Here is a 67,253-nt window from a genome sequence, read left to right on the forward strand (position 1 = left end):
GCTCCCCCGTCCCTGGGATTCTCCAGGCAAGAACACTGGAGTGGGTTGCCATTTCCTTCTCCAATGCATGAAAGTGAAAAGTGAAAGTGAAGTCGCTCAGTCGTGTCCGAACCTCAGCGACCCTATGGACTGCACCCTTCCAGGCTCCTCCGTCCATGGGATTTTCCAGGCAAGAGTACTGGAGTGGGGTGCCATTGCCTTCTCCACTAAGCCTAAATCCTGTTTTCCTATTGATAATGTCACAAAAGGAAAACCCCGGCCAGGAAGAGGAAGTTGAGCTTGTAGTATTTTCGTCCGCCCCGCCGCCCCGCCGCCCCGCCGCCCCGCCGCGTCCCTCCGCTCCGCCCCGCCCCGCCGGTGCCTGGAACTCTGCGCACAGAGAAGCTCGGCCCTGCCCTCCTTTTCCCGACGTCACGGCTAGTGGCCGAAAGTCGAGCGAGGGGCGGTGCTGAGCTCTCGGGGCGGGAGGGTGACCGTTGGGGGCCTTTAGGCAGGGACGGCGGCGGCTCCGCGCACAGGGGTTAAGATGGAAGCGGCGCCAAGTCCCGGGTCGGGACTCTGCTGCAAGCCTGGAGGGCGACTGGACATGAGCCACGGCTTCGTGCACCACATCCGACGGAACCAGCTCGCCCGGTACCGCCCCGCCCCGCGCCACCGGCGCCAGCCCCGGCCTGGCCTGACCCGGCCGTCCCTGACTCCCGCTCGGCTCCCCGCAGGGACGACTACGACAAGAAGGTGAAGCAGGCGGCCAAGGAGAAGGCGAGGAGGCGGCACACGCCTGCGCCCACTCGGCCCCGAAAGCCCGATCTGCAAGTGTACCTGCCGCGACACCGAGGTGAGGCCGCCCACCCGCCTGCTTCCTCGAGCCCGCGCGCTCTTTTGGCCCTGGCTCAGCCTCAGTGCACTCTTCTTTCCTATATGGGAAAAAGCTACTTCTTAGCCTCCAAGGCTCAGTTCACCTCGTCCCTTCTCGGAACATCAACCTCGATGGTCCCCAATCGCCGCTAGTGGTTCTCCCCGTAGAACAGAGAGGGCTCAAGTTAAGCATCACTATTACCGGACAAAGCTGGGAGTCGGCAAGAAGTTGTCTTTCGCTTCCTCTCCACCACACTATTTTCGTATTCCCGTCACCTAACAGAAAAAAAGTTTGGCGCTGCTGTAGGCGACAAGGACATACTTGTGGAATGAAGCCCAAACCAACTTAATGGCCTTTTTTCCCCAGCTTCATTTCGACCCAGCAATTACAGTAGATATGATGCTAAATTTGTTGATCTTCCCTAAGAGTGCCTTTAGAGGTTGTATACATTTCATTCATTTAGCTTTCAGAGGACCCCATAAGATGGGAACCATTATCATTTGTGTTTCACAGTCTGCAAAACGGATACAGAGAGGTTCAGCAACTTGCCTGAAATCTCAAGGAAGTAAATGGCAGAGCCTGGATTTGAACCCAGGGAGAGCACAGTCCACCTCTCTACCACCTTCCAACACTGTAGACAGATGTGTGTTGTGTACCTCCTGTGTGATGTGACTGTGCAGAGGTGCAAAGGTGAATAAAATCCCTGATAGGCGGCACATTTCACACACACATTCTGGGTCCATGAGAAGACTGGTGCTTTTTTTTCCCCCTAAATTCAGCTTTTTTCTTTTTTTAATTTTATTTATTTTTGGCTGTGCTGGGTCTTCGTTGCTGCCCACGGACTTTCTCTAGTTCCAGTGAGCAGGGGCTCCTCTCTACTTGCAATGCTTTGGCTTTTTATTACAGTAACTTCTCTTGTTTTGGGGCTCGGACTGTAGAACACAGGGCTCAGTAGTTATGTTCTAGAGTGCACAGGCTTAGTTGGCCTGAGGCATGTGGGATCTTCCCGGACCAAGGATCGAACCTGTTGTCCCCTGCTTTGGCAGACAGATTCCCAACCACTGGATCACCAGAGAAGTCTGGGGTTTTCTTTACAGTCTGTTTTCCTGTATCATCTCTGGGCAAGGGTTCCAGAAGCCTTCCTTTCTTCCCTCTCATTCTGGTTCATCCCTCCAGATGGCTCTACCCACCCAAGCAACCCAGACTGTGAGGAGTCCGGTGAAAGCAGCAGTAGTGGCAGCTCTGAGCCAGAGCCTCCTGGCCATCAGCTTTTCTGCTTAGAGTATGAGGCGGACAGCGGAGACATCACCTCAGTTATCGTGTATCAGGTACGCCTGGTGGAAACAGCTGCAGCCTGAGGGTCCTGGGCCGTGGTGGAAATCACTGTGACACCCGGAGCCACTGTTTTCCTCAGGGACTGGTGGGAAGTATCTGTCCCACATGGGAGCACAAACTGCTGGGCGATGCTTTTGAGCACAAGGCACTCCCATCACACAGTGCTTCTCAGCGGGCGATGGGAAGGGCACATGGCCCATGGTCGAGAATCACTATTAAGGGGACACCTGGGCAATGGCAGGCACTGGCAAGAAGTTGTGAGGCCCACGGAGATCTGTGAGAGTGTTGTCTAGGGACAGGGCAGGCCACCTTTCCAGAAGAGGCTGGGCCCTGAGCTTCCTGACTCTTCCTCCACGTAGGATGATGATCCAGGAAGGGTGAGCGAGGAGGTGTCAGCTCACACGCCTCTGGAGCCACTCATGCGAGAGGCCCTCAAGTTGCGCATCCAGGAGGAGATTGCAAAGCGCCAGAGCCGACACTGAACAGACTGGAGTCGCTGCCCAGGGAGCCATCCATAGTTTGGGGGTGCGGGGACCAGTCTGAGCTGTTCTCAAGACACCCCTGTACCCCCATCCACAGGAAAAGGGTGTCACAGGGACTGGACCTGGCCATCTCCCTCGTAGCCATTTTTTCTTCTATGTTGACCCATTTGACCAGCCTAATATTCTGAAAATTTGAGAATTTTGTTTGGTTAGCTTGGTTTTGTGGAAGCAAAGACTCCGGGGAGAGTTGGGTTTATGAAACCCTGTGCCAAAGTGCTGCTTTCTCACCAAGGTCACGTTTCCCAGGGCACCTGGCCGCTGCTACTCCACCCAGCTCCTTGAGCCCTATTTGCTATTTTATAGCTCCTTACTTCTGTACCTCCTGTTCACTTCTATGTCTGCGTTTCCGAGATCTTTTCTGGCGTTTCTTTGTTCTCTTTCATTCATCTTGTCTCCCAATGCATCAGTCGCATCCCCATTCCCCACCCCCACCCTGACCTCCCACCTTTAGCTGCTAAGGATTTTGGATGTGGAGGTTCTGGCCTCTGCCTTTCTGGCAAGCTCTCCCAGTAATTCTGATACCAGTCAAGAGAGACCTCCTTTGATGCCTACTTGCAAGCATGTCTCCCTCCCCTTACATGGCTTTTGCAGGTTTCTCCCATGCTCCATCACTTCGCCCAGTCTCGAAAGATGATGCCAGAACTCAACTGTGAGGATTTTTTGCCGCAAAACCTCCTGGGCTAGGACTACATAATTCCAGCTTCCCACCTGATCCCTAGCTGTGAACAGGCCATCTGTGCTCAGGCTAAAGGAGAATTATCAAAACAAGCCAGAAACTGTGTTTCCAAATGTGATTTAACAGTCTTGAATGTACGTACAAAGGCAAAATCAAAATGAGCAATTATTGCCTGTTTGGAGCCCTAGGGCTTAGACAGTAAAGAATCCGCCTGCAATGCAGGAAACCCGGATTCAATTCCCTGGGTCAGGAAGATCCCCTGAAGAAGGGAATGGCAATCTACTCCAGTATTCTTGCCTGGAGAATTCCACGGACAGAGGAGCCTGGCAGGTTACAGTCCATGGGGTCGTAAAAGAGTCAGACAAGACTTAGCAACTAACAGTTCCTCTTTCACTTGGAGCCCTAGTTGGGAAAAGGAGGGGAGCCTGAAAAGTGTCCTGGAGGGAGCTAAGCAAGCCTCTTTCATCTTCCCTTCCCCTGCTCTCTTCTCTCTCCCGTGCTACCTCCCAAGAGTATATAAAACTCCTAAGAGACCCTAATACTAAAGATACCAGGAAATCACTGCTTTCACTGAAGCGAACATTCTTCCTAACGAGGGTTGGACTAAGGTCTGAGAAATCCACCAGCCGTCCCGTACACGACGGTTCCAAGCCTCTGGTTTTCCAGCAAATGGGCCTAAACTCAGTGACTTGAAGTATGGGATTTAAGTGAGCCCATGAGCACTGGGACTTCTTCAGACCAACACTCCTCCTGCCCCAGAGGTTTCACCTCAGGGTCTCAAGATCAGTCTGGCTGGTCCCTCTCAGCAACTTTTCTCGTAAAGGACATCTAAGGGCATTTTTGTTTGTGCCCTACAGCCCTGAAAATCTACCAGCTCAGAAACGGGGCAATGTACTTCAACTACATTATTAAAATGCAGCAAGTCACAGCTTGCTGGGAAGATGAGTGAGGTGGATACATTAGAAGGGCCTGGTTGTGAAGGCAGACAAGGACCAGCATGATCCTGACTCGCAGAGCTGGCCCAAAGTCAATGCCTTAAACTAGCCGGTCCTGGGCTCAGTTCTCTTTCAGCAAGTCTGCCCCCATTCGGCCAGGCTGGAAGTGCCTTTTGACTCTTAAGGTTAACTACCCTCCAGAGCCGCCCAGGTCAAGGAGACTGCGCCATACTCTGTCCCCTGTCTTCCTGCAGCTCAGAGCACCAGGCATTTTAGTCTTGCAGCTCTTCAGCTGATTTTCTGACTTGGACATAGGATTTCACCAAAACTCTTAGGCTTCCGAGTCTGGAAATACTTTTTTGGGTTTGTCTTCTCATAGCTGGATAGCCTGTTTTCCTGGATTTATTATAGAATTTAGAAACAAGTCCATGGGGGCATGACCTCTAGAGTTTAGCTTCCAGCCCTGTGTTGTGAGAATCATGTACCAGTTCTGTCCTTCTGTGTGTTGATTGTGTAATCCTCACACTCTCAGGTAAGAGACTGATGGGAACATCTCATGTGTAAACCTGTTGTTGAGACGCTTTGCTAATCCAGTGCATATAAAACATCTTCCACCCAAGAAAGCATTCTAACTGTTAGCTAGTTTACGCTGCACAACTACAGGAAGTACTAAGCCTGGTACTTAAATGAGAGGCTGGCCTTCAGGGCAGGCCTAGTGGTGGTGATGCTGCTATGGCTCCTGAGGTGTCCGAAACGCTTCTCTACTGACAGCTCTCAGCCCATCGACAGCCTTAGAGCTCCGCTCATTGCTTCTCGCCCCTCACTGCAGTCCAAGATGGTGTCATACTCTCTAGTATATTTACTGGACTTGCCTCCTGATGTCTTTTCAGCTATTTCCAGTTGTTGGTGCCTTGCCCTCAAGGAGCAGTTTCCAGGGCATTTCCCAGAGGCCCTAGAGCTGCCTCAAAGAGGACTGTCCCTGCTGTTTTGTGCACTGGCTGCAGCATTAGACTAACTTTCTGGCAGATTGCTTTAGGATCAGCACTTTTTTGATTAGATATAATCTCAGCCGCCTGGGAAAAAAAAAGTCTGGGAGCCTAATAAGCATATTTCACGTTCATCCAGAATGAAGCATTCTTCATTTACTGAGGCTAAGCCTTGGATGTTAAGGCATTGTGTGTCCTGGGCCACAGTGGGTGATGTTACTAATAGAAGGAAGCTGGGTTTGCAGGGGTTTGGGCCTGTGCGAGAGTAAACACTAACACTTGAGTTCCAGCCAGCTGGCAAGGATGGAAGTCTTTGAAGAATGTAATACAAGATGGGAAAAGGAGAACGTAAAGCTTTTTGTCCTGAATGAGAGTAGGAAACCAGCCCGTGGGACCAGTGTGGGCAATAAGAAATGCTTCTGTCTCTGGACAAGCCTTAAAGGGACATTCCATCTCCACTGGTCCACTCCCAGGGGCACTGCCATGCAGAGATTAGCCCACGAAACTGGAAGAAACCCTTTGGAGTGGTGGGTATCCAGCTTACTGTGCATGTGGCACCGTCTGTTGGTGGTAAGATAGGGTCCCCAACTGGTTCGCAAATGTAAATGCAGCCTTTTGCAGACAGAAGAGTAAGGACAGGTGGCTTTCCTACCTCTGAGCCTTCTTTGGGGAGGAGCATCATGGAATGTTGACAGTTATCTGAAACCTTTTAAGTTCCCTCATTGAATTCCTATCCTGTCCCTGAGGAATCATATGACCAAGAAACCACAGGCACCCACCCCAGATTTCCCCAGGAGGTGGAGTGATGCCAGAAGGGAAGAGAGTGAATGGCCCCTCTGCCTTCCCAGGGCCACCAGAATGAGGAACTGGTTGCACTGGTTGTATAACGTATCAGAAGCCATACTTTGTTCTGTTTTCTCATTTCCAATGTTCCTGCTGTGTGGATGAATAAAATGACATGTTGCAAATTTATTTGAAAATCCTTGAAGGAAGGTACTTTGCAAATACAGTATTCTTTTTAACCAATAAATGTACTATTTTTATAAGCACTGTTTTTGCCAAGAGTTGTGAAATCACTTGTGTACATAGGGAAGTGAAGACTATGTGCTGCCCTAAAGTCATTCAGCACAGAATCAGCACTGAAAATCTCATCTCTTGTTCTGCCTGACTATTTTAAGGACCGTCCTGGTTGGAGCATAACAAGTAGATTCACATGGCATTGGAACTGGAAGGGCCTTTTAAAGACATCTGGTCCTACTTTCTACTGATACGCAACTCATCCCTATCAGCATCCCTTGAAGAGCCCTTCTGTCTTGGGCTAATTCTCTGTTCTAGGGACTACTCAGATTGTTGTATTAAGCCAAATCTGCCTCCTTATCAAGGCTCTGGAGTGCTTGCCTTACCCCCACTTGAGGATAAAATAGCCAGTTTAGAACCTGAGTAGTCCTCCCGGGCCTTCCCCACAATCAAGGCTAAAAAGGAACGCAAACCCAACTCAACAGGAGATAGTAAGTGTTGATTAAGAATCGCCAAGCTTCCAAAGAGGTAGGAAATGCTGACGGCTCACGGCACTATTGGGCAGATGAGAAAAAGTGCCTGCTCCCAGGGGAACACCCCTGGGCAAGAAGATGGTGATCTCGATAAATTAGACAGAGGCACTCCTTTGTCCTGGGGCACAAAGCCTGGCCAGCAGAAGGCGGACTGGTTTTATACCTCCCTGGTTCTTCAGCCAGGTGTTCTTGTACAGGGTCGCTCTGCACCACCATGCTTCTTGACCCGGTTTTAACTACTTACCCTAATGCAGTTTGGAAGAGGGTCCTCCAACAGGTTTCCTGGTTCCATTTTTACCTTCCACTAGGTTCAGAAACGGAGAAGGAAATGGCAACCCACTCCAGTACTCTTGCCTGGAAAATCTCATGCGAGGAGGAGCCTGGTAGGCTGCAGTCCATGGGGTCGCTAAGAGTCAGACACGACTGAGCAATTTCCGTTTCACTTTTCACTTTCATGCATTGGAGAAGGAAATGGCAACCCACTCCAGTGTTCTTGCCTGGAGAATCCTAGGGACAGGGGAGCCTGGTGGGCTGCGGTCTATGGGGTCGCACAGAATCGGACACGACTGAAGCGACTTAGCAGCAGCAGCAGGTTCAGAAAGGTTTCTCCTTCCTCAAGCCATTGTCCAGTGTAGTGTAACTACTCCATTTCCCCCACAGTCCAAGGCCATTTCTGACTATTACCTTTGCCTCACCAGTCCTGCTGAATTTAAGCTCCCTGGTTCCTGGCAGCATGGGCACAATGCTCCCTTCAGTAAAGGTCTGTGGGCCCCAGTGTTGCCTCATAGGGACTCCAACAGATGCTGGACTGCCAGTTTGAGTACTTTCCTGCCGTTTTAATCATGAAAACAATGTCCAAGAGGGCACTCTTGGCCTTAAAGTGTGTATGGAGTGTCACCTGCCCTATCAGTAAACAAAGGATGTGGCCATCAAGGCAGTAGCCACTGTAGCCACCCCCAACTGCACCCTGAGGGTATTCAAGGTGGAGAAAAGCTGGCTATTGGCCCCAGATAGTTGAGGTGCATATCAAAGGAATGCTTTCAATGTGCCCAGACTCTTGTATCTTCCCATACAAAGAAAAACACTAAATTCATTATGTCTGGTTACTAGTCTTTAATTAACAGTAAAGCTTTTGATATTCCAACTACCTGCTTTTTGTAATCTCCTTTATATCCTCACTTCTCCCTTGCCTCTTTGGAGCACTTCCACAGAGCTATCTGAGAGGCTACCTCCCCGGTTGGAATCCTTAGAAAGTTTGCCAAATAAAACACAATTCTCAACTTTTGGGTTGTGCTTTTTTTTTTTTTTTTTTCCAGTCAACATAAAGTTTGGTGAAGCTGTTGGGTAATTTATCACACTATCCTGTTTGCTTTTTCCCATATTGCTCTGGATCTCCAGCCTTCCTCTCTTCATTTCCCTCCCAACCCCTGGCCATGGGGGTGTCCTTAGAATGGATATTGTTTCAAGCCAGTGCTCAGCAGTCAGGAAACATGTTTTGGACGCTGACTTCTGGACGGTACTCCGTATACTTGTACACTTGTACCCTTGAAAATAAAATGTATCTGATGAACGTAGCTCTCCTCCAGACTTTGCTGAGTCCGAGGAAAGCAGAAGCCAAATGCAGGGCGCTAGAATTTCTTAAGGAACAGCCAGGGCTTTGTGCTCTCTGCTCTGCAGACCGGCCTCGCCTTGGACAGAGGCAGGCACGGGGCGCCACACTGAGGGAGGCTGTCCGAAGTCCCCGTCGGCCAGTCCAGGTTGCAAAATGTGCCCGGCGGCGGCGAAGGAAGGCATCCTTTAGCCACGTGTGCAGTGACAATCACAGGTGCAGCTGGAAAGAGGTGCAGAACCCGGAGCTTCCCGCCTTCCGAAACTTCCACCACAGGAGCAGGGAAGATGGGGTTATCCTTTTGGTATCTCCGCATCAGATGCTCCCCGGCTGGGGTCCCACGCCACCGCCCACAGAGCCCAGGTTCCCCCCAAGTCGGGGCACCACCCACCGTTCCCGCATGACGTGGGCGCGGGGACTCGGGAACTGTAGTTCCCGGCTCGGTTTGCGGCGCTGGGGCGGGGCTGGTGCGGACTCCAAGTCCCGGCTGGCGGCGCGGCTCGGCCCGGCGCGCTGGGGGCGGGGCCGCCCGGCCCTTTAAACCATTCAGGGTCGCTCCGAGGGCCGCAGCCGGGGACGGCGCCACGCGGGGGCCGAGCAGGACGCGGCGGCGGGACGCTCCGGGGAGGTGCGTTTGGGGCCCCTTCCTCCTCTAGACCTCCAGAGATCACCTGCGAAGGCGCAGGTGCTGGGGACTGCGGGCCGTGGGCTGCGGGCGCGCAGGCGGGCGGGCAGGGGACCAGGGTGGGCTTACCGCGTGAACCCGCCCCTTCCCCGCGGCGCCGGCGCTCAGGTAGCTAGCTGCCTGCGCCCCACTGCCTCTCCGCCCAGCCCCGGACCCCCTCGCAGGCTTTTCTTGGCGTGACCCGCTCGGGACTGTCCTGACTGCAGACCCTCTCCCAGTCCAGGACCCTCAGGCCAGGGAGGGTGGCTTCCTTTCCAGAGCTTAGGGCCCCGCGGCGTCTGAACATCTGGCTGGAACGCGGAGGACCCCCGGTGAATGCCGGAGGGTGTCCACGTTGTGGTGGGGGCTCAGCCCCAAGCGTGGGCGCTCAGAGCTGCAGAGGGAGCCCTGCGTCTGGTGCTGACCACCTTTCTCTCCCCCGCACCGGCTTTGGCCAGTCACTAGACCCTGGACTTTGACCTGTCTCTCTTCACCAGGCCCGGGCAGCCGATGGTTTTGACGAAGTATCTTAAGGTTGCCGGCCCATCCCCTCTTCTCCTGCTACCTCTTGTCCTCCCCCCCCTCCCCATCACCACCACCCTGGCTTCCCTCCCTCATGACCGCCTGGATCCTCCTTCCTGTCAGCCTGTCAGCATTCTCCATCACTGGCCTATGGACTGTGTGAGTACGGAGGGGGATGGGGGGAAGGCAACAAGGAGACAAAATGTGAGGGACAGGGCCCAGCCAGGACCCAACAGGAGCCTGATGGCACACAGAAAGCCCCCTTGTCCTGTGGCAGGCTCCAGGGTGGTACCCAGGGTCACTCCGGCTGTCTCCAGAGCCTGGCCTGGCGCCTGGGCCCACAGCCCCTTGGGACAAGCTGGCACCACTGCTGTCCAGCAGGGTGGCGCGGACAGACACACTTCTAGCTGGGGTAACTTCCAGAATTGGGACTAGGCTGTGGGTTCTCTAGAGTAGCGTCGGGCCGCAGGGCCACCCCAACTCAAGCCCCCAGAAAGGAGAGTGAGACTGAATGAAGGAAGAGTCGGTGGGGGAAGGCTGGGCGCGTCGTGGGGCGGGGTGACAGTTGTGCTCCCGCAGGTATGCCATGGCCGTGATGAACCACCACGTGTGCCCCGTGGAGAACTGGTATGGCGCACTCTACAGACAGCCTCACTCTAAAGCTCCCTTCATCTCTGTTCCCTCTTGGGCCGGGGCTGCCTCGAGCCAGACGGAGACACTGGGCCTCACTGCTCTTCTCTGACATTGGCAGCGCCTGCCCCCTCCCCAGGCATGGCTTCGTGCCCACCTACCTGCTTCCCACTGTCATTTGCCCCTTTGGCTTCTGTCTCAGGGGGTCCTGGGAAGTGGGCTCTTCTGCCCCTGCCAAGGGAGGTCTGGGAGGGTGTCTCCCAGAGACCTGAGGGAACCCCTTCCCCCCAGGCTATGCTCTGTCCTACCTGCCAGGTCTTACAACGAATCTTGCTCTCCTGACCCCACGGAGCAAGGGGGCCCCAAGACCTGCTGCACCCTGGATGACATCCCCCTCATCAGGTGAGGCCTAGAAGCCTGGCAGGTCACAGAGACCCAAGGCCCAGCTAGACTCCCAACCAAGTGTCTCAAGCCAAGGCATGTCCCTGGGTCCCAAAAATAATAATTCCATTAAGAGCACATATGCCAATACTGCTTACCATTTAGGATGAGCCAGGCTGTGCACTGAATCCTTTACCCACCTAAGGTCATTTCACCTTCCCAGCATTGAGGCAGCTATTGTTTTCACAACTTTATAGGCAAGGAAACTGAGACTGTGCTATGTCATCCATCCAGGTCCCTCAGCTAGTGAGTGGAGGCACCTAGATTTAGGTTCCAGCTCTCTGCCCAGCCTAAGCCCTGGCATAAGGGAAGTCAGACCCACTGTGGACCTTAACAGTCTCAGGGATCCCAGGGAGCCTTGGGGTCCACTTGGCAATCCTGGGCTCTCCCAACTCCAGCAAACACCCAATGCTCTGCCTTAGGGGGAGGTGTGGTCAGCCTGGGGCCACTTGTTTGTAAGAGACACTGGCCTTTATCCATCAGGGTCTGGCCTGTAAAGGAGCAGGTGCAGATAAGGCTAGAGAGAGCAAGTGGGCCAGGAGGGGGGCTTTCCAGTGCTTCTGCCCCTCTCACTCTGTCCCCACCCCCTCCTCTCAGCAAGTGTGGCTCGTACCCCCCTGAGAGCTGCCTCTTCAGCCTCATTGGCAACCTGGGTGCTTTCATGGGTGAGTTGTGCCCTCGGCGCCCCATCACCACCCCACCCAGTCCGCCTACCCTCACCTCCACTCCCCAGGAAGCCCTGGCTTTGTGCAGCCCACCGCACCAAGGGCTAAGGCCAGCGGGGCCACTTCACTTCCATTCCATGAAGGCCCAAGGCTGACTCCCACACAGCCACCCTGGTATAGCACACCCCCTGCCTGTCCATTCTCTTCCGGCCCTCAGAGCATCTGGGGAAAGCTAGCTGGGCTGGGTCAGGGCCAGAGAAGGTGCCAGAGCCGGCCCCCGCTGTGCTGTCCTCCCCCAGTGGCCCTGATCTGCCTCCTGCGCTATGGGCAGCTCCTGGAGCAGAGCCGTCATTCCTGGGTCAACACCACAACGCTCATCACAGGCTGCACCAATGCTGCGGGTCTGGTGGTGGTAGGAAACTTCCAGGTACGCCCGCCTGCCGGCCTTTCAGCTTCCTCTAGAGGGACAGTGACGGGGGCAGGGGATGAAGAGGTGGAGGGGAGGGGCTGATCTGTGCTCCCTCTCCGGGCCCAGGTGGACCACACTAAGTCTCTGCACTATGTCGGAACCGGTGTAGCCTTCACTGCTGGCCTGCTCTTCGTTTGCCTGCACTGTGCCCTCTCCTACCACGGGGCCACGGCCCCCCAGGACCTGGCTGTGGCCTACCTGCGGATTGTGCTGGCAACCATCGCCTTTGTCACTCTGATCCTCAGTATCCTTCCAGGATGGGGTGGCCAAGAATTCCTCCTGTAGCCCAGACCCTCTACCACCCAGGATGCTGGGGGTGCGGGGGGAACAGACACCCCTGCCCAGTCTGGTCTACTGCCCCCTACTCCTGGGAGGTGAGACTTGGTCCTCTGCCCCAGCCTATATCCAGGAAGGCAGGAAGGGTGTCACCAGGCTCCCATACCTCCTCCCGGACGTTTCCTTAGCCCCCTCCCAGGTGGGGTCTTCTTCATCCACGAGAGCCCTCAGCTGCAGCATGGGGCAGCCCTGTGTGAGTGGGTGTTCGTCATTGACATTCTCATCTTCTACGGCACCTTCAGCTATGAGTTTGGGGCGGTCTCCTCGGACACACTGGTGGCCGCGCTGCAGCCCACTCCTGGCCGGGCCTGCAAGTCCTCTGGGAGCAGCAGCACCTCCACCCACCTCAACTGTAGTCCTGAGAGTGTCGCCATGATCTGAGGTCTGGGGAGAGTGGCTGGCCCTGCCTCCGCAGCTCCCCGCATCTCCTTTGCATTTCTTTTGTACCAAAAAAACCCGATTTTGTGAAAAGTATTCTGTTGGGACACAGGCTGCCTCGCTCCTGGAGGAGGGGCCATCCCACACCTGTGCCATAGAGGAGCGGGCCTCTTGGCAGGCTGCCCAAGCCACACAGCCCGCTCCCCACACCGCAGTGTTGTCTTTGTTTTAAAGGTCACGTGTCATTCACCCAGCCAGCCCTTCAGGTGCCTTCTACTCCCTCAGTGCCAAGGCTGGACCACTGGGGTCTCCTGCTGCAGGAATTGGGGGCTGGGAACAGCGAGAGGGCTACCAGTCTCGGGGGTGGGGGTGAGCACTCCTTAGTCTATGGGAAGGCCCCCTATGGGCCCACTGAACTGCACTGGGATTCTTCACTCTGCCCCTTTCTTTAGGGCAAATAACACAGCAGAACCACGTGGGTATTTTAGTACTTTTTTTTTATATATATCTATTAAAAGAATTCTAATTTGCATGTTTGTAGTCTGTTCTGAAGAAAGGAAGAGGGCCTTATGCAAAACAGCTTCCCCTGGACAAAGGATGGGAGAAAGCCCCTGCCCACAGGGAGGGTCCTGAGTGCCCATCGAGCAGAGCTGCCAAGAACAAAGGATGCCAAGTGCTATCCAAGTACCCCTGAAGGGCCTGAAGCCCTTTCTGGGCCTCTAAACAATCTGAAGAGCTGACCTGATTATTTCACACTTCCTACCCTGCTCAGGGGCTTCCCTAGTGGCTCAGACGGTAAAGAATCTGCCTGCAGTGCAGGAGACCCCAGTTCAGTCCCCGGGCTGGAAAGATCCCCTGGAGAAGGGAATGGCTACCCACTCCAATATTCTTGCCTAGAGAATTCATGGACAGAGGAGCCTGGTGGGCTATAGTCCATGGGGTCGCAGAGTCAGATATGACTGAGCAACTAACACTTTCACTTTTTTTCACCCTGCTCAATTGTCTGGCTTGAAGACTGATTCCAGACTAAGGGATATGACGAAGGACGGAGTACAGAGGATAACTTGAGAATAACTTGAAAATGTTAGAAGCAATCTGCAATGAAGCTAAAGAAAGCCCTAGGGATCTAACACTGACTAAAGATTGCAGTGGGAAGGGAGAAATGTTAGCTAGTTTTTGGTTACCATATTTAAGTCACTACTAGGTGCCCTGCCTGACACATTTTGTCTTCCAACCACAGACACATAGGCCCAGGCTGTGGCTGGTCTGGTAGCCAGGTTCTTGACCTGGGCCCTATTATCCTCGGGCCAGCAGGCTTGGTAGGGAGGGATACCCAGCCTGGGACCTTCCACAGTTTAGGACCCCATCCCAGTAGAGATCCAATGGAAGATCCAGGCAGGAGCCCCTGCCCAGGCCTGAGAGCAATGCAGCAGCAGGATAAATGAAGAAACCTTTAATGAGAACTCAAGATGCAAGAGGAACATGTTGCAGAGGACCAGTGTCCAGCCCTAGCCGCCTCATGTGTACATGGCTCCATGGAGGTTCTCGAGGCGGTGCTTCTGCTGCTGCTTGCGAGCCTGAAGCAAAGAGTGCACACTGGTCGGGGGCCATCCCCAAAGGCCTGCAGGTGAAGGGATAGGGCAGCCATCGTGGGGCTGGCTCACTGTTTTCAGGCCCCTAGCATTTGGGCAGGAACATTGCCAAGGCCCTTGCCCCTCACCACAGTCACTGGGAAGGTGGCCAGACTCACGGAGTGTGAGCCTACTCAGGCCTCCTAAGGTGGGGAATGAGGGCATCAGGAACAGGGACTCAGGGAGCCCTGTGACCACCCCCTCCACTTGCCCAGCCCCCTACCTTATCTCGCTTGTGCTCCTCATAAGTGTCATCATCAGTGGGCAGCTCATGGCGGCACAGAGGGCAGGAATTGGTCTGAGAAAAGCAGTGCAGTGTACCAGCCCGTCTGGTTTTCATAAGCTCAAAACAACCACCCCCAGCTCCCAATTCCCTACCCTTACCCTCTCCCGTCTCTGATCCCACACCCCACCCCAAAGGTTCATCAACAGAAGAGGCTTGAGGACTAGGCCCAAGGCAGGGTGAGGGCTGGGAGAAAGGAAACAGTACCTTGCTCAGCCAAGGCAGAATGCAGTTGGAATGGAAGAGGTGATGGCAAGGCATCTCAATGGCGGTCTCCTCCTCCTCAAATTCCAAAAGACACACGGGGCACTTGAGCTCTTGAGGAGGGAGTGCTAATCAGGAGAGCTGCCACAGGCCCTACCTCCCAGCTCCCACTCCTGAAGGACACACCTGCCCCAGCCTGACCTGGAAAACTGAAGGGCCAGACTGTAATCTGGCTTCCAGAGTTGGTCGGTCTGGCAGACCTGCCCCAAAGAATTAGTGGAAAGACTATGTGTTCTCACCAGCCTGAGAGCCCCTGATGACTGTCCTGGGAAGGTTCTCAACTGCAGTCTTGGCAGCGGGTGGAGGCAGGTGGTGATCCCAATCTACTACCAACCCCAAGTCTTCAAAGTCCATCCTATTGAAAAGGGACCTGGGAAGAAGGATGCAAGGTCAGAACCAAAGAATCTTTGCCCCCATAATCCACTAAACATTAACAGACAAATACTCTGCCTGACTAGTCATATTAATAGCTACCCCTGAGTAGTACTCACTAGATAAAAAGCACAGTGGGAAATGGCTTACAGCAGCTATCAAACAACCCCAGGCCATCAGACAACCCCAAGCCTGCAGGCTGTTTATTTCAGTTTTACGCAAGAGAGAGAAATTATTCGGGCCACTCAGAAATGACCCGATAAAGCCAGACTCCAAGTGGCAGTGTAGCTTCCGTGCTTGAAGTGCCTAACGAATATACCTACTCACAGTCACATGGCCTCTACCCTGCCCCCATGACCCGCCTACTTCAGTACCTCCTAAAGCCTACTGCCCTCCAGTCCGGACACCCCCTCTTCCACACTCCAGATCGCTTTTTCCAGGATTCCCTTGCCCTGGTCCGTCCAGAGACGACCGAAATTATCGACTTCCCCCCGAATCTCACTGCGGAGTTAACTCTGCAGATTATTTATCTGTTTTACCCAGAAACTGCTGCCCCATATAATCCGCGTTCTCCAGCCAGCCTCAGCCCAGACACCTGCTGTGTGGGCCCTACCTCCCAGCCCCGCACACCCACCTTGCAAGCTCCAGCAGCATGTTTGTTCGGGGATCCCGTTCGCGATCCAACGGCTCGCAGTCGTGTTCATCGAAATAGGACGCCATGGCAGCCGGGCTGTCTGACACAGCCCTCAGACCCCGGCCGTACTTCAGTCTCGCCGCGCTGGCCAATAAACTAGCGAGTTGAGGGAGGGCGACCAATCAGAGTCCCCGAAACGCGGGCACAGTGGCTCTTTCGCCACATAGGAAGAGGAAGTATTCATTTTGTCACCTCTTATTGGCTCGAATAAGTCAGGTGACCAAGGGTTAAAGCCAATGGCAGGGCCCGAGGTGGGTCAGAAAACGGTCTTCTTGGACCCCTCGTCTAGGGTAGGTTTCTGGGAGACGTGAGTGGATCGCATAATCTTGAGAAGCCAACTGTTTGAGCTATAGGGGTCCTCCATCTGCTCTGTGGCTCAGAGGGTCTCGGCAGGTCAGATCTTACAGGCCTCTCAGAAAGAGGGAGGCGCTGACTCAGGGGTCAAGGTTCTGCGAGCCTAGGGAAGCCTGGAGTCGGGGCTTCTCACTGCTCTGCTGCATCCTCGCCGGGCACTTCAGCACCCGCTGCGCTCTAGTCGGTCAGGACTAGACACTTGACGCCGCCTCGACTCCCGCAAAACAAACAAAACTTTCCTATTCAGTTCTGCCGTGTTAGGCACAATAATAAAAGGTGGGGTAAACTCCCCCACCCGAGCAGAGGCCTTACCAGCTCAGGGAACTACCTATCTGTGTGATCTTTTAGCCCATTGCTCAGCGTTTCCCCTAGCTTCTGTAAAATTAGTGGCTTGAATTTAATAAGTAGTTTGCATCTCTGGCACCCATGAATCTCTTGGAGGAGGAAAGGAGAGGTTGCAGCTTTAGGGAAAACAACAACAACAACAAAAAAACTCCACATGTTGTTTAGTCTCAAAGATCAAATTTAACTGATCTAGGCCTGGGTGTGTGTGTGTGTGTACTAAATGATTTGGCTGCTAGCTATCATTTATTTGGCAACTAGAATCATTACACTTATATTGTACACAGGGTATAAATATAAATACTCCTCACAATTATCCAGGAGCTAGTATCATTATAGTCAAAGCTATGGTTTTTCCAGTAGTCATGTATAGCTATGAGAGTTGGACCATAAAGAAGGCTGAGTGCCAAAGAACTGATGCTTTTGAATTGTGGTGCTGGAGAAGGCTCTTGAGAGTCCCTTGGACTGCATGGAGATCAAACCAGTCAGTTCTAAAGGAAATCAACCCTGAATATTCATTGGAAGGCCTGGTTGCTGAAACTCCAATACTTTGGCCTCCTGATTCAAAGAGCTGACTCATTGGAAAAGACTGATGCTAGGAAAGATTGAAGGCAGGAGGAGGAGAAGAAGGTGGCAGAGGATGAGATGGTTAGATAGTATCACCAACTCAGTGAACATGTATTTGGGCAAACACTGGGAAATAATGGAGGACTGCGGGGCCTGGCATGCTGCAGTCCATGGGGTCGCAAAGAGTCGGATACAACTTAGTGACTGAACAACAAGAAGTATCATTATTGCTTTTTACATATGTAAGAACCCAAGTCCGATTCCACAGGACCTCTAAGCAGTGTTGTAGGCCTAAGTGCAATACTCGGGGCTTCCCTCCATCTTTCCCAGGAAAGGCTGATGGTGGTGAGCCTAGCAGAAGTAACATGCACTGTGAAGGTACTGCTGCTGCTAAGTCACTTCAGTCGTGTCTGACTCTGTGTGACCCCATAGATAGCAGCCCACCAGGCTCTCCCGTCCCTGCGATTCTCCAGGCAAGAACACTGAAGTGGGTTGCCATTTCCTTCTCCAATGCATGAAAGTGAAAAGTGAAAGTGAAGTCACTCAGTCGTGTCCGACTCTTAGCGACCCCGTGGACTGCAGCCCACCAGGCTCCTCTGTCCATGGGATTTTCCAGGCAGGAGTACTGGAGTGGGGGTGCCATTGCCTTCTCCATGTGAGGGTACAGTTCCATACAACTGGAGGGTTTGTTCTTGTTTCTTTTTCAGTAGCCCTCACTCCCCCTAACAAGGAACTGCTTCTGTTATACACTTAACCCTGAGTTCCTCTTCCCACCTACACTTGAGTTTGAGATGCAGTTAAGTAGGAGAAGGCAATGGCACCCCACTCCAGTACTCTTGCCTGGAAAATCCCATGGACGGAGGAGCCTGGTCGGCTGCAGTCCATGGGATCGCTAGGAGTCGGACACAAGTGAGCAATTTCCCTTTCACTTTTCACTTTCATGCATTGGAGAAGGAAATGGCAACCCACTCCAGTGTTCTTGCCTGGAGAATCCCAGGGACGGAGGAGCCTGGTGGGCTGCCATCTACGGGGTCGCACAGAGTCGGACACGACTGAAGCGACTTAGCAACAGCAGCAGCAGCAGCTCAAGCAGTGGCTGCCCTGCTTCCCAGGTCTTGGTAGGACCTTTCCTTCTTACTTGGCCTTTACCCAATGTTCTTTCCTGGTGTCCTGAAGACACTGCCTCCCTGGCCCTGTGCAGTCCTAGAGCTTTGAAAAGCCCGAATTCTTTCCCATAGGGCAAACTCCAGGCCATCCTTTGTGACTCTGCACCTTACAGCATCACATAGGAAAAAGCCCTTCCCTTTTCCTGCCACCTGCTACATACGTATGGGCTTCCCAGTGGTAAAGAATCCGCCTGCCAATGTAGGAGATGCAGGGGATTTGGGTTCAATCCCTGGGTTGGGAAAAGATCCCACGGTGTAGGAAATGGCAACACACTCCAGTATTCTTTCAGGGGAAAAATCCCATGGACCGAAGAGTCCATGAGGTAGCAAAGAGTCAGACACAACTGAACAACTGAAAATACACGCATGCCGCATCTGTAATCTGGTGTAGAGCCTGAGGAAGAACTTGAGGGCAGAAACTAGAGGAGGTACCCAAGGGGGAAGAGCCTCTCTGAAGATGAGAGCCTTGTGAGATAAAGATCATGGGAGTGCCTTCCTCTTTGTCATCCTATGGGTCCTCTGAAGAGCCCCAAACTCAGAAGAATAACAGATTTCATCCTTAGGAAGACAGACTTAGAGGGCACCAGTTGAAGGTTCTGGTTTGGGGGCTGTTATATCTTTACACCTGCACCCTAGAGGGATCTGTCTGTAAGATTGGATCAATGAGGAAGGGAGAAGATGTCACCTCCCAGGGCTGAAGTCCTTTGGAACTTTCTGTTTTCTAAGTAGCCATGGGGGTGGAGGCAGAGCAGGATGAACCAATCTGAGGATCTTCAAACACACACATCTAAGTCGCTTCAGTCATGTCAGACTCTGTGACCCCATGGACTGTAGCCCGCCAGACTCCTCTGTCCATGAGATTCTCCAGGCAAGAATACTGGAGTGGGTTGCTGTGCCCTCCTCCAGGGATTCTTCCCAACCCTGGGATCAAACCCGCATCTCTTTTGTCTCCTGCATTGGCTGGTGGGCTCTTTACCGCACCACCTGGGAAGCCCTCAAACACACACACACATACACCAGTTTTTACACAAACAGTGGTTTTTACTAAGCTACAGGTGGGGCTGGCTTGGCATGGCCAGTGCAGCAGGTTGCCCTCAAGGGCCAGTCTGTGGTATGATAGGAAGTAACCAAGGTGCACACATTGAGGCTGCCCTCCATGTTCACTGGGGTGGCTCAGAGGGGAGCAAACTCCAGGGTTCTCTGAAGACCAGAAGTGGCCAGTGTGGCTCTTCAGCCTCTTTTCCAGGCCCTGCTGGGTCATTCCCCAGGCCCCGAGGCAGGGCCTGCATCCTGGACCTGTGGGGCGCTGCTGCCCTTGCTGCTTTGTGGGAGAAAGATGACCAGCAACACAATCAGGAGGATGAGCAGGGCAATGCCCACTGCCAGCCCCATGTAGATCCGGCACCGGGCATTCTCCCAGCGCTTCTTCTGGGCCAGAGTCTTGGTTGTCTTGCTGAAGGCTGAGCTCTGCAGATACCCCCCAGACACAGGGTGGGAGTTAGGGGTTTCCCCAGAGCCCCAGACCACCTCCTACCAACCCCATCCCCACAAGGGGTCTCCTTATCTCCTTGCTCAGCCTCCCCAACCTGTCAGCTCCCTTTCTCCACAAAGCCTGTCTCGGGACCCTCCCAGCCTGACTCCTGGTCTAGACACTGGTGTAGTCCTTGACTCACAGCCCTGAGGGTTCACTCCCAGTTAACAATGCCAGTCTTCAACCTTTTAGGACGATCCACAGCTTCAAACCAAGGCCTTCATCCTTCATGAGGCCTCCCCACCCATTGCCAGCTGGGCTAGGGGGCCCTCAAGAAACCCACACTGGCCTTTGGGTAAGCGTCAGGCCCCACCCATGGCCGGGAGAGCCCTGGACACAGTCTGAGTGCTCCCTCCGAGGGTCCCTCCTAGCCTCTCCCTCTCCCTCTCTGCTTCCCCAGGCCTCACACCATGTCCAGGAGTTGGTCTGAACGCTGCTCCAGCTCCGCCAGCTTCCCGTCACGCTCCAGGACCTTGTCGAAGTTGTTGAGCATGATTTCTGTCACCTCATCCGCCTGCCGCTGGCATCGCTCCAACTCTTTCCCTGCCTGGGCACCAAGCCCAAGGTCAGGGCTACGTGATGCCCCCACGTGGCCCTCATTTGGCCATGAGACCCAGAGGCCTCCTTGCCCCCAGTGTGTGTGTGTGTGTGTATGTGCGCGCGCGTGCGCGCGCAGTGTATGAGTAAGGGGAACAGCATTATAACAGCATTATTCACATAAGGGTCTGATATGTGCTGAATGAAGGGCTGGTCTCTTGGGGTGTATGGCTCACCTTTGGTTCCCCCCTACAATGCCCAAGAAGGCAGGTTCTAGGTCAGCCTTGACTTCCAGCATCTCAGCTTCGTCTAAGGTGCCCCAGGATGAGACCTTCTCAGGACCTGCCCACCCTCCCACAAAGCAGACACTCGGCTCACGTGTTTGAAGTGAAGTGAAGTGAAAGTCAATCAGTCGTGTCTGACTCTTTGTGACCCCGTGGACTACAGACCGCCAGGCTCCTCTGTCCATGGAATTCTCCGGGCAAGAATACTGGAATGGGTTGCCATTCTCTTCTCTAGGGGATCTTCCCCACCCAGGGATTGAACCTGAGTCTCCTGTACTGCTGGCAGATTCTTTACTGTCTGAGCCATCAGGGAAGCCCCACCTGTTCTAGGATGGCCTCAACTCAGTGTGCACCTGCCTTGGGATTTCCCACTGGCCTAAAGAGGTGCCGAAGAACAAGCAACTGAGCTACTTGGCCATAGCCAGACAGGGAGGAGATCCAGCCCACAGAGCTAGAGAGGTCATTTTGGACCACCACATCTCATATAGCCTCTGCCTAACCCCATAGACACACACTCAGATTAGATCTCCCTTCCTCCCTTCCCCAGCCTCTGACTGGTCAGGCCAGTTCTGCCTCCTGGCCTGACCCTGCTCCGCATCAATGCTCAGAGTTGACTCCCTGTCTGCCTGGGAGCCTTGGCCTTCCTGGTCTCTGGCCTCCAGCTTTTCAGCTATAGCCGAGGTCTTCTCTGGGATTCAGCTCTTGGATTTCCCAGCCTGGGCAGCAGCCTCATCTGACAAAAGAACCCGGTTCATTTCAGAGGACTGGGAAGGGAGATGCAGGGTCCAAGCTAGGGGAGAGGTCAGGAAGAGGAAGAAAGCATGGGTCACAAGCAAGGAAGAAAGTCGGCTTCAGATACATGCACCAGCAGAGACCCATGGCAGGAGGCTGGAGTCCAGAGACATGCTGCCAGGAGGAGATGAATCCCAGCGGATTAACAAACCACAGCAACTCCCTCCTCTCCCAGCCCAGTCCCCCAGAGCCCAACCCTGTTCTCATCTCCTCCCCACAGAGCACGGGCCAAGCTCACACTCCTGCCAGACTATATTGCCCATTGTCTGCAGCAGACATTTCAGCATTTGACTGAATTCCACTTAAAACCAGAAAAAGGAAAGGGATCTGGTGGTCACAGAGGGCCACCTCCTACTCAGAATCCCCATACAGGATCCTCGCAGCTGCCTTGCACATAACCTCCAAGCATTCCCAGTATATGAGTCCTCTCTCCCCAACTGGACCACAAGCTCCTACGTGGAGGGCAGGGGCCAGTGTCCTGCCTTTGTCTGCCACCAGCCTGGGGACCCAGGAGGCCAGTGCACAATGCTGACCATCACAGGGAGTCAGTGAGTGGGCCAATTATAACTTATCCAAATGCAACTCTGATGCTCAAGTTTGTTACCCCAGTGTATTTCTCTAACCCAGCAGGAGTTTCGAGGGGGCAGGCATCTGAAACCCAAGTAGGTCAATATTTACTCATGAGCTAGAAAAGCAGCCTGTTTCGAAAGGGGGGCCAGCAAACCACAATAGAAGGGTACATTCGGACTGGGGGAAGCCATAGTTGGGGAATGAGGAAATATCATGAAGAAAGCTGAGAAGTTGTACTCATCTCTATCTTTTCCTGAGTCAACCACCATCACCACTATTATTACGACTATATGAATAATCAGCAAGTCTCCGTTACTTGGGCTTCCCCTGTGGCTCAGCTGGTAAAGAATCTGCCTGCAATGCAGGAGACCTGGGTTCGATCCCTGGGTTGGGAAGATCCCCTGGAGAAGGGAATGGTTACCCACTCCAGTATTCTGGCCTGGAGAATTCCATGGACTGAACAGTCCATGGGGTCACAAAGAGTCGGACACAATTGAGCGGCTTACACTCCGTTACTTGGAGTCTCTCACATTCAAATGGTCCAAGGCATGCCTACATTCAAATAGTCCAAGGCAAAAACCTGGGAAGGATTCAAAAATGAGAACCAGGGCTTCCCTTGTGGTTCACTGGTAAAGGATCTGACTGCTGATGCAGCAGACACGAGTTCAATCCCTGGTCCAAGAAGATCCCATATGCCCCGGGGCAACTCCTGCGCCTGCGCTCTAGAGCCCATGAGCCATAAGTACTGAAGCCCATGTGCCCTAGAGCCTGTGCTCCGCAATAAGACAAGCCACTGCAATGAAAAGCCCACACAGCACAACTCAAGAGTAGCCCCAACTCTTGGCAACTAGAGAAAGCCCACACACAGCAACGAAGACCCAGTGCAGCCAAAAGAAAAATAAATGAATAAATAAAAACTATTAAAAAAAAAAGAGAGAACCACTGCTAGAAACTGGAACGCTGCACGTCATTTTTTTTCCTATTCTAAATGCTACAGCTGTTGTTATCTTATTCTCCAGCATGGGGTGATGTTGGGTCACATTCTTCTGGAGAGCTGGCTGTGCCTCCCACTGTAAGCTGCACTCTCCATCCCCCAGTGGCAAAGTCAGGCCTGTCTGGAGCCTAGATGGGCTCAGGCCTGAAAGAACACATTCACTCCAGGGAACACACAGGCCGGAGGTTCAAGTCTCTGGGCCTCCTTGGCGTCTCTCAAGCAGAGCAGAAAGGATACTATATGCATGAGTCTCTGCCGGCAGTGATTAAAATAAAGAACTGCGGGATTTAAAAGGAGATAAGAGACCAGAGGGCAGGCTTCCTGCCACACAGAACTCAGCATAACACTTGGCACACAGTGGATGCGTGGAAAATATTTTCTGAATGAGTTGGGGCTGTTCTTGAAAAGATGGCTATAGGCTGGGGGAAAGAGATGTATATGGTACAATCAGAGGAGAGTGATGACTTCACACCATGAGATACTAATAGAGAGTGTTGGAGTTGCCGACAGACAAGTGATTCCTGAGAACCGAGATGGACCAGATAAGGTGGAGCTTGGACACTCCTGCCACACGCAGACAGAAACATACTCCAGACAGAGGTAAGGGTGGAGGGGCAGGGTGGGGCCTGAGAAAGCAGCAAAAAGTCAAGAAGAAGTGGGACTTCCCTGCTGGTTTAGTGGTTAAGACTTGATGCTTCCACTGCAGGGGACACAGGTTTGATTCCTGGTCTGGGAACTAGGATTTCACATGCAGAGTGAGGTAGCCAAAAAAAAAAAAAAACAAGGATGCTCTCCCAAAGGGAGAGATGGATGGACCAAGAACTAGTGTAGGTTTCTGAGCCTGGAGGAGAATTTCTGTGTTGGTGGTAGACTGGCACGGACGAAAGTGAGATAACTCAGGCCAGAAGCCACTGGAAGGCATGTAGAAGTGCCATCAGCAAGGGTATGTGGAGATGTCCGGAGGCTGGGGGAGGGTGGAAGGAGAGAGAGGGAGGGTGAGAGAGAAAGGAAGGAAGTGTGAGAGGCACCTCCAAGAGTGGCGGGCGGGTGGGGTTGAGGGACAGAGGGTAGTAGTTACAAAGGAAATTGACAGACCGTTTTCCTGTGTGCAGAATATGCCTCCTTCATTTCTCAAATCTCCCCTCAGGTTTTTCCGGCCAGAAACAGCTGGTTCCTTGGAAAAACAAAGCTCTCAAAAAACCTCCCGTTCAAACGTTCCTGTCTGCCCTTTTTCTTGGTTAGTGCTTACGAAACCCTAGGCCAGCTGTCACGGTTGTCATCCTTAGAGAGACCCACCCAGGCAGTGACCTGGGGTATCAACTCCTTCCTGGGTCAGTTCACACCTGAGCTCAGAGCTTAAGAGCTGCACCCTGCATTATAGCCGCCAGCACCTTCAAACCCTGCCTCTGCTGCTCAACAGCTGAGCGACTGGGGACATGACCTTTCTGACCCTCCCTTCCTCATCTATAAAGTGGTAACAATAACATTTCCCACATTAGCTAAGGCATGTGATGTATTAGAAATAAAATGCCTAGAACAATTCCTGAATGCTCAATAAATAACAGCCATTATTATTGTTATAAGGTCACCTGGAGAAGGGAATGGCAACCCACTCCACTATTCTTACCTGAAGAATTCCATGACAGAGGAGCCTGGTGGGATTTAGTCCATAGGGTCTCAAGGAGTCAGACACAGCTGAGGGACTAACACTTCATATATTGCTATAGCCCAATTTTCCCTAGTTTTTTTTTTTTTTTAGCTGTCAGATCCCAGGAACCACACAATACTTGTGGTTAATAAATCCTCTTTGCCGCAACTACCGAAGCCCACACGCCTAGAGAAGCCACTGCAATGAGAAGCCCACATGCCGCAACTAGAGAGTAGCCTGCGTGAAGCAACAAAGACCCACCATGCTCAAAAAAATTTTTTTAATAAATAATAAAATAAAATAATAAATAAATGAATCTAAAATTTTTTTTTTAATAAAACTCAAATCTTTTTACAAAATACACAGCCAAGCAAGCTCTTCCCTATGGCCAACTTGTGCACATAATTGTTTCTAACCTATATATAGAACTTGACATGGGCCTTTGATAACTTACATCTAGTGCATTTCCATCAGGCATTGCAGGCTGTTGAGAAGGTTTTACATCTTGACAGTAATAACAGCTCCCAATCAATGGGCACATACTCTGAGCTAAGCACTGAGCTGCTAGCTGACTGCTCACTTTATCTCGTTAAAGCCTCACAACATAACACTGAGAAAAGTAACCCTATCCCAGTTTTATAAGAAACCGAGGCTCAGAGGGGTTAAATCACCCATCCAAGGTCACAGAGTCAGTGAATAGAAGATCTGGGAGTTGAACCGACTTAGACTCCAAGGATCACATTCTTAACCGTTGTGTTAAACTGGATGGTGGTAAAGGGAGGTCAAATGCTTTAGCTGACTGGCTAAAGACACATCAGACCTTTTGATGCTGCTGCCACTGCTGCTGCTAAGTCACTTCAGTCGTGTCCGACTCTGTGCGACCCCATGGACTGCAGCCTACCAGGCTTCTCCGTCCATGGGATTCTCCAGGCAAGAACACTGGAGTGGGTTGCCATTTCCTTCTCCAATCCATGAAAGTGGAAAGTGAAAGTGAAGTCGCTCAGTCGTGTCTGACTCTTAGCGACACCGTGGACTGCAGCCTACCAGGCTCCTCCATCCATGGGATTTTCCGGGCAACAGTACTGGAGTGGGGTGCCATTGCCTTCTCCCTTTGATGCTGCCAACTTAATTTATGTGCAAATGAGGAAGGCCCGTGGCTCAAAAACCCGAACTGTTTGCACAGTGCATAAGTGAGGACCATCTACAAGATGAATGAATCAAGTCATTCCCCACTCAGTTTCTACCTTTCCCATCACTATTTCGTTCCTACTCTATTATTCCCTGTACTGGTTCACCATGACTAGCAAGGGAAATGCCCAAGAAACACTTATTAACTGAATGAATCAGCAAAGAAAAGAAAAGGACCTCCCTGGTGGTCCAGTGGTTGAGACACGGATTCAGTCCCTGCTCTGGGAGGATTCCTCATGCCTCAGAGCAACCAAGCCCATGCACCCCAACTACTGAACCCCACACACCCTAGAGCCCATGCTCCGCAACAAGAGAAGCCACCACAATGAGAAGCCTGTGCACCACAACTAGAGAGTAGCCCCTGCTTTCCCCAGTTAGAGAAAAGCCTGAGCACAGCAACAAAGACCCAGAGCAGCAAAAAATAAATAAATAAACATTAAATAAAAAAAAAAGGAGAAGAAGGGAAAGGAAGAAGGACCAGGTAGGGAAGGATCAGATGGGAAGAAGAAAGGGAAAGTGCGAGGGTGGACAAAGGGGCAGGAGTGAGAGAAAACACAGAAGGGAAGGGGCCAGGAGATGGTTGGGAGAAAGATCAAGTCTCAGGCTCAGATCCACTACTTGCCTGAGATGAACCTGTGAGAGTCCCAGAGTTTTCCAGTACTCCCCAATAAATGATCCCATCCTCAGCCTTCACTTCAGGAGTTTCCTCTTCTCACCAAGTGCTAAGGGCCAGCTGCAAGCCCATCCTAACCCTGCCTGATTCCTTGCTCTGCATGCTGGGAAATGGGCTCCAGACTCTGTCCCATTCTCCAGGCCTCCCTCGGTTTCCTGGCCCAGCTTTAGAGCTCATTGCTACCTTCCTGCCCGGCTTCCTCTTCCTGCCTCCAGTTCCCTGGAGATGAGGCCATCTTGGCATCTCAACCCCCAGCCAGACCACATCCATCACACCTCTGCTGCTTCTCCATGGCAGGATCTTTTTTTTTGTTTTGTTTTGGCTGCACCATGCAAGGATCTTAGTTCCTTGACCAGGGATCAAATCTATGCCCCCTGCATTGGGAGGTCAGAGTCATAACTGCTGGACCACCAGGGCAGTCCCTGCATGGCAGAATTTTAAGGCACTAAGCCTGCTTCCTGCTGGACACAACTTCCTGTGAGTTCCAGAGAAGGGGAGAAGCGACTGACACCACCTGCTTCTGACACCTTTGCCTTGGAAATGACAAGCAGGGACAGAGGCCAGAGTCTACAGCACAGAGTAGGGGATGACTCAACTCAAGAATGTGTCCCTTAGGTAAGGCTTAGAAGGGAGTCAAGCTATGCCCCACTAATAACTTCCGTGGAAATTTTATTGTAAACATCTTCCTTTCTCTTTCCCCAGGAGGAGTTTGCCCTCCAACACCCTGCCACAGGACTGGCCTGGCCTCTACCACCCCATCTGCTCAGGTTTCCAACTCCTGGGCCAGACTTGGCTCCTCACCGCCCCAGGAAGGGCTGCAGAGGTCATCATATTACCCACCACTTCTCAGGTGCAGGTTCTGAGCGCCAGACAGATCTCTGCCATTGTATCTCCTTCAACCTCCTAAGGACCCAGCCAGGCAGGTACTTCTGACCCCACTTCACCATGCGGAAAAAGAGGTTCAGGGAGGCTAAGTGACTTGCCCCGGGGTCACAGAGCGTGTAAGTGGCCGCCACCAGGACGTCAGCACGGAGTCTCACTCCGAAAGCCAATGCGTAACTGCTCCCGCAAGTCCCGCTCACTCACTGGGCGCGGGGCAGCCAGGACCGGCAAGCTCCGTACTTTCCCCTCCCGGGATGCACGCGGGGAGCGAAGGGTCCGGACGGGTCCTGGCTCCCGGCCGGCCGTCGTCACCTCGCCGGGGAACGGGCGCGGGTCGCGAAGGACGCCCCCGCCCTTGGACTTCGGACTGCCGCCCCGCACCCTCACGCTCGCCCTCTGTCCCCTGCCCTGCCCCGGGCCCTCACCATCGCCGCAGCCGCCTCGCCCGCTCCAGCTCTTCTGCCCAAGTGGCCGCAGTGCCAGGGGCCCGGGAGGAAGCGGAGGGCGGGGCGGGGCCTGCCCGGAGAGGGCGGGGGGCGCGCCTCCTCTGAGCGGCAACGGAGACCGGGTCAAATCGAAAGCTGCCGGCTATGGCTCCCGGGATCCGGGCACAGCGCCTCTCGCGGGGCTGGCGGCGCCCGGCTTGGGAGGATTCCCCTGCATCGTGAAGTGGGGGCTCCACCTAATCAGCCTGGTGTCAGATCTACACCTCAGGAGTCCTGTGTATGAAATGGTCAGAGTGGAGTGGGCTCGGGAACGCGGGCTCAACGGGTCCTCTCTGGAACTGCATCCAAATCAGGCAGAAGAGTTCACCTGGAGTTCACCTGGACAGGCATCATTTGTTCATTCAACAGGCGCTCGAAGGAGCGCCATTGTCCCGCGCTGTGCTAGGGGACTGGAGATGCAGAGAAGAGCCCGGCCAGTGTCCCTGCCACCTTAGTGAGTGCAACTCACCCATAACCAAAAACCGACCCCCACCCCTCCAAAGTTCTGAAACTGAATAAAGTTTATTCACAATAAGTATCATGAATGCACTGCCTGACACTGGATAGTACATTTGTGTGTGTGATAGTTGCACGGTCTGTGTCTGATTCTTTTCGACCCCATGGACTGTAGCTCACCAAGCTCCTTTGTGGGATTCTCCAGGCCAAAACACCAGAGTGGTTAGCCATTCCTTTCTCCAGGGGATCTTCCTGATCCACTGATCAAACCCAGGTCTCCTGCATTGCAGGCAAATTCTTTACCATCTGAACCACCAGGGAAGCTCAGATTGTACATTTGAAAAGGGTTGATTGTATGTTTTGTGAATTTCACCTCAATAAGACAGACTCCAGTGGGGAAGGTGCTAGCCCTAGCTTTTTATTTCCCCTTCACTGCATGGGCCATGGCAGCCCTGCCCTGAGGGGATGCGCTTCCTCAGTTGGAAGATGAGGGAGGCTGGCTTGTCTGTCTGTCCAGAGCCTTCCTGAGCTGAATCTGTCCATCTTCACCCTCTCCTTTAACTGCTGCACAGAAGCCAACACCAACCAGTTCTCTACCTGGCCTCATACCAACCCAACATCTCAAATGTGGCCCCTCTTGAGGAAGGGGGTGTTGACTTCCCTCTCCCAGGTTGAGGACCCTGTGAGCAGACCCCACCCTCACCCTGGAAGGTCTAGGTCCCACTCACCCCAGTTGCTTGGACCTTGAGTCTAGGAGTGGACCGAGAAGGGAGAGGATGGACATGATGGTGACCAAGACTGCCCCTCCACGGGCTCTTCGGTGCTTTCCTCCCTTCCTAGTTTTCAGAGCATGCTTCTAGAACTGGATTGGCCAGTACCAGTCCCCAATCCTGTCTCCCAACCCCGCCCCTTCCAGACTTCTTCCCCCAAACAGGGCAGAGATGACAAGAACCCTCCCCCCAAACCAAGATGCACTGGGCACTGGAGAGAGTAACAGTGATGGTGGGACCTGGTGGGGAGGAGGGAGGCCCAAAGACAGAGAGGGCCATTGTCCAGGAGGGGAAGGAAAGCCACAGGCCCTGTCCTGTGACACTGACTGTATCCAGCCACGCGACACGGTGAGAGATGCTCACCCCCTCAGGACTGCTAAGACCCAGAGGCTCTGCTAAATTCCAGAAGGACAGTGGCAGACAAAAGACAAATAGAACTTGCAGAACCACAGGAGAAGGAAGAGCAATTTAGTTCCTCTACCCTCCCCCACCCCTCCCTTCCAGACTACAACAGGGCCATGGAAGAGAAATGCCGATGATAGTGGGGTAGGAGGGTGGGAGGAGGGGAGGATTTAGATTTCTAAATGCTCTGCCTAGGAACACTGCATGTCTCAGCTAACATTTCCAGCAAAAAGTAATTTTAAAAAATGGCAAGGGGCTTCCCGGGTGGCTTGGTGGTAAAGAATCCACCTGCTAATGCTGGAGACACGGGCTCAATCCCTGATCCAGGAAGATCCCACATGCCACAGAACAACAAAGCTTGTGTGTCACAACTATCGAGCCTGTGCTCTAGAGCCCAGGAGCCGCAACTACTGAAACCCAAAGGCCCTAGAGCCCATGCTCCGCAACAAGAGAAGCCACTGCAATGAGAAACCCGCACACCGCAACTATAGCATAGCCCTTGCTTGCCACAACTAGAGAAAAGCCCACTCAGCAATGAAGACCCAGCACAGCCAAAAATTTAAAAAAAAAAAGAAAAAGAATGAAAGACAATGGCAAGATGCAGAGAGGACACTTAAGAGTTTTATATACCACCCTAAAATGCTGGGAAGGCCTTGAATTTTCCATACTCCAAGAGTTCCAGAAAATTCCTGCTCTTGAGACCCATGATGGAATGAGGGGCGATAAAAAACAAACAGAGTTTCCATCTTTCTTCTCCAATCCTATGCTCTCTACCCCTCCAACAGCTTGGGCCTCCAATGGGAGAGTTCTGCCAGAAAGTGTCCTGGGGAGAAATGAAATAGAAGGGCCAAAGGCACAGTGGAAAGGGAGAAAGGACCTCACACGCATAGGGATACCGAAAGGTCTTTATTGCCCACTGGCCACCCTCAGTTCCATCAGTTTTCCAGCCATGTGCTAGGCCCTCTGGGTCTCTCCAACCAACTCTGAGGACCCCTGAAATGCAGCCACAGTCCAGCTCTTTCTTTCTGGGGACCAAGGTGTTCCCTGGGGCAGACAGGGGGCTTCAGAGTGCGGGGCGGCAGGACCGAGCAGCATTCCACGTGAAGAAGGACAGGAGAGAGGGTCCCCCTTGGCATGCACCAGGGAAGATGGCGGCCGAGGAGGAGGGCAGGGAGGGAGGGGTTCCCTAAGTTGGGATGGCGCCAGTGGCAAAAAGCACGATGAAGAGGATGATGATAAAAACAATCACACAGATGAGGACAATCATCTTCACGTTCTTCCACCAGAACTTCCGAGCCACCTTCTGTGACGTCGTCTTGAAGTGCTCTGACTGTTGGGGATAAGGCAGACAGAGACCCACATGCCGTCCATCTAAATATTGAAGTGCTAAGTGGAGGTAACAGATTGCTAAGTAAGACAGCTTATGTCCTCCTATCTTGACAAATGTACCTTCAGAACCATCTGGTGGGCCAAGTTCAAATTTAGAATTCGTGGTCCCCTGCCCTCCCCCTTCTTTTCTCACCCCTGCCCTGCCCTCCACACTGGGCTTTTGAACCATGCTTCTACCCAGGCTTGTGACAAGGGCAGCACAACCTGCCCTTAGGAGGGCAGACAATCGGGCTGAGGGGGTGCAGGCTCCAGGGGGACATATCTTCCTGGTTCTATGACTTCTGGCCCCATGAGGACTGCTGAAGCCAGAGGAAGGGGTCAGGGCAGTACAGGGGCTGGAGTTAAGGCTAAGTGTCCTTCCTTCTCCCAGCATGAGTTGCAAAAATTGTTTTCTTGGGCCCTGCTCGCCAGATCAGGCTGAGGACAGAAACATTAAGTCTCCAGAAGTTAAATGAGCAATACTCAAGATTACACGAAGGACTCCAAAAGCCATGTCAGTCTCTCCCTGTGGACATGGAATCTTAGGCTCCAGCTGTCTGCTGAACATTAGAGTCACTCCTTCCCTGAGCAGCTGGCTTTGGCCTCTAGCTGGAGAGACAGGAGAATATCTAGCCAGATGTGTAGGAGATATTATTCTAGCCTTCAGCTAGCAGAAGAGCCTGGGATTAAAGATTTTTACTGCTCTTCCCAGCTTCTTTTTAAAGCCGGCTCAGCAAGACTCTAACAGTTTTTCACCGCCTGCCTAAAAACCTTGGGGAAGGCCAACGGCCCTAAGAGGATGTTCTGGGGCCAATATTTTTGCCCTGGGATGGCCAGATCCAAATGAGAGTCAAGGGCAGCCTTCAAAAGGAAAGTCAGTTTCATAGGAGAGAAACCTAAGAAAGCACAGGCAGACTGAGCCATCCGTCTCAGAAAATGCCTCCATGGATCCACCCCCGCACCCCCAAATCTGTCATTAAACCCAATTCCAATCAGTGGAGTACAGCAGTATCAGAAGTGGGGCCTCAGCTCACATCAATTCCCAGCACACATGAAAAGACAGACTTCCCTCCTTCACTCTGCCACCATGATCACCACACCCCCAGTAATCTTCCTTCCCCCTTTTCCTCTCATCCCCTGGGAGTGAGTGCGGGGTGGGGGTGGGGGGGCTCCCCGGGGGGTAGGGTGAGGGGCTCCCTGTCATCTCACTGTGGCTTCCAGATCCTCTGTCTTGTTGCGAAGGTGGTCCAGGTTCTCTCCCCGGGCCAGGATCCGCTCCACATTCTGAGTCATGATATTCTTGACCCCTTCTACTTCATCCCTGAGGTTCCGCACACGGTCATCTCCTCCTCCACCACTGGCCTCCTGGGCAGCCACACAAAGGGTTAATTAGGCCAAGAGTTGGAGGGACTGAGATCCAGACTCAGAGGCCAAAGGAGGGGGAGGCCTGAGGTGGACTTTAGCTTTTTGCAATGCTTGAACTGTTTGCAAAGAAAATGTTTTTCTGTAGAACTCGGGTAATCAAAACCAAATGCCTTTATAAGCCCCAGATGGTGAGAGCCATCCATGTTAGGAGACAGACAGGACCCAACTTCTTTGTGGATTCTCAGGGCCCTTGACAGAACAAGAAGCAACCACCAAACCCCTCTCCACTGCTTCCTTGTTCCTCAGAGAGGGTAAGAGGAGACAGCTGAGCCAGTACTTCCCAATGCACAGCTCCACCTCTATGTAAGAAATTCCCAGGTCCCACAGGTCCTCACTAAAAATGCCTGTGCTGGGCACGGACCACCCTCACCAAGCCCACCCTCTCTCTCAGACAGTGGCTGGAGAACTGCTCCAGCCTCCTGGGCAGCCTGATAGCTGTGGCAACCAGGCTCCAAGTCCCTCACAAGGCCCCAGGAGAGAGAACAGTTGGGCCACAAACTTCTGCTTTCCCCACCACTTGGCACCACGCGCAAGCACCAGGCCATGGCCTGCTCAGGCAAGTATAAAAAAAAACAGACAGCCTTGGCGTTGGGGGAAATGGAGGGCAAGTCCTCCCAGGCTGTAGCCTCGTCCCCAGGCTTCATGATAAGGTTTTTGAACAGGGAGGGGAAAACACTGTTAAGCTCCTCCCTCCCTGACCCACTCGACTTCCAGAAACAGATCAGGGGTGGGGGTCGAAACTGTCGCAAAGAACCAATTTCTGAGTCTTTTACAAACCCTCAGCTCTCTTCCCCCGGGGTGGTAGATTCCTTGGACTCAGTAGAGAGACAAATTCTTTGGGTTTCTGTACAGGGATAAAGTGAGAAGTAGAGGGGGATTCCAGCCGATAGGCTGGGCTCTGCCTTCGGAACCGCACAGGCACAGCCCAGGAATGTCACAAAACCCGCCGGCCGGCAGCGGCTGGAGAAGGAGATGAATTAGGTTCCAGCCACCCGAAGCACCAAAGCCCACTCCAGATCAGCTCAGGGGTCAGGAGAGGGAGGGAGCAGAGAAGGAGCAGGAACACCCACCCAGGCAGCTCAGACCTATTTGCAGCCAAGCTGTCAAAGAAGAAACTTCTCTGGCAGCCGCTGCCCCAGCCCTTCGACTTTGCCAACCAACTTTCCTTGGGTAATCCCCGGCCCCTTCTTCGTTTCCAGCTCTCTCACCATGTTTCCAAGCAGCTCGGGCCTGCCGGCAGCTGAACTCGTTGACTACTCGGTTTCCTCCCAGGCGGCCGTCGGTTCACTTCCTGCTTGTCCAACTTTCAGCCCGCCCCCGCCAACCTCGCATCCCAGCGGCTCCGGCCACACCTCGCTCAGGTTCTCCAGGTAGGCGGGCACCCTGCGCTGCCCTCCCAGTCTCCTCCGGAGCCGGGGCTTAGGCTTAAAGCGACAGGGTTCCCGGGCACCACATTTCTTCTCACTTAGAAACAAGAAAAGATCAGGCAGCCCTCCTTGGTTTCCGGATGTAAAAAGGCAGCCGTCTCCTCTTTTAAATTTTTTATTATTTTTTGGGGGGCCGCACACGCAGCATACAGGCCCTTAGTTTCCCAACAGGGCTCGAACCCGCGCCCCCTGCAGTAAAGCGAAGAGTCAACCACTGCAGGGCTAGAGAAGTCCCTCACTTTTTTTAAAAAACGTTTTTATAATGTCCTCAGTATCTGATCCCCAATTGTTAAAGAATAAAATCAGCCCTAAGCACTCTGTCAGACCTTGTTCATGTGGAAACAGAACGCAGATATGAACATTGCTTACTGGACAACCCTTGTTCCCAAGTTGTTTTAGTGCAGAAAGCACTAAAACCCCCAAAGTCTGAAATACTGTGATCCTGGGCTCTGGTGTCAGAAGCTGCAGACCCTGAGTGAACCTCTTCATATCTCTGGTCTTTGCAGGTACTGATCCTGACCTCAGAGGGTGGTGGTATGGAGTAAAAGAAAAGCTTACACCATGTACCTAGCACAGCCTGGAACAAAGGGCTGCCCACTGCTCAAATCAGGAAATGCTGGGTCACCAACTCTCCTATTCTAGAGTTCAACCGTCCTGCACCGCCCTTTGGGGGCCACCTCGAGGGTTAGGGAACCCCAACAGAAATGAGCAGATGACTGCCCTATGGACCAGAGAGGGGGCCCAGGGCAAAGGATTTTTCCACTGACCTGGCTGCAGGCCAGAGAAAATCCACCCTTCCCAAATGGTGTTTATCAAGACAGAAAAACAATAACAGACCTGTTCAGAAGGAAATAAACATTCCTGTCCCACCCCAGAAGTAACAGTTCCAAGAGGGAAATGGCAGCTTCTCTTGACAAATGCTTCTTTTTTGTGTGACAAACTTTTTTTAAAGAGCTTAATAAACTTTGGACCTCCATAGCATTTGAAGTGGAGAAGGCAATGGCACCCCACTCCAGTACTCTTGCCTGGAAAACCCCATGGACGGAGGAGCCTGGTGGGCTGTAGTCTATGGGGTCACTAAGAGTCAGACATGACTGAGTGACTTCACTTTCACTTTTCACTTTCATGCATTGGAGAAGGCAATGGCAACCCGCTCCAGTGTTCTTGCCTGGAGAATCCCAGGGACGGGGGAGCCTGGTGGACTGCCGTCTATGGGGTCGCACAGAGTAGGACACGACTGAAGCGACTTAGCAGCAGCAGCAGCAGCAGCATTTGAAGATCCTTTATTCTAGCTTCCCAGGTGGTGCTAGTGGTAAGGGACCCATCTGCCAGTGCAGGAGACATAAAGAGATGCAGGTTCCATCGCTGGGTTGGAATATCCCCTGGAGGAGGGCATGGCAACCCATTCTTGTATTCTTGCCTGAAGAATCCCATGGACAGAGGAGCCTGATGGGCTACAGTCCACGATCTGCAAAGAGTCACACACGACTGAAATGACTTAGCATGCACACACCTGAATTTTGATGGATAGTAACAGCCTGCTTTCACCTAAAACGTGGTACCCAACTCCTCATCATTCTTAGAAAGGCAACAATGAAGCCAAGCAGAGGTGGATCAGTATCTTTGATCTATCCTTTCTTTCTTTTTAAAATTATTATTAAATTTTTTGGCTACACTGGATTTTCCTTGGGGCAAGTGGACTTTCTCTAGCTGTGGGATGCGGGGATTTCTCCACTGCAGTGCTCAGGCTTCTCTTGTTGCGGAGCATGGGATCTAGAGTGTGGGGGCTCAGTAGTTACCCCTCGGCATGTGGGATCTTAGTATTTGAACCCAGGATCACACCTGCATCCCCTGAATTGGAAACTAGAAGTCCTAACCACTGGACCACCAGAGAAGTCCCTGTTGATATATATGATCATTGTCCAGTACAGTAGCCACTGACCACAAGCAGCTGTTGAACATGTGAAATGTGGCTCATCCGACTGAGGTGAGATCTAAAACATGCCAGATTTAAAAGACTTATTATGAGAGAGAGACTGTAAATATCGCTTTAGTAATTTTATATATTCATCAATATGTAAAATTGAAATAATATTTTTAATCTTTTTCTTTTAAAAAAAAATTTGTAATTTGCTTTATTTATTTATACTTTTGGCCATGCTGTACCACATGCCAGATCTTAGTTCCTCAATCAGGGATCAAACCCATACCTCCTGAAGTGAAAGCTCAGATTCCTAACCACTGGACCACCAGGGAAGTCCCAAGTGCTTTATTTTTTATTGAATTATAATTGATGTACAATATTATATGTTCAGTTCAGTTGCTCAGTCGTGTCTGACACTTTGGACTCCATGAATTGCAGCATGCCAGGCCTCCCTGTCCATCACCAACTCCCGGAGTTCACTCAAACTCACGTCCATCGAGTTGGTGATGCCATCCAGCCATCTCATCCTCTGACATCCCCTTCTCCTCCTGCCCCGAATCCCTCCCAGCATCAGAGTCTTTTCCAATGAGTCAACTCTTCACATGAGGTGGCTAAACTACTGGAGTTTCAGCTTTAGTATTATTCCTTCCAAAGAACACCCAGGACTGATCTCCTTTAGAATGGACTGGCTGGATCTCCTTGCAGTCCAAAGGACTCTCAAGAGTCTTCTCCAACACCACAGTTCAAAAACATCAATTCTTCAGTGCTCAACTTTCTTCACAGTCCAACTCTCACATCCATACATGACCACTGGAAAAACCACAGTCTTGACTAGATGGACCTTTGTTGGCAAAGTAATGTCTCTGCTTTTGAATATGCTATCTAGGTTGGTCATAACTTTCCTTCCAAGGAGTAAGTGTCTTTTAATTTCATGGCTGCAATCACCATCTGCAATGATTTTGGAGCCCAAAAAATAAAGTCTGACACTGTTTCCACTGTTTCCCCATCTATTTGCCATGAAGTTATGGGACCAGATGCCATGATCTTCGTTTTCTGCATGTTGAGCTTTAAGCCAACTTTTTCACTCTCCACTTTCACTTTCATCAAAAGGCTCTTTAGTTCCTCTTCACTTTCTGCCATAAGGGTGGTGTCATCTGCATATCTGAGGTGATTGATATTTCTCCTGGCAATCTTGATTCCAGCTTGTTCTTCTTCCAGCCCAGCGTTTCTCATGATGTACTATGTATATAAGTTAAATAAACAGGGTGACAATATACAGCCTTGACGTACTCCTTTTCCTATTTGGAACCAGTCTGTTGTTCCATGTCCAGTTCTAACTGCTGCTTCCTGACCTGCATATAGGTTTCTCAAGAGGCAGGTCAGGTGGTCTGGTATTCCCATCTCTTTCAGAATTTTCCACAGTTTATTGTGATCTACACAGTCAAAGGCTTTGGCATAGTCAAGAAAGCAGAAATAGATGTTTTTCTGGAACTCTCTTGCTTTTTCGATGATCCAGCGGATGTTGGCAATTTGATCTCTGGTTCCTCTGCCTTTTCTAAAACCAGCTTGAACTTCTGGAAGTTCACAGTTCACATATTGCTGAAGCCTGGCTTGGAGAATTTTGAGCATTACTTTACTAGCATGTGAGATGAGTGCAACTGTGCAGTAGTTTGAGCATTCTTTGGCATTGCCTTTCTTTGGAGTTGGAATGAAAACTGACCTTTTCCAGTCCTGTGGCCACTGCTGAGTTTTCCAAATTTGCTGGCATGTTGAGTGCAGCACTTTCACAGCATCATCTTTCAGGATTTGAAATAGCTCAACTGGAATTCCATCACAGCCGGGAGCCAGTGTGAAGAACTCCGCCCGTGGCAAAAGTCATGAGGAAGGAGGCTCGGCATACACAAAGGCGGGATGGAGCCTCAGAAGTCCCCCTGGATATTCTGGAGCATCTACCCCCAAAACCAGAGTCTGCCTACTTTACTGCTTTGTGCTCTCACCTACACCTCTGACTTTACAGGGGGCTGTCCCCGACCACCATCTCTCTCCTGAATAGGTTCTTCTGGCCACATGTGATTGTTTATGCCTCCCAACTGTGAGAGGCATAAGATGTTCTGAACTGTCTAAATACAGATTCCTTTGAGCAGTTAAAAGATTGATTAGAAATTGTATTGGTGAAGGGTTTTTCACTTGTTGGGCCAATGTTTGCTGCTAAGTCTCCATATCCCTTACCTACTGTGTCCCTGGCAGTGTATTGATTAATATAATTGGTGTAAGTAGTAGCTTTAATGTTTGTAACCTTGGACCCTTGAGTTAATTCTTTTTCTTGTTATAGCCCACCACACCTTTGCCCTATAAGAATGCAACTTTATCTAATGCTTTTGGAGGGTGGCGCCTGACTAATCACCTTTAGAGAAAAATAAGTTTTCTGAAGAAAGGGTCTTAAAAAGTTAACAGGCCTCCGGGCCAGAAGATGATGTAAATCACCTAAACTTTTACATATGATAAGTTTGCAGGAAGAAAGCCTGCCTTACTGCTGACTCTACCCCTTCCCCCATTATCTTTTATGCATAACTTAAGATATAAAAACTACTTTGGAAAATAAAGTGCGGGCCTTGTTCACCAAAACTTGGTCTCCCCATGTCGTTCTTTTTCTCACCTTTTGGCTGAATTATTCAGCCTCTTTTCTCCACTAAATTTTTTCACTGATTTATCTTTATTTAACCACTCTTTATATCTTTAATTAACATTTAAATAAGCTGTTGTTTTTTGATCGCCGATGCTGTCTCCCCTTCGAAACCCCTGACTCTACCCAGGCTGGACCCTGGCAAGTGGCACCCGGACAGGCTTTTTGAAGGTAGGTCACATTTGAAAATTAAAAGAAGGGGAGTTTAAGTATAGTTCTCCCCATCAAATCTCGCAACATGCTCTTTTCGTAATAAATATTTTAAATACTGATTCAGCCGGAACTACTGCAATGCTTCGCCATTGGTGCCCGGAGCAATTGAATGCAAAACGATTAGTCAAATGGAAGGACCTCCTCTCAGGACAATGGAAGGGTCCTGACCCATTATTAACTAGCGGTTGAGGATGTGCTTGTATTTTTCCACAGGATGCAGATTCTCCAATTTGGATCCTGGACAGGCTGATTCGCCATGTTGCAGTCCCCCAGACATCCGGTTCCCCCATTGCTTCCATCACAAAAGAGGAGGGGCACTCCTCTGCCCCTGCAGCCACAGCACAGAACAGCCGCCCATTGGGAGCCGCCGGCCGGAGCAGCCTGGGTGCCGGGGCCCAGCGCACAGTGCTCACAGCCGGTAGCCCCACCAGCATCTCTCTGCACTGGCTTGGCTGTAGCTGAGCCCCAGGCTGGTTCAGCGAGGGAGCAGGGGCGGTGCCCGCCAGCAGGGGAGGCAAGATAAACATCAAGATCTCCGCGAGACCGACAGGGCTTCTGCAGCACGAACTCCAACCAGAAAATAATTCTACTTATTCTGTTTTGGCTTGTCTACCCTCTCCTTATGTTTTTCTCTTTACCAACGATTCTGGAAAACTTAATGTACATATGACTTTCACTGGTGGACCCAATGTAGTGACTTGTGAACAATGCATGCTCTCATCTTGTTTAAACCCTCAATATAATGTTTGCTCCTTTGTAGTGTTACAACGTCCACCTTATCTTATGATGTAACCACTTATTGATATGTTAATTATGGTCTCGCTGTGTTATAACAACTACAAGATTTAATGTGATCGCGACGGTTTGTGGGCCTACTTATTTTAGGAATATCAGCTTTAATAGCAGCAATTACTTCTGTTACTACAGCAGCAATATCATTGACTCAACAAGTGCATACTGCCCAATATGTTGACACCATGTCTAAAAATGTTTTGCTAACTCTAGCAACACAGGAAGCTATAGATAGAAAGTTGGAGATGAGGGTAGATGCCTTGGAGGAGGCAATAATGCATATTGGGACTGAGTTATAGGCTTTAAAAGTGAAAATGGCTCTGTCATGCCACGCTGATTACTGGTGGATATGCGTGACATCTTTGAAGGATTCTTTGGCAGAACATTCAGAGGCTCGCGACTGAGCTGCATCTGGCTGTTTTAAGAAATAAAAAGGGGGGAGATGCCGGGAGCCAGCATGAGGAACTACACCCGTGGCAAAGGTCATGAAGAAGGCTTGGCATATGCAAAGGTGGGATCGAGCCTCAGGAGTCCCCCTGGAAATTCTGGAGCATCTACCCCCAAAACCAGAGTCTGCCTACTTTACTGCTTTGTGCTCTCACCTACACCTCTGACTTTACAGGGGGCTGTTCCCGACCACCATCTCTCTCCTGAATAGGTTCTTCTGGCCACATGTGATTGTTTAGAGCCTCCCAACTGTGAGAGGCATAAGATGTTCTGAACTGTCTAAATACAGATTCCTTTGAGCAGTTAAAAGATTGATTAGAAATTGTATTGGTGAAGGGTTTTTCACTTGTTGGGCCAATGTTTGCTGCTAAGTCTCCATATCCCTTACCTACTGTGTCCCTGGCAGTGTATTGATTAATATAATTGGTGTAAGTAGTAGCTTTAATGTTTGTAACCTTGGACCCTTGAGTTAATTCTTTTTCTTGTTATAGCCCACCACACCTTTGCCCTATAAGAATGCAACTTTATCTAATGCTTTTGGAGGGTGGCGCCTGACTAATCACCTTTAGAGAAAAATAAGTTTTCTGAAGAAAGGGTCTTAAAATGTTAACAGGCCTCCGGGCCAGAAGATGATGTAAATCACCTAAACCTTTACATATGATAAGTCTGCAGGAAGAAAGCCTGCCTTACTGCTGACTCTACCCCTTCCCCCGTTATCCTCTATGCATAACTTAAGGTATAAAAACTACTTTGGAAAATAAAGTGCGGGCCTTGTTCACCGAAACTTGGTCTCCCCATGTCGTTCTTTCTCTCACCTTTTGGCTGAATTATTCAGCCTCTTTTCTCCACTAAATTTTCTCACTGAGCTATCCTTATTTAACCACTCTTTATATCTTTAATTAACATTTAAATAAGCTGTTGTTTCCTGATCGCCGATGCCGTCTCCTGTTCGAAACCCCTGACTCCACTGGGGCTGGACCCCGGCACATCACCTCCCCTAGCTTTGTTCATAGTGATACTTTCTAAGGCCCACTTGACTTCACATTCCAGGATGTCTGGCTCTAGGTGAGTGATCACATCATCGTGATTATCTTGGTCATGAAGATCTTTTTTGTACAGTTCTTCTGTGTATTCTTGCCACCTCTTCTTAATATCTTCTGCTTCTGTTAGGTCCATACCATTTCTGTCCTTTATTGGGCCCATCTTTGCATGAAATGTTCCCTTGGTATCTCTAATTTTCTTGAAGAGATCTCTAGTCTTTCCCATTCTGTTGTTTTCCTCTATTTCTTTGCATTGATCACTGTTACAGGTATACAATATAATGATTCACAATTTTTAATGGTTATACTCTATTTATAGTTATTATAAAATGTTGGCTGTATGCCCTGTGTTGTACGATATATCCTTTTAGCTTATTTTGTACATAGTAGCTTTCCCTTTCACTTTTCACTTTCATGCATTGGAGAAGGAAATGGCAACCCACTCCAGTGTTCTTGCCTGGAGAATCCCAGGGACAGGGGAGCCTGGTTGGCTGCCGTCTGTGGGGTCGCACAGAGTCGGACACAACTGAAGTGATTTAGCAGCTTATACCTCTTAATCTCCTGTTCCTAAATTGCTCCTCTCCCCTCTGTCTCCTCACTGCTAACTACTAGTTTGTTCTCTATGAGTCTGCTTCTTCTTTGTTAAATTCAGTAGTTTGTTGTATTAATATTTTTTAGATTCCACATATAAATGATATCATACAGTATTTGTCTTTCTCTGTCTGACTTATTTCACTAAGCATAATACACTTGAGGTCCATTCATGTTGTTTTAAAAGGAAAAATTCCATTCTCTTTTATGGCTGAGTAATATTCCATTGTGTGTGTGTATGTGTGTGTGTGTGTGTGTGTGTATATATATATATATACACACACACACCACATCTTCTTTATCAATTTATATGTTAATAGACACTTAGGATATATTGAGTTAACTTAAAAAATATTGGTAAAATTAATTTCACCTGTTTATTTTCTCTTTCAATTTGGCTAATAGAAAATGATTAATTACCAATGTGGCTCAAATTCTATTTCTACAGACACACTGATCTATACTTTAACATTTTTGTGACATTGGACAGGTTTATGTAACATCTCTAAGCTTCAATTACCTCCATTCTGTGCCTGGTACTTAAAAAACTGTCAGTAAATGGTGGCTTTTGTGATTACTCAGAATTCCAGATGCTAAGTGAATTGGTAGGCAAGGGAGCATGAGAGATGCCAAGAAACAAAGACCAGAGTAGGATGTTTGAGGGGAACAGGAAGAAATGGAAGAGGATTCCCTGGATGGGAATTCCCTGGACATTCCTTGTTGTAAGGAGAGTTACAGCAGTTGAGCTATCGGGTCTGGTACACCACCACAAGCCTTGGACATACATTGATGTCCCTGAGGGAGCTGACCCTTGGCCTAGATCTAGCAACTGTCAGGGAGATTCAGCAGTGCCGATGGTTGGGCCTGTAACCTGTTCGTCCTCGTCTTCACCTTACGGAACTGCTACAGGCTTAGCTTCACCTGTATAAACACTGCATTGTGATCCTTTATCAGAAAACTATCTGGGGGCTTCCCTGGTGGCTCAGTGGCAAAGAATCTGCCTGCCAATGCAGGAGATGTGGGTTCAATCTTTGGTCTGGGAGGATTCCACATGCCTTGGGGCAACTAAGCCCCATGAGCCACAACTACTGAGCCTGGGCTCTACAGCCTGGGAGCCACAACTATGGAAGCTCTTAAGTCCTAGAGCCCATGCTCAGCAACAAGAGAAGCCACAGCAATGAGAAGCTTGCCCACTGAGACAGAGTCACCCCCACGAGCCACAGCTAGAGAAAAGCCCGCACAGTAACGAGGACCCAAAGACAACCATCTGGGAGTTCCCTAATGGCCTAGCAGTTAGGATTCTGGGTTTTCATTACTGTGGTCTGGGTTCAATCCCTGGTTGGGGAATTGAGATACCACAAGCTAGTGTGGCCAAAAAAAGGAAGAGCATCTGGCTACCACCCTCACAAGGTTAAACATTCAGTAAGGTACTGAATGGTACTCAATGAGCAGAGAACAGAAGTCACTGATTCCTTTAGTCAAGGAAGGCTCTATCCCAGGAGGGGAGTGTCAGTCACTTTGTAAGGAAAAGACTCTATGTAGTAGGAGCTGCAGCCAAAGAAGCAATTGGACTATGCTGAAGAGTCTTCTCAGTCCCTGTGTGATCAGATTTGGGCGTCAGTGGCTCAGAGGTTAAAGCATCTGCCCGCAATGCGGGAGACCTGGGTTCGATCCCTGGGTCAGGAAGATCCCCTGGAGGAGGGCATGGTAACCCACTCCAGTATTCTTGCCTGGAGAATCCCATGGATGGAGGAGCATGGTGGGCTACAGTCCACGGGGTCGAAAAGAGTCAGACACTACTGAGCAACTTCACTTTCACTTCTTTCTCCTGCTGCCTGGCAGGCAGGTTCTTTACCACTAGAGCCACCTAGGAAGCCGACTGTTGTGGAGTCTTAGGCAAATCACTTCCCTCTGGGAGCTTTGGTTTCTTCATCAGCAAAATGGGAACAATAATGAAAGCTGTTTTACAGGATTATTGTTAGGATTAAATAGTATGGGTATATATGTCTATATTTCTGCTAAAGCATACTACAAATGAAAAAGGAGACTAGTAAACAAATGGAATGACAGAAGGGAAGAGGAATACAAACAGCCTGCAAAGCAATCAGGCAAGCTTTGCTGTACACTGGCATATACCCCAGTCACATTTATGGCCCTAGTGGGCGGTTGACTCCTGTACCTTTCAGGGGAAAGGCTAGAGAACAAGGAGGAAGCACATTCAGGAGGCTCAACTGGAATTGCTCCTGAAAGATCATAAACCTCTCATCGCTGCCAAGGCCTCTTTTGTCTTCCTCTTTACAGATTGTTACACAACGAGTCACCCCCATCTCTCCCAAGGTGCTCTCTTTCTTTCTGACCTTGCCCTTAGAACTGGAAGGTTCTGCCCTTGGCGATTTTCTGACTCCACCCTCTCTCCTAGAGCAATAGTTCTCTGTGGGGTTGATCCTGCCCTCCAGGGAATGTGACAGTGTCTGGAGACATCTTTGGTTGACACAACTGATGGGGGGAGTGGTGCTACTGGCATCTAGTGGGTAGAGGCCAAGGATGCTTAACTTCCTACAATGTCATGGATAGCTCACGACCCCCACCCCAAAAACAAAGAACATACAGACCAAATGACAATACTGCCAAGGTTTAGAAACCTTGCTCTCCCTAGGGAAGTGTACTCAGTGCCTTTACAGTTTCAACAGCCATTTAAGGACGATCCCCAAATCTGTGAGTGCATGCATGCTAAGTCGCTTCAGTCGTGTCTGACTCTTTGAAACCCTATGGACTGTAGCTCACCAGGTTCCTCTCTCCCTGGGATTCTCCAGGCAAGAATACTGGAGTGGGTTGCCATGCCCTGCTACAGGGAATTTTCCCGACCTAGGAATTGAACCCTCATCTCTTCTAGTCTCATGGATTGGCAGGCAAGTTCTTTACCACTAGCTCCCACCTGGGAAGCCCTGAGCTACCTGAGAAGGACCGCCCCCCTCCAAATGCCATACCTCTCTCTAATTGCCACACCTCTCTCTAATTGCCACTGCTGCCTCTCCAATGTTCTGGACAATCCACAGACACATCCGACAGCCAAACCAAACTCTTTATCTTTTTCCCCATGTTCCTCCTCCTGAATAGTACTCCCATTCTACCACTGTCCCAAGTTAGGAACCCCTCAGTTCAGTTCAGTTCAGTCACTCAGTCGTGTCCGACTCTTTGCGACTCCATGAATTGCAGCACGCCAGGCCTCCCTGTCCATTACCAACTCCTGGAGTTCACTCAGACTCACATCCATCAAGTCAGTGATGCCATCCAGCCATCTCATCCTCTGTCGTCCCCTTCTCCTCCTGCCCTCAATCCCTCCCAGCATCAGAGTCTTTTCCAATGAGTCAACTCTTCGCATGAGGTGACCAAAGTACTGGAGTTTCAGCTTTAGCATCATTCCTTCCAAAGAAGTCCCAGGGCTGATCTCCTTCAGAATGGACTGGTTGGCTCTCCTTGCAGTCCAAGGGATTCTCAAGAGTCTTCTCCAACACCACAGTTCAAAAGCATCAATTCTTCGGCGCTCAGCCTTCTTCAGAGTCCAACTCTCACATCCATACATGACCACTGGAAAAACCATAGCCTTGACTAGACGGACCTTTGCTGGCAAAGTAACGTCTCTGCTTTTGAATATGCTGTCTAGGTTGGTCATAACTTTCCTTCCAAGGAGTAAGCGTCTTTTAATTTCATGGCTGCAGTCACCATCTGCAGTGATTTTGGAGCCCAAGACAATAAAGTCTGTCACTGTTTCCACTGTTTCCCCATCTATTTGCCATGAAGTGATGGGCCCAGATGCCATGATCTTCGTTTTCTGCATGTTGAGCTTTAAGCCAACTTTTTCACTCTCCACTTTCACTTTCATCAAGAGGCTTTTGAGTTCCTCTTCACTTTCTGCCATAAGGGTGGTGTCATCTGCATATCTGAGGTTATTGATATTTCTCCCGGCAATCCCTAAGACATCCTATACACACAATCAATCAGTTCAGTTCAGTTCAGTCGCTCAGTTATGTCCAACTCTTTGTAACCCCATAGACTGCAGCACGCCCATCTCCCTGTTCATCACCAATTCTCAGAATTTACTCAGACTCATGTCCACTGAGTTAGTGATGCCATCCAACCATCTCATCCTGTTGTCCCCTTCTCCTCCTGACTTCAATCTTTCCCAGCGTCAGTGTCTTTTCTAATGAGTCAGTTCTTCACATCAGGTGGCCAAAGTATTGGAGCTTCAACTTCAGCATGAGTCCTTCCAATGAATATTAAGGACTGATTTCCTTTAGGATTGACTGATGTGATCTCCTTGCAGTCCAAGCAACTCTCAAGAGTCTTCTTCAGCATGACAGTTCAAAAGTATTAATTCTTCAGTGCTCAGCTTTCTTTATGGTCCAAATCTCACATCTGTACATGACTACTGGAAAAACCATAGCTTTGAGTAGACAGACCTTTGTTGACAAAGTAATGTCTCTGCTTTTTAATATGCTGTCTAGGATGGTCATAGCTTTTCTTCCGAGGAGCAAGAGTCTTTTAATTTCATGGCTGCAGTCACTGTCTGCAGTGATTTTGGAGCCCAAGAAAATAAAGTCTGTCACTGTTTCCATTGTTTCCCCATCTATTTGCCATGAGGTGCTGGGACCAGGGGCCATAATCTTAGTTTTTTGAATGTTGAATTTTAAGCCAGCTTTTTCAGTCTCCTCTTTCACTTTCATCAAGAGGCTCTTTAGGTCCTTTTTGCTTTCTGCCATAAGGGTGGTGTCATCTACATATCTGAGACACCACTAAGTCTTAGTCTCTCAAATATACCACATCCTTTTCATACAAGCTTCTGCTTCCTAGGTAATGCCAGGATGATCTCTTCTCTGATCCACCTCCAAACTGACTATCTTCTCCCATCCATTCCTTCTATGGTTGCTCCTTATCTTCCTAAAACACCAATTTGAGAATGCAGCACCCTACCCCCAGGGTAAAGCCTAAACTCCTTAGTTTGGCATGCCAAGATTGTTCTAAACCTGCTTTTTGAAGATTATCTCTCAAGAGACTCACCTTCCAGCCCCCTAGCCATACTAAATTACCTGTCCTTCCCAAAATAAACCATCCCCTTTTACATCTTTGCTCCAGTGGACTTTTGTCATTGAGACAAGAGAATATCCCGCTTCATTCATCATTGCTTCCATGAAGTCTTCTAGATTTCCCCACTGAAATTCAACTTCTTCCTTTTCTGATCACCATCACACTGTATCTTTTATAAAATCTACAATAAGCTTTACCATTAACTGCATGTGCATGTATGTGTGCCAAGTCACTTTAGTCATGTCCGACTCTTTGCGATCCTATGGACTGAGCCCGCCAGGCTCCTCTGTCCATGGGATTCTCCAGGCAAGAGTACTGGAGTGGGTTGCCATGCCCCTCTCCAGAAGATCTTCCCAATCCAGGGCTCGAACCGGAGTCTCCTGCATTGCAGGCGGATTCTTTACCATCTGAGCCACCAGGGAAGCCCCTGTGGCTCAGATGGTAAATAAAATAAAAATAAATAGTTTAAAAAAATAAATAAAACAAAAATGGAGCCATCTAGTAGTATTTTTAAAATTTTTATATATTTGTTTTTGGCTTCTCTGGGTCTTCATTGCTGCTCTCGGACTTCAGTTGTGGAGAGGAGGGGCTCCTCTCCAGTAGTGTTTCTAGTAGCTGCGGCACACGGGATCAGTAGCTGTGACGCTGAGGCCCAGTTGCCTGAGGCATGTAGAACCGTCCCAGTCCAGGGATTGAACCCATATCCCCTAAATTGGCAAGTGGATTCTTAATGACTGGACCACCAGGGAAGTCCGGAGCCATCTAATTTTGAGTGATCCTAGAAAATCTGGCCTAAACTTCCCAATCCACAATGTATTCATCTGGACTGGGATTTGACAGTGGATTAAGAGATGCATCCCCTAAATATTAATAGATCTGTGGCTTCCAAAGTGTTGTATCAGGATGACCTAGAAGTGGGCCAGACTTCAACAGCAGGAACACTTGGTGAATCCACCTGCATCTGTGCCCAATAATCTCTACCACATCTACCCCTGCCAATTTTTTTCCTTTAGGATGGTGGTTCTCAGCACATGGTCCGTGAACCCCTGAAGTCTTTAGGGGCAAAATTTACTATAATAATACTGAGATGTTATTTGCCTTTTTAACTGTGTTAACATTTGAACTGATAATGCAAAGAAAAATGGGCAAAACTGTTGGCAACTTAGCAGGAGAGAGACCGTGGTACCCAACTGTAGTAGTAGTCACTGCATTCCTCTCTGCCACACACTTACCACATTTAAAAAATGCCAATGTCAAGTAAGAATAGTCTTGGAGCTTCCCTGGCGGTCCAGTGGTTAAGGCTCTGTGCTTCCACTGCAGGGGGTGCAGGTTTGATCCCTGGTTGGGGAAGTTTCTCATGCCAGGAGATGCAGCCAAAAAAAAAAAAATTAAAGAAAAAGGGAAAAAAAATTTATAAAAAGAATACTGTTAGTGAAGCAGTATAAAATTATTAATTTTATAAATTCCTGTCACAGGCATACAGATCATTTTACTATTTTGTGTGAAGAACTGGAAAATATAAATACAATACTTCTGTATACCCAAATACAATGATAGTCTCATAGTTGTTCTAAGAAAGAACACTTGTGCAATTAAACTGTGAACTCAACTCACCTTCATTTTCAAACTAATAGATTTTTCTTTGAGTAGTAGGTTCCATACACCCTTCATGCTCTCCCTGTTTTTCCTGTACTAACGTCTTGTATTAGTGTGATATATTTGTGACAACTGATGAGCTAATATTAATAACAAAGTTCATGGTTTACATTAGGGGTCACTATTTTTTAAATTTTATTAAAAAAAATCTTTTTTATTTATTTTTCATTTGGCTTTGCCGGGTCTCAGTTGCAGCACACTGGGTCTTTGATCTCTGTTGAGCATGTGTTGTATGGATGCTCAACCGAGTTGAGTGTATGGATTGCAGTTGCAGTGTATAGATTCTAGTTCCCTGACCAGAGATTGAACCCAGAGCCTCTGCATTGGGAGTCTTGGCCACTGGACTATCAGAAAAGTCCCTAGGGTTCATTCTTTATATTATACATTCTATGGGTCTTGATAAATATATAGCAACATGAATTCATCATGACACCATTAGAGTATCATACAGAATAGTTTCACTTCTCTAAAAATCCTCTGTGCTACATCTATTCATCTCTCTCTTCCTCCCCCACAACTTCTGGAAAACATCTATCTTTTTGCTATCTCCAAAGTTCTGCCTTTTCCAGGTTATCACATGGTATGTAGCCATTTCAGATTGGTTTCTTTCACTTAGCAATATGCATTTAAGATTCCTCCATGTCTTTGTGGATTGACAGCTCATTTCATTACTGAATACTCCATCATATGGATGTGCTAGTTTATTTTATCCATTTACTTATTGAAGGATATTTTGGTTGATTCCAAGTTCGGACAGTTATAAATAAAGCTGAGGTACATTCCTGTGCAGGTTTTGCGTGGGCATAAATTTTCACCTCATTTGAGTAAATACCAAGGAGCACAATTGCTGGATCATATGGTAAGAGTATGTTGAGTTTTGTAAGAAACTGCCAAACTGTCTTCCAACTGTTTTGTATTCCTACCAGCAATGTAAGCAGAGTTTCTGTTGCTCCATTTCCTTACCAGCATTTGTTGTTTTCAGAGCCTTGGATTTCTAGAATCTCACTGTTGTTTTTATTTTTTGGCCATGCTGTGGGGCTTGTGGGATCTTAGTTCCCAGGCCAGGGACTGAACCCAGGTCATGAAAGTGAAATTGCCCACTGGATCACCAGGGAATTGCCAAATTTGCAATATCCTAATAGGATATTAAGCATCTTTGTTTTTGCCTTTTTTCTTTTAAAATGAAGTACCATTACTTGAAAGGACATTGGACAGACGAACTATGATTATTCAAACTGGTGCATTTAGCAAATACTTTATCAAAAATGAAAGGAACCTCTCCATTCAAGGAAAACAATAGATGGTATTTGTTGCCAGTGGTAAAATTTGAGCTTTCAGGTGAAAATTAAAATTTGAGAAAACTTGTATCTGCCACTATGTGCCTGGCAGCTTCCCAACACTTAAGAAACTTTACATTTAGAAGAGCTGCACAGCTTAGTTTTTAGATGGTCAGTATTTTCCAAAGGACCATATGTATGATTTTATAAAATTGTCAGGAGTAAAAGATCCATTCAAGTGCAAGATATACCAACAATTTTTTTTTAACTTTCTATTTTATACTTGAGTATAGTTGATTAACAGTGTTGTATTAGTTTCAGGTATATAGCAAAGTGATTCAGTTATACATGCACCTGTGAAGTGAAAGTGACAGTGACAGTCACTCAGTCGTATCTGACTCTTTACAGTCCATGGATTTCTCCAGGCCAGAATACTGGAGTGGGTAGCCTTTCCCTTCTCTAGGGATCTTCCCAACCTAGGGATCCAACCCAGGTCTCCTGCATTGCAGGTGGATTCTTTACCAACTGAGCTATCAGCAAAGTCCATACACGCATCTACTCTCTCTCAAAATCTTTCCCCAATTAGGTCATTGCATAATATTGAGCAGAGTTCCCTATGCTCTACAGTAGGCCTTTATTGGTTATCCATTTTAAATATAGCAGTGTGTACATGTTGATTCTAAAGTCCCTAACTGTCCTTCCACTCATCCTTTCCCTCTGCAAAATATACCAATGATTTTAATGTGTGTATTAGTCGCTCAGTCGTGTCCGACTCTTTGTGACCCCGTGGACTGTAGCCCACCAGGCTCCTCTGTCCATGGGATTCTCCAGGCAAGAATAGTAAAGTAGGTTGCCATTTTCTCCTCCAGGGATCCTTGGCCATCCAGGGATCAAACCGGGGTCTCCTGAATTGCAGGCAGATTCTTTTAATGTCTAAGACACCCAGGAAAGCTTGATTTTAATATAGTAGAGTGTAAAGTTCATTATGTTTTCCAGTCCCACATCTGATTGCACGCATGCTAAATCTCTTCAGTCGTGTCTGACTCTGCGACTCCATGGACTCTAGCCAGCCAGAATCCTCTGTTCATGGGATTCTCCAGGTAGGAATACTGGAATGGGTTGCCATGCCCATCTCCAGTGGATCTTCCCAACCCAGGAATTGAGCCCTTGTCTCTTAGTCTCCGGAGAAGGCAATGGCACCCCACTCCAGTACTCTTGCCTGGAAAATCCCATGGATGGAGGAGCCTGGTGGGCTGCAGTCCATGGGGTCGCTAAGAGTCGGACACGACTGAGCGACTTCACTTTCACTTTTCACTTTCATGTATTGGAGAAGGAAATGGCAACCCACTCCAGTGTTCTTGCCTGGAGAATCCCAGGGATGGCAGAGCCTGGTGGGCTGCCATCTATGGGGTCGCACAGAGTCGGACACGACTGAAGCGACTTAGCAGCAGCAGCTCTTATGTCTCCTGCCTTGGCAGGCAGGTTCTTTACCACTAGCGCCAACTGGGAAACCCCCACATCTAACTAACTTTTAAAAAAACAACCACTTGTAAGTTTAGGTGTAGTATCAAAGAATATCCACAATTATCTAAAGAGCCTAATAACATACTTCTCTTTTTACCAACAGTATCTGTGAGACCCGATTTCCTTCATATACTTCAATCACAACAGATGGAATGCAGAAACAGAAAGGAGAATCCAGCTTTCTTCAATTAAGCCAGGCATTAAAGAGATCTGCATGTAAAACAATACTATTCTCATATATTTTTTTAGTGTGGAAAATATATTTTTTCATAAAAATGTTATTTATGTAAACATGTAATGGGTTCATGACTTCTTTTTTTTCCTTTTAGTAAATCAACGCATATTTCAAACATTTCTCAGGGTAAATTTACAATAGGGTAAATACGGAAAAATATAATCTATTATTCATAAAAAGCTCTTTAGGGTTCTCAATAATGTGTGTAGCAACATAAAGGGGTCCTGAGACTAAAAAATGTGAGAACCCCTGCACTAAGATGTCGTCCTCTGATCCTGCTTGTCAATTCCAGGGCAGAGAAACAATGAAAAAGCTGTTCAAGACTCACCTTCCCCAACCAAACACACTCTATTTACTGCCCCTACTCTGCATTCCTTCTGCGGTCAGGTCGTTCCGGTTTTCCTGCTGCTTTCAAATCTCTGGTTCCAGGCCGGGACAGCCCTCCCCGGTGCATCCTCAACTGGGCGGGAAACTCCCTGGAAAGAGTCTGACTTTTGCGCCCGCACCGTTCACAGATCTGCAGCGACCTAATAGGGGCGGGAAGGGACCCAGGGAGGTCGTGGGCGCCCAGTCTTCTTTAGGTTGAGAGAGCGGAGAGGGCTAGGGAGGCCTCAGGGACGAGACTAGGTACTTGACAGAAAAGACACAGGTCCGCGTACACCTTCACTCCACCGTCACCAGGGAAGGCGGGGTCTGACCACGCCCCCTCGCGACCTCGTTGCCCCGCCCCCAGACCCCTCGTTCCGCCCTCTACCGCCAAGCAGGGAGTCCAGCGCGGCCGACTAGGGCCCTTCACGACAGTCCTGGCGCTTTCCGGCCGGCCTCGTGCGTGCTGATGTGTCGGGGAGGCGGGGCTTAGGGGAGCCGCCCCTTGCGACGCCCCCGGGCTCGGAGGTTGTTGCTGTGGCATATCTACCTCGCGGAGGCCATGGCGGTCTCCGCTCGGCCCGCGCGGGCCCCGCGGGGCTCAGGTAGGCTCAGAGCCCCGCCTTGTGGCGCATAGAGAGGGGCGCAACTTTCAGAGGGGTAGGGCAGGGATGCCCTGCGGAACCTGGGGAAGGGAGCCTCGGTTGGGAAGGGCTTTGTAGAGAGAGTTTGCAGTCTTCTGTTTCGGGGTGGGTTGATGACATTCAGGACGCTTTGCGATTAGGGGGCTGCAGTCTGAGAAAGGTTCTGGGGCACTGGGGGATCCTGGAGGAGGGGCTGCACTGCAGGGATGTTTCGAGCAGTCAGAGATCAGTGGGTGAACCCAGGTAGGCAGAAGCCCTAGACGGAGATTTCTCTGATTTGAGAAGGAGTCTGTTTTAAAACATCTCCATTCCCATACGTGCACGTGCAACTCTCTCCATTTATTGGTTGCAGACAAAGTAAAGAAAGACAAGGCTGCACAGACTTCAGGGCCCCGTCAGGGCAGCCGAATGGGGAAACTGTTGGGTTTTGAGTGGACAGATGTGTCCAGCTGGGAGAGGCTGGTGACCCTGCTGAATAGACCCATGGATCCTGCAGGCCTGGCAGTCTTCCGTTTTCTCTTCGGTAAGTCCAGTGTCTGGGAGGTGCCAGCATGGTTGGGGGTGAGAGAATGACAATGGTTCCTTGTCCATTTCTTGGATACTTTCTTGTTTAGTGGACTAACCTTCCTTTTTCTAAAAGCTGAAGTGACTAATATCCTGGAAGAACTCTTTGTAACCCAGTTTTGTCTCCTCTGATTAGGGCTTGGAGATCAGAAGTGCTTTGATCCAAGGCTACAGGAAATACAGAGACAGGGGAACAGGAACCCATTTTATTTGTGGAATGAAGTTTTCCAGTAACTACGCTAAGGACTAGACTTCAGAGAAATGGCAGGGGTGACAAAGCAGCCATTTAGGCTGTGACTCCCTAATCCAGACCTTTCTAACTCATAGGCCACAGCATGTATGTTTGGAATGGGTTACAGACATGCCGAGATATTAATCTACCTAACCCAGTGGTTCTCAACTGGAGACGCTTTTACTCTCCAGGGTACATTTGGCAATGTCTCTAGACGTTTGTATTTGTCACAACTAGGTGTGGGGGAAGGGGAAGAAGTGGTTACTGGCATCTACACAGAAATCAGGGATGCTGCTGAATGACCTATGAACCACAGGGTAAACCTCCAGCAAATAATTAACCAGGCCAAACTGAATTGTCCTGGGGTTGAGAAATCCTACCTTAATTTGGAGCTGGCTTCCTGACCTGAGTAGCCCTTCTGTTTACCCTAGTGTGCTGGCCAGATACTGCTGTGCCAGGAAGTAAAAGAGGTTGAGGGCGCATCACCCCAGAGCACTTTGTGTAGCCAATAGGACAGACCTTTACAAACATGACTATCAAAACCTGAATAGCTTCGATAGCACTTTGTATGCTTCTTTCATTTAATCTTCTCTGAGACCCTGCAAAATATTATGAGCCCCTTCTCACAAATGGGGAATTGGCTCAGGGAGGTGCAGTGGCTGACATCCCACAACTGGCACAATGCCTAGCACAGAGTAGGCACTCATCCAATTCTCAGGTGGCACGAGTGGTAAAGAACCTGCCTGTCAATGCAGGAGATGCGGGTTCGAACCCCGGGTCAGGAGATCCCCTGGAGGAGGAAATGGCAACCCACTCCAGTATTCTTGGCTGGAGAATCCCATGGACAGGGCTCCAGTCCGTGGGATTAAAAAGAGTCAGACACGACTGAAGCGACTTAGCAAGCATGATTATTGTTGAATGAATTATTTCTGGAGCTGGGTGTGCCTGACTACATTCCAGTATGTTCCATGGTTGCCTTTGCTGAGGCCTATCGGCACCTTCTCTCTCTGCCTTCTCAGGGCTGATGATGGTGCTGGACATACCCCAGGAGCGTGGTCTCAGCTCCCTAGACCGAAGATACCTGGATGGCCTGGAGGTGTGTCGCTTCCCCTTACTGGACGCCCTGCAGCCACTGCCACTTGACTGGATGTATCTGATCTACACCATCATGTTTCTGGGTGAGAGAAACTGCAGGAGAGACGGGCGTATTGACTGGCCTACTTAATACACAGAAATCCGAAGCATGCTGGTGAATGACCAGGGTCTTGGGTTTCATTTTTATTTTTGGCTGTGCCACATGGTTTGCGAGATCTTAGTTCCCTGACTGGGGATCGAACTTAGGCCCTTGGCATTGAAAACACTAAGTCCTAACCGCTGGACAGCCAGGGAATTCTCTAGGTTTTCTTATTTCACTTATTCTATAACTTATAATTTCATCCTGCTGAAATTATAAGCAGGATATTATAATATCCTGTGTGTCATCTGAGCTGTGACCCCTTAACTCTTTTTAAAATATTGAAATAACATTTAGTTGAAATTTATTTTTATCTGACTGTAAAATGTCTGATGATTTTCTTAACCCCACCCATAGGCTGTCCCAGGGGAGCTGGGCCTGTGGTGACCCTTTGACCTTTTAATCCTCTCCCCTACCAATCCCAGGGGCACTGGGCATGATGCTGGGCCTGTGCTACCGGATAAGCTGTGTGTTATTCCTGCTGCCATACTGGTATGTGTTTCTCCTGGACAAGACGTCGTGGAACAACCACTCCTATCTGTATGGCTTGTTGGCCTTTCAGCTGACATTTGTGGATGCACACCACTACTGGTATGAGTCTGGGGGAACGAGGGAGGGGTTGGCTGTGTCAGGATGGTCACCAGAGGTAGGGCCCAGTAAGGTCCTAGCACTTGTCCCAGCAAGCATATCTTCAACCGTGCTTTGCAGAGTAAACGTAACTTGTAAACAAGCAAAGGTGACTTGGATGGATTCCGGAGGGGTGACGGTCAGCGAGGTGGGAGTTCTGAGGGTGACCACAAGCAGAGTGGCTCCATTCCCACCCCTTCACTCTTTCCCTATCTCCCCAGGTGCCTTGATCTGTCCACTTCCTGTAATCCTCTTAGAAGAAGAGAAGACTAAAGCCAGACATAGCTATTTTCAAATACTTCGAGGGTGGTCATGTGGAAGAGGGAGCAGACTTTCTCTGTGAGGGACAGAATTAGAGCCAAGAGTAGACACTGATGTGGGGCAGCGGCATGTCAGAAGGAGAGGGCCCACCAGGGCTGCTCAGCAGTGCTGTCCCTGGAGGAGGTAACCCTCCCCCACCTCTGGCTTATGTGACCGTCTTTCAGGGGAGGTGGAAAAGGGATTTGGAGACAGGGTTGCAGAACTGATGATCTTTAAGGAATCCTTCTATTACTAAGTGAAAAGCAAGTATGAGCTGTCAGTAACATGGGCGTGGGAAGAAAACCTCAAACACTGGATTTGTTAGTGATTTATCAGTCATTAATCACATGTCAATCGTCAGTACACCTATGCAGATATCCCCTTTTTGTAAACCTTTACATTCATTCAGAGTGGCCAGCTCTCATCATAAAGAATTGAGAAGTAGTTGGGCTTTCTTGGAGGCTCAGATGGTAAAGAACCCTCCTGCAATGCAGGAGACCCAGGTTTGATCCCTGGATTAGGAAGATCCCCTGGAAAAGGGAATGGCTGGTATTCTTGCCTGGAGAATTCCATAGACAGAGAAGCCCTGATGGGCTACAGTCCATGGGGTCACAAAGAGTTGGACATGACTGAGTGACTAACACTCTTTGACAGAATACCCCAGAAAATCTCATTTTTGTAATTTTTGCACAATTTGAAAAAATACCGACTGATCATTCACTAAAGGCTTTCCACATGCCAAGCACTATGCTAAACATTTTTGCTTTTTCCATGTTATAACCCCGTGGTTATAACATGGAGTTCCCATTTTATAAATGAAGAAATTAAGGCTTACAGAAATAAAGGATTTGTCTAAGGTCACTGAGCAGTTAAGAGGCATAAATGAGACTCCAGGTCTCCCTAGTGGCAGACTCCAGTGCTCCTTAGCACAAGTATAATAACCTGCCCCTTTCCTGGCTTCTCTGCTCATTCTGTGTCTTCTTGAAAACCTGCTTTGCTTCTGCCTCCCCAGAATACATCTAATCTTAGTAGCCTGGTTTTGTCTGTTCTCAGCTAGATCCTAGCATCCAGGTCTGTGAAATGTCAGTTTGTCTTGAAAACTGAAACTTTGCTTTGAATGCACTATGTATATTTTCATACACCAGCTTTGCAAACATTCCCTGAAATTCCTTGTTTTTCAAATTTAGTCCTATTTTAGCACTGTAATCTTTTTTTTTTTTTTTTGCATATCAGTGATTCTTTCGGAGAAGGCAGTGGCACCCCACTCCAGTACTCTTGCCTGGAAAATCCCATGGATGGAGGAGCCTGGTAGGCTGCAGTCCATGGGGTCGCTAAGAGTCGGACACGACTGAGAGACTTCACTTTCACTTTTCACTTTCATGCATTGGAGAAGGAAATGGCAACCCACTCCAGTGTTCTTGACTGGAGAATCCCAGGGACGGGGATCCTGGTGGGCTGCCATCTATGGGGTCACACAGAGTCGGACACGACTGAAATGACTTAGCAGCAGCAGCAGTGATTCTTTATGCCCTTGTCCCATGCAGTGGATGGGGTGGCAGGTGGAGCAGGGGGAAGTACACCTCCCCTCATGCAGGTAACACGAGGTCAGTATATACTAGTCTTACTGCCAGCTGCCCTGTGGCCATGGGGTGGGGAATGGAGGGTCTACAGCCCCTTTCTTCTGGAGCTAGCGTTGTAGTCTTTTTCCTGGTTTATGAGGAGACTAATTTGCTAACTAAGAGATGTTAAACACTGAATATTTTGTTGTTGTTATAACTCACTAGTAGTTACGACTAGTAGTTTCTGTTATGACTTGAAATGATCATTACAAGGTGCTCAAATAATTCGAAAGGGCCTCAGAGAGAACTGAGAAGATGTGGGAGACGTCCTAGAATAGAGAGATCACTACAGAGATATCCTGGAATAGAGAGATGATTACATTTAAAAAGCAAGGTAGAAATGGGACTGGACTAAGAACCCGTCCCCTACCGTTCTCCCTCTCAACTGCAGGTCTATGGATGGCCTGCTGAGAGCCCGGAAGCGGAACGCCCACGTGCCCCTTTGGAACTATGCTGTGTTGCGTGGCCAGGTACCAGATTGCAGGAGAGAGGGGGTGTTCTTCACAGCCGTTGGCAGCATGGCCGCCCACTGCCAGACTTCACTCTGCTTGGCCTCCCTGAATCTTCTCCTCCTCCTTCCTCCTTTTTGAAACTCAACTATTTAAAAAATTTTTTATTTATTTATTTTATTTTTGGCTATGCTGGGTATTCGTTGCTGCATACGAGTCTCTCTTTAGTTGTGGAGAGCAAGGGCTACTCTTGAGTGCTGTGCCCCAGTTTCTCATTGTGGTGGCTTCTCTGATTGCAGAGCATGGGCTCTAGGCAAGAGAGCTTTGTGGGCTCTAAAGTGTGGGCTCACTAGTTGTGTGGTGCATGGGCTTAGTTGCCCCTCAACATGTAGGATCTTCCTACATCAGGATTTGAAGCCATGTCCCTTGCATTGGTAGGTAGATTCTCATCTACTGGACCACCAGGGACATCCCTTTTTCCCTTTTTGCTGGAAAGCTGGCCTGGCTTCTCCCTGTTTTCTAATCTAAGCTACTTCCTAATCTCTGGGATCTCTCACCTTGTCATACAAAGAAAGAGCTTTATTCCCACTAGATTAGAATCCTCATGAAGAAAGAGTAACTTCTGTGCTTCATGACTTGCCTTCAAAAGTGAAAGTAAAGTGAAAGTGTTAGTTGCTCAGTCCTGTCTGACTCTTTGCAGCCACATGGACTGTGGTTCGCCAGGCTCCTCTGTCCATGGAATTCTCCAGGCAAGAATACTGGAGTGGGTTGCCATTCCTTTCTCCAGGGGATCTTCCCAATTCAGAGATGGAACCCAGGTCTCCTGCATTGTAGTCAGATTCTTTACTATCTGAGCCACCAGGGAAGCCCGACTTTTCCGTCCTGACTTTGCCTAATACTGTGCCTGATATCTGTAGGATGTTAGGTGAGTGAACGTCTGAGATGAATGAGTAGATCTCGTCTCTCAGGCCCTGGACTGAGGTCAGAACTGATTTGTGACTGTCTGTGGAGGATGAGGCTCTGACTTTGTGTGAATATTCGTTTTGCATATTGTGTTTGCAGATCTTCATCGTGTACTTCATTGCGGGCATAAAGAAGCTGGACGCAGACTGGGTGGAAGGCTACTCTATGGAATACCTGTCACGGCACTGGCTCTTCAGCCCTTTCAAGTGAGCGGCAGGGCAGAGGCCTAGAGCGGCCAGGTGCAGGGTTGGGGGGCTCACCTCCTTCAGGTCTACGGTCCTAGCTGCTGCTCCCACTTTGCCTAAATTTGCTGCATGCTTCACTCTGTCCACTCATCTCCCTCTTCAGCAGAAGGCAGAGTTGATGATGTCAAAAGATCTAGGCTTAGCTGCCCCTGGGAGACTTACAGCATGGGCCGGAATGAAGGGAAAAGAAATAAAGGAAAGGGAAGTGCCAGCACTAGGTGACTTGGAGAGTGAGTCAGTGCCCCAGCAGTTGCTGTGATGGGGCCTCTGTCCTTGGGTGGCTGCCCCAGCCTCTTGCCCAGATTCCTCAACTGGCATGCCAAGATATGGACAGTCAGCTCCCCTTCCCAAACAAAACCATTGTTAATAACTCTTCCCAAAGCAGAGCTGCTTCTCTCTGACTTCTCTTTTCCTCCCATCTCTTCTTCCTTTGGCCTTCCTTTTTTTAATGTTACTTTTGACTGCGCTGGGTCTTTGTTGCTATAGACTTTCTCTAGTTGTGGCAAGTAGGGGCTACTGTCTAGCTGTGGTGTGTGGGCTTCTCATTACTGTGGCTGCTCTAGTTGCAGAGCATGGGTTCCAGGTGTGTGGGCTCAGTAGTTGCAGCGAGTGGGCTTAGTTCCTCCATGGCTGTGGAATCTTCCCAGACCAGGGATCGAACCCGTGTCCCCTGCATTGGCAGGCGGATTCTTAACCACTGGACCAACAGGGAACTCCCTTCTTGTCTTACTTTGTACTCTTCCCTCTGCCCTGACACTTCCCAGTTCCAGAAGTTTGACATCATTATATCAGCCCAGCGTTCCCCTTTTAAAGTTTCTCTTCTGGTATACCTCCAGGAAGAACCTGCCTTGCACAACACACACACTGCTCAGTCAAATTTTGCTCTGGGAGCTCTGCCCTTGCTTATTACTTAGGGCATGTTGAAAGAAATTGGACACCTGAAGTATGTGAGATTCCCTGGTGGCTCAGATGGTAAAGAACCACCAGCCTGCAATGCAGGAGACCCAGGTTCAATACCTGGGTTGGAAAATCCCATGGACAGAGTAGCCTGGTGGGCTGTAGTCCCTAGGGTCGTAAAGAGTTGGACACAACTGAGCGACTAACACTCTTAATTTTGTGGGAATGAAAAGGGGTTGGAAAACCCTCCCAGAGGATGTCTTTGGGTGGAGTTCTCTACCCTTCTGCTGGGGTGGATCATGCAGCATGGAGAGGGTAGCAGAGGTGCCTCAACTGTGAGTATTCCATGTGTGCTAGTGCCTGAGCTTTGACCCTGGTGTCTGCAGACTTGTGTTGTCCGAGGAGATGACGAGTCTGCTGGTGGTGCACTGGTGCGGACTGCTGCTCGACCTCTCAGCCGGTTTCCTGCTCTTCTTTGATGCCTCAAGACCCATCGGCTTCGTCTTCGTGTCCTACTTCCACTGCATGAATTCCCAGCTTTTCAGCATTGGTCAGTTCCTATAATCTGGTGGGAAACAGGAAGCCACAGGTGTGCAGGGGAGGGACGAACCAGCAGCCCGTGTGGCAGGGGGAGATGGTGACAGGAGCAGGAGCTAAGCTGAGCCGGACGTCATCTCTGAGAGATGGAAACAGATGGGAAAGCGGCCCAGGGCTTTTGGGCTCAGCTAGTATGTTTTGTTTCTGTGGGAAGTAATAGGCTCCAGTTGAGAATTTCTTTCTTCATAAGTGAAATACCTGGGAGAGGCTGCCTAGGAGAAGGGGAGGTGTGGAGGGGATGAGCCACGTTTTCCAGCCCAACTCCTGAAGTGCTGATTTCTTCCCCGCTGTTCTAGGCATGTTCCCCTATGTCATGCTGGCCAGCAGCCCTCTCTTCTGCTCTCCTGAATGGCCTCGGAAGCTGGTAGCTCACTGCCCGAAAAAGCTGCAAGAGCTGCTGCCCCTCAGGACTGCCCCTCAGCCCAGCACTTCCTGTATGTATAAGAGGAGCCGGGCCAGAGGCAGTCAGAAGCCAGGGCTGCGCCACCAGCTGAGCACTGCCTTCACCCTGCTCTACCTCCTGGAGCAGCTCTTCTTGCCCTATTCCCACTTCCTCACCCAGGTGCGTGTGGGCTGAGGGTCCGCTTGGATAGTGGTGGAGGGGACAGTGCTCAGGAGAGAAGCGGGCAGGTCTGGGGACCTCTCTGGGCAGAGGACGGCATTAGCATGAGGAGCATGGAGCTGATTCCCACCACCCTGCCTCCTCAGGGGTACAACAACTGGACCAACGGGCTATACGGCTACTCTTGGGACATGATGGTGCACTCCCGCTCCCACCAGCACGTGAAGATCACCTACCGTGATGGCCGCACCGGTGAACTGGGCTACCTCAACCCTGGGGTGAGATGCCACTAACTTCCTGGCCTTCAGAGGCCCCCTGGAGCTTTGGGGTCTGGTCTCTGTGGGTCCACTTTGCCCTTTCTCTGGAGCCAGGTGGAACCTTCTTTTGTGGGGGTTGAAATGGGGCAGTGTCATTCACGTCCCTCAATTGAGATGAGACTTAGAAAGGTGAGTACCGCTAGCCCAGCGATGAAAAAAATTCTTCCATAAAGTTTTTTGGTTCTCATTTTTTTTTTCTTCCCTGTCAAAACTGGCAGCAGACAGGGATCTTTTTGTGCCTTCGGCACTGCATGACATGTCTGGAAGCTCAATAACAACGAGGTGGGACTAATGTGGGGGTTTGGGGCAGGTATTCACACAGAGCCGGCGTTGGAAGGACCATGCAGACATGCTGAAGCAATATGCCACTTGCCTGAGCCGCCTGCTGCCCAAGTACAATGTCACTGAGCCCCAGATCTACTTTGATATTTGGGTCTCCATCAATGACCGCTTCCAGCAGAGGTGGGCAAGGGGAGCAGAGAAGGGGGAAAACGTGAAGTCCAGCTTTTTTTGGCCCAGATGACTAGCCTGTGCTCCTCAGTGTTGTCTTGCTTGCAAGGCTGTCCACTGGTGCATGTCCCTGTTGACCTGGTTGTGGGCATAGCCGATTGCATCCAGCAGAGGGCACCGTCATCCCGAAGAAAAGGGAACTCATTCTCTTAGAAGCTGTTAACTCTCCTCAGGCGGCCACTAACCCCCATTCTTCCCAGTGCTCCAGAACCTCTTTCCCCTCTTCTGTTTCTCTGTCCCCAGCTGGCAGTAACATGCTGACATAGGCTGTTTCTTCTTTCTGGAAAACCCTGTTTGTTCTATCCGGGAACAGTGATGAACAGAACTGGAAATTGCGGTATGTAGGTGGCTATGGCCTTAGAACATGATTTCTTTCCCTAAGGATTTTTGACCCTCGTGTGGACATCGTGCAGGCTGCCTGGTCGCCCTTCCAGCGTACAGCTTGGCTGCAGCCACTGCTGATGGACCTGTCTCCCTGGAGAACTAAACTACAGGAGATCAAGAGCAGCCTGGACAACCACACCGAAGTGGTCTTCATTGCAGATTTCCCTGGTATGGAAGAAAGCACAAAGGCTTTGCTGTCTCCTTTCTGGCCTCCTAGGCCAGGGACACAGTGTGTGATGGAGCCGGGAGGGTCTGCTCCTGGTGGGAGGCTGGTTTTTGAAACCCGAGGTGAAGGTGCTGGTGAAGGTGTGATTTCTCTGTTCTGACTGGGAGTGAGTTCACGCCACCTTGGGGTGGGATGGGAACTCTTGCCCCTGGCAGGGCTGCACCTGGAGAACTTCGTGAGTGAAGACCTGGGCAACACTAGCATCCAGCTGCTGCAGGGGGAGGTGACTGTGGAGCTGGTGGCAGAACAGAAGAACCAGACTCTTCAGGAGGGAGAAAAAATGCAGGTATTTGGCTTGAATTAACAATGATAGAAAACTTTTGATGAGTGTAGTTGATTTAGTATAAATGCAAAATCCTTTAACGTAACAGTAACACAGTGGGAGGCTTCCCTAGTGGCTCAGTTGATAAAGAATCCACCTGCCAATTGCAGGAGATGTAGGTTCAATCCTTGGGTCAGGAAGATCCCTTGGAGAAGGAAGTGGCAACCCGCTCCAGCATTCTTGCCTGGAAAATCCCATGGACAGAGGAGCCTGGTGGGCTACAGTCCATGGGGTCACGAAAGAGCTGGACATGACTTAGCGACTAAATAACAACAGTGCAGTGGGGCTGAAAAAGCAAGGGCCCTGGGGGCTATAAATAGCCTCATTCAGGATTCTAGAGGTCAGTTCCTTTGGATTCCAATATACAAGAAAAAAGATGGAGGTGGGGAAGTGGAGGGAGGCCACAGGCTGGCTAGCGAAAGGCTAGAGCATGAGAGATGCATTTCTTCCCCCTTTTCAGTTGCCGGCTGGTGAGTACCATAAGGTGTACACAGTGTCGTCCAGTCCTTCCTGCTACATGTACATCTACGTCAACACTACAGAGGTTGCACTCGAGCAAGACCTGGCATATCTTCAAGAATTGAAGGAGAAGGTGGAGAATGGAAGTGGTGAGTATCTGAAGATATGGGCTGAGAGAGCCCACTTTATAGGAAGTCGGGGTCATGATCGAGGATCTGCCCACTTAACGAATGAATTTGAAGCTTCTAGCTGGGGAAAGAGGAGTTCTAGAAGAGAGAATGCTCTTTTCTCAGTGATTCCTCTTTTTGCCCTCTTCCGGACAGAAACAGGGCCTCTGCCTCCAGAGCTGCAACCTCTGCTCGAAGGGGAAGTCAAAGGCGGCCCTGAGCCAACACCACTGGTCCAGACCTTCCTTAGACGCCAGCAAAGGCTCCAGGAGATTGAACGCCGGCGAAATGCCCCTTTCCACGAGCGACTTGTCCGCTTCTTGCTGCGAAAGCTCTTTATCTTTCGCCGCAGGTAAGCTTTACTCTATAGTACTTTGTCATCAGATGTTTGCAGGCTGGGTCACTGTTCTCTGGTGAGAGTAACAATAGGGACTCTTTCCCAGGAGAGGACAATCCAGTGCTAAACTTCTCCCTTTTTCCTCTCTCCTTGCTCCTCTCCCTGATTGATTGGGAGAGTAAATGGTATGTCTGATGGGCACTGTCTTGTTCCGACTCAGCTTATTTCCTGTGCGTTATTCCTACCCCACCCTGGAATCCTCAGTCAGACTGTGTGAAGAGTGGGGTGCCTTTCCAGCTGGGATGGGGGTGTCTGGGGGGAGATTCTTATCTGTGGGTGAGAGGCCAGATGACCAGGTGTCCTCTGAGGGCTTTGGCAGGATTGCCTGTGTTGAAATAGGAGTTTGGACAGCTGGCTTTTTCCCATCTTTTTCAGCTTTCTCATGACTTGTATCTCACTTCGAAATCTGGCATTTGGCCGCCCTTCCCTGGAGCAGCTGGCCCAAGAAGTGACTTATGCCAACTTGCGACCCTTTGAGCCAGCGGGAGAGCCGAGTCCTGTAAACACAGATTCTTCTAATCCTAACCCTCCTGAGCCGGATTCTCACCCTGTCCACTCAGAGTTCTGAGGGATGCCAGATGTGGAGTACAAATGTGGCAGCAGCCAGTCACAGGACCATTACATAGGCAGTGGACATGTGAAAAAACTACTTCAGATTTTTTGTTTTTCCTCCATATCCTAGCTATAATAAATTCAGAGAGGATAGATTAGAGGGACCAAGGAAATAAAGCAAGGATAAGATTTATCAATTCCAAGGTTGAGGGGCTTGGGCAGTGGGGTTAAAAAACAATGTGAAAATGTCCTTCAAGGGGTAAGAATCAGGTTTAAAGTGACTTGCTCCTTGCCAAAAGAGATTCCATGAAAATAACAGCTGCTGTTAAGTGCTTGCCCTATACAGGCACTGTGTGAAGCCCTGTGCCAGCGTTATTACACTTATTCCTTAAGAGCCATAAGCCTTATTTTGTGGTTGGGGAAGCTGAGGCTGAGGGGTAGTATAATTCGCTCAAAGACATATGCCTAATAAGAGATGGACTGACTGATGGTCTGAGCCTCAAGTCTGTTTGGCTTAAGGTCTTGCACCCTGCCTCTTAAAATTTTCAGAATCACTGACAGTAATTCTGAAATAACATAGCTTAAAACTTGTCTGATTATAAAGTGTGATTAGGATGGTGATCAGGTTTTAGATGCAGGGTAATTTTCTCTTCACTGCAATTTTGATTCTTTTTTTGTTCCTATTATTTATACAGCCAGTTTTTCACTAGGGGTTATGAGCATAGAATAGCAGAGAGTTAAACTGATAACAGAATTTAGATGATTAATAGTGATATACATCTAAAAAACAAGCTTAGTATTTAGCATTATTCTAGTTTTCAATGAGCACGAGGTGATATAAAGTGAGATTTAACCAAATGTAATGAAATCAGGGGATGTTTACAGTCATGATGTATAAGATTTGGATGTGATTCAGGAAGATCCTCAATTCTGTGAAAATTCAAAGGCCTGGCACTGGCCTAGGAAGTGAGAATGCATAATTAGCAACAGAAACAAACAAAAAACAGGCCCTGTTTGGGAACCCTATTGGGAACCCTGTGTGGAGGCAGAGACCGGTGGCAGCAGGCTGGCAGTCCCAGTTACTTTGATAAAGGATTGCATGTGTTTTCAGCCTTCTTTTCCCATGCTCCACTCCATCCAATCTCAGGGTTCTTTCCGAGGCGGCTGCTTTTCACCATACACACTTGGGTTGATTATGTCCACTCCATGGTTTTCAAGGATGCTGCTGCTTAGATTTCTTTCCTGTGCTCTAGAACTTTATCTAGCTCCACCTGGCTATCCCAGAGTTTTTAACTGTCATAAACGGAAGATGCATTCATCCACAACTGCTTATTACCGAATGGCAGCTGTTTTTTGATTCTTCCATTTTCCTTCCATTTCTTAAGATTTCAAGGCCCATCAGTTCTACCTCTTACTTTTTGGACCTGTTGAACTCATCTCTCCTACCTCTGTCCTTTCAGCCTTTATACTGGAATCCAGTTAGAGACAGATCAGAGCAGGGCTGCCAGGAAGTTATGCAGGTTGGGCCTAAGTGCACTCAACTGATCCAAGTGGAGCCTGGCAGTAAGTTCCTGTGATTCACACAAGGCATCTTGTGGGTTAGAGATAGCTACGGCACAGGGCACGTTGCTAAGAACCATGCGTGGGAAACACTGGTTTTCAGTCCTTTTGCAGATACCCTCAATGACACAATATACCTTGGCACTGTGTCCTTTCCCATAACTGCTGCCCCACCCTTTTTACTTGGTGAAAATAATAAAAGTAGTTCGTTTTGGAAGGGAACTCTTCCAGTATTTTTCTTGATACAGGCAAGGATGTTACTTTCCCCCAACTGTTAGTGTACCACCTGTCTCATTTTCCAAGTGACAATGTTGTGGGTACCTAATACTGTTCAGAAAAGCTGTTCACTGGAGGAAATCTGGGTTCTCCAGGTTTCAGTATTCAGACCCTGGTAATCAATGTTTGTTTAGCCAGAAGGCTTTGCTTCCTACTATAGGCCAGCATTTAGGTCTTTTGTCCCTGACCAGTGTCATCGCCAGAGAAGGCAATGGCACCCCACTCCAGTACTCTTGCCTGGAAAATCCCATGGACGGAGGAGCCTGGTAGGCTGCAGTCCATGGGGTGGCTAAGAGTCGGACACGCATGCATTGGAGGAAATGGCAACCCATTCCAGTGTTCTTGCCTGGAGAATCCCAGGGATGGGGGAGCCTGGTGGGCTGCCATCTATGGGGTCGCACAGTCAGACACGACTGAAGCGACACAGCAGCAGCAGCAGCGTCATCCCCCTTGAAACTGTAGAAAAGTATGATTTTCAACTTAAACGTGACATGTTTCACATTCCCTTTCATTAGCACTTTATGCTTTTGATTCTGAAGCTGTAACCATCACAGTTTCATGCCTTTGCACCTACTAGCCTCCCTAGGCTTGTTAATCCCCAACCTCTACCCCAGGTCTAGGCAGAGGACAAGCCACCTTTGTCACTCTCCTCAGTCTGCAAGCTCCTTGACAACAGGTGTCATCCTAGTAAATGCTGAACCAAACCTCAAGGCCATTATTTCTCTGGTGCTGCTTCACCAGCCTACAGATGCTTCATCCTCACAGTCATTATTTGACCATGGTTCACTGCAGATGGTGATTGCAGCCATGAAATTAAAAGACACTTACTCCTTGGAAGGAAAGTTATGACCAACCTAGACAGCATATCAAAAAGCAGAGACATTACTTTGCCAACAAAGGTCCGTCTAGTCAAGGCTATGGTTTTTCCAGTGGTCACGTATGGATGTGAGAGGTGGAATGTGAAGAAAGCTGAGCGCCGAAGAATTGATGCTTTTGAACTGTGGTGTTGGAGAAGACTCTTGAGAATCCCTTGGACTGCAAGGAGATCCAACCAGTCCATTCTAAAGATCAGTCCTGGGTGTTCTTTAGGACTGATGCTAAAGCTGAAAACTCCAATACTTTGGCCACCTCATGTGAAGTTGACTCATTGGAAGACTGATGCTGGGAGGGATTCAGGGCAGAAGGGGACGACAGAGGATGAGATGGCTGGATGGCATCCCTGACTCGATGGACTTGAGTTTGAGTGAACTCCGGGAGTTGGTGATGGACAGGGAGGCCTGGCATGCTGCAATTCATAGGGTGGCAGTCAGACACGACCGAGCAACTGAACTGAGACAACAGTGTCTTGGCCATCTGAAAGCTTTTTGGTATTTTGGAGCTTTTTAATGTCATGAAAAGTTGAAGTTCTGAAGTTTCACAGCAGGTCAAGAGTTTATACTCCCCTAAGATTTAACCTTGCCTTTCCCCCCAAACTGGTTTCTATACTTTTAACTCTCCAAGCATACAGATATAAGCAGGCACTGCTTGGGCCTCATGTGCAAGAGCAAAGCATTTCAACCATTTGATTTCATATTTGCTGGTGTAAACATGGGCCATGTAGCTCAAGAAAGGATGATTC

General features: G+C 49.6%; 6 protein-coding genes and 1 long non-coding RNA gene across 11 annotated transcripts; 3 read left to right on the forward strand and 4 right to left on the reverse strand.

The window, feature by feature from the left end:
• The first annotated feature begins 292 nt into the window (after nucleotides 1-292).
• Nucleotides 293-6,380, forward strand: C11H2orf68 (chromosome 11 C2orf68 homolog). Its single transcript, XM_061432684.1, has 4 exons — nucleotides 293-633; nucleotides 717-835; nucleotides 2,033-2,184; nucleotides 2,551-6,380. The coding sequence occupies exons 1-4, from the start codon at nucleotides 527-529 to the stop codon at nucleotides 2,671-2,673; spliced, it is 501 nt and encodes a 166-aa protein (XP_061288668.1). The 5' UTR covers nucleotides 293-526; the 3' UTR covers nucleotides 2,674-6,380.
• An 82-nt stretch (nucleotides 6,381-6,462) lies between these two features.
• TMEM150A (transmembrane protein 150A) lies at nucleotides 6,463-13,126 on the forward strand. Of its 4 annotated transcripts, none has more exons than XM_061432679.1 (8): nucleotides 6,463-9,117; nucleotides 9,651-9,834; nucleotides 10,255-10,302; nucleotides 10,597-10,707; nucleotides 11,344-11,411; nucleotides 11,711-11,838; nucleotides 11,947-12,124; nucleotides 12,356-13,126. In XM_061432679.1, exons 2-8 carry the CDS (start codon nucleotides 9,770-9,772, stop codon nucleotides 12,595-12,597), a joined length of 840 nt encoding a protein of 279 aa, XP_061288663.1. In that variant the 5' UTR covers nucleotides 6,463-9,117; nucleotides 9,651-9,769; the 3' UTR covers nucleotides 12,598-13,126. The 4 variants fall into 4 exon arrangements, with proteins under 4 accessions (XP_061288663.1, XP_061288664.1, XP_061288661.1 ...); XM_061432680.1 differs by having other exon boundaries at nucleotides 10,621-10,707; XM_061432677.1 differs by having other exon boundaries at nucleotides 9,651-10,444; nucleotides 10,621-10,707.
• Nucleotides 13,127-14,032: 906 nt separating this feature from the next.
• Nucleotides 14,033-15,929, reverse strand: RNF181 (ring finger protein 181). 2 transcript variants are annotated; one of them, XM_061432682.1, is made up of 5 exons: nucleotides 15,779-15,929; nucleotides 15,012-15,142; nucleotides 14,716-14,825; nucleotides 14,449-14,523; nucleotides 14,033-14,215 (listed from the first exon to the last, which is right to left on the reverse strand). In XM_061432682.1, the coding sequence occupies exons 1-5, from the start codon at nucleotides 15,862-15,864 to the stop codon at nucleotides 14,048-14,050; spliced, it is 570 nt and encodes a 189-aa protein (XP_061288666.1). In that variant the 5' UTR covers nucleotides 15,865-15,929; the 3' UTR covers nucleotides 14,033-14,047. The 2 variants fall into 2 exon arrangements, with proteins under 2 accessions (XP_061288666.1, XP_061288667.1); XM_061432683.1 differs by having other exon boundaries at nucleotides 14,033-14,171; nucleotides 15,779-15,924.
• A 3,358-nt stretch (nucleotides 15,930-19,287) lies between these two features.
• On the reverse strand, nucleotides 19,288-27,899 carry VAMP5 (vesicle associated membrane protein 5). The gene is made up of 3 exons (XM_061432685.1): nucleotides 27,792-27,899; nucleotides 20,208-20,345; nucleotides 19,288-19,734 (listed from the first exon to the last, which is right to left on the reverse strand). The coding sequence occupies exons 1-3, from the start codon at nucleotides 27,792-27,794 to the stop codon at nucleotides 19,525-19,527; spliced, it is 351 nt and encodes a 116-aa protein (XP_061288669.1). The 5' UTR covers nucleotides 27,795-27,899; the 3' UTR covers nucleotides 19,288-19,524.
• A 2,467-nt stretch (nucleotides 27,900-30,366) lies between these two features.
• On the reverse strand, nucleotides 30,367-33,619 carry VAMP8 (vesicle associated membrane protein 8). The gene is made up of 3 exons (XM_061432686.1): nucleotides 33,481-33,619; nucleotides 32,057-32,212; nucleotides 30,367-30,809 (listed from the first exon to the last, which is right to left on the reverse strand). The coding sequence occupies exons 1-3, from the start codon at nucleotides 33,481-33,483 to the stop codon at nucleotides 30,666-30,668; spliced, it is 303 nt and encodes a 100-aa protein (XP_061288670.1). The 5' UTR covers nucleotides 33,484-33,619; the 3' UTR covers nucleotides 30,367-30,665.
• A 13,357-nt stretch (nucleotides 33,620-46,976) lies between these two features.
• Nucleotides 46,977-51,919, reverse strand: LOC133257153 (uncharacterized). The gene is made up of 3 exons (XR_009739428.1): nucleotides 51,495-51,919; nucleotides 47,707-51,141; nucleotides 46,977-47,181 (listed from the first exon to the last, which is right to left on the reverse strand). It is a non-coding gene; the product is annotated as an uncharacterized LOC133257153 (long non-coding RNA).
• A 90-nt stretch (nucleotides 51,920-52,009) lies between these two features.
• GGCX (gamma-glutamyl carboxylase) lies at nucleotides 52,010-65,576 on the forward strand. The gene is made up of 15 exons (XM_061432673.1): nucleotides 52,010-52,137; nucleotides 52,529-52,699; nucleotides 53,992-54,150; nucleotides 54,632-54,797; nucleotides 57,144-57,222; nucleotides 58,264-58,370; nucleotides 59,693-59,856; nucleotides 60,200-60,465; nucleotides 60,612-60,743; nucleotides 61,093-61,244; nucleotides 61,675-61,844; nucleotides 62,058-62,188; nucleotides 62,685-62,832; nucleotides 63,007-63,202; nucleotides 63,623-65,576. Exons 1-15 carry the CDS (start codon nucleotides 52,095-52,097, stop codon nucleotides 63,813-63,815), a joined length of 2,277 nt encoding a protein of 758 aa, XP_061288657.1. The 5' UTR covers nucleotides 52,010-52,094; the 3' UTR covers nucleotides 63,816-65,576.
• Nucleotides 65,577-67,253: the final 1,677 nt, after the last annotated feature.

Source organism: Bos javanicus, chromosome 11 (genome assembly GCF_032452875.1).
Source record: "Bos javanicus breed banteng chromosome 11, ARS-OSU_banteng_1.0, whole genome shotgun sequence".
NCBI classification, from domain to species: domain Eukaryota; kingdom Metazoa; phylum Chordata; class Mammalia; order Artiodactyla; family Bovidae; genus Bos; species Bos javanicus.

Bases quoted from the DNA above. Each gene is read 5' to 3' on its own strand.
- C11H2orf68 (XM_061432684.1), top strand. From the start codon at position 527: ATGGAAGCGGCGCCAAGTCCCGGGTCGGGACTCTGCTGCAAGCCTGGA. The intron at 836-2,032 runs GTGAGGCCGCCC...TCATCCCTCCAG, and splicing joins GTACCTGCCGCGACACCGAG to ATGGCTCTACCCACCCAAGC. The intron at 2,185-2,550 runs GTACGCCTGGTG...TCCTCCACGTAG, and splicing joins CCTCAGTTATCGTGTATCAG to GATGATGATCCAGGAAGGGT.
- TMEM150A (XM_061432677.1), top strand. From the start codon at position 10,305: ATGGCGCACTCTACAGACAGCCTCACTCTAAAGCTCCCTTCATCTCTG. The intron at 10,708-11,343 runs GTGAGGCCTAGA...CCCTCCTCTCAG, and splicing joins GATGACATCCCCCTCATCAG to CAAGTGTGGCTCGTACCCCC. The intron at 11,412-11,710 runs GTGAGTTGTGCC...GTCCTCCCCCAG, and splicing joins CAACCTGGGTGCTTTCATGG to TGGCCCTGATCTGCCTCCTG.
- RNF181 (XM_061432682.1), bottom strand. From the start codon at position 15,864: ATGGCGTCCTATTTCGATGAACACGACTGCGAGCCGTTGGATCGCGAA. The intron at 15,143-15,778 runs GTGGGTGTGCGG...CCTTCTTCCCAG, and splicing joins ATGCTGCTGGAGCTTGCAAG to GTCCCTTTTCAATAGGATGG. The intron at 14,524-14,715 runs GTACTGTTTCCT...TGCTTTTCTCAG, and splicing joins TTCTGCCTTGGCTGAGCAAG to ACCAATTCCTGCCCTCTGTG.
- VAMP5 (XM_061432685.1), bottom strand. The intron at 19,735-20,207 runs GTGTGAGGCCTG...GGGTATCTGCAG, and splicing joins CAGACCAACTCCTGGACATG to AGCTCAGCCTTCAGCAAGAC.
- VAMP8 (XM_061432686.1), bottom strand. The intron at 30,810-32,056 runs GTGAGATGACAG...TATCCCCAACAG, and splicing joins CAGAGGATCTGGAAGCCACA to TCAGAGCACTTCAAGACGAC.
- GGCX (XM_061432673.1), top strand. From the start codon at position 52,095: ATGGCGGTCTCCGCTCGGCCCGCGCGGGCCCCGCGGGGCTCAG. The intron at 57,223-58,263 runs GTACCAGATTGC...TTGTGTTTGCAG, and splicing joins ATGCTGTGTTGCGTGGCCAG to ATCTTCATCGTGTACTTCAT. The intron at 60,466-60,611 runs GTGCGTGTGGGC...CTGCCTCCTCAG, and splicing joins ATTCCCACTTCCTCACCCAG to GGGTACAACAACTGGACCAA.